The 72089-nt window shown below is 42.9% G+C and overlaps 1 long non-coding RNA gene across 2 annotated transcripts; it reads right to left on the minus strand.

The window, feature by feature from the left end:
* Positions 1 to 34194: 34194 nt before the first annotated feature.
* On the minus strand, positions 34195 to 59726 carry LOC143778084 (uncharacterized). 2 transcript variants are annotated; one of them, XR_013216482.1, is made up of 6 exons: positions 59632 to 59726; positions 39628 to 39858; positions 39302 to 39474; positions 37992 to 38139; positions 36131 to 36329; positions 34195 to 34381 (listed from the first exon to the last, which is right to left on the minus strand). It is a non-coding gene; the product is annotated as an uncharacterized LOC143778084 (long non-coding RNA). The 2 variants fall into 2 exon arrangements; XR_013216481.1 differs by having other exon boundaries at positions 34198 to 34381; positions 36131 to 36317.
* Between the last annotated feature and the right edge of the window lie 12363 nt (positions 59727 to 72089).

Raw genomic sequence — 72089 nt, forward strand, 5'->3', positions numbered from 1 at the left:
TCAACTAAATAAAGCTGAGCTTCAACCTTCTGCTCCAAATTACCATTTTAAAAAATGCAATAGGCTTTTCCGGCCTACTAAAGGTGTCTGTCTGTGTGCCCCTGCCTGGTGTTGTCCTCAACTAAATAAAGCTGAGCTTCAACCTTCTGCTCAAAATTACCATTTTAAAAAATGCAATAGGCTTTTCCGGCCTACTAAAGGTGTCTGTCTGTGTGCCCCTGCCTGGTGTTGCCCTCAACTAAATAAAGCTGAGCTTCAACCTTCTGCTCCAAATTACCATTTTGAAAAATGCAATAGGCTTTTCCGGCCTACTAAAGGTGTCTGTCTGTGTGCCCCTGCCTGGTGTTGTCCTCAACTAAATAAAGCTGAGCTTCAACCTTCCGGCTCTCATTAAGTGGTTTTAAAAAAAAAAAATGGTGGTTAGGGCCTACTAACGGCTTCTGCCCCTGCCTGGTGTTGCCCTCAACTAAATAAAGCTGAGCTTCAACCTTCTGCTCCAAATTACCATTTTAAAAAATGCAATAGGCTTTTCCGGCCTACTAAAGGTGTCTGTCTGTGTGCCCCTGCCTGGTGTTGTCCTCAACTAAATAAAGCTGAGCTTCAACCTTCCGGCTCTCATTAAGTGGTTTTAAAAAAAAAAAATGGTGGTTAGGGCCTACTAACGGCTTCTGCCCCTCCCTGGTGTTGCCCTCAACTAAATAAAGCTGAGCTTCAACCTTCTGCTCCAAATTACCATTTTAAAAAATGCAATAGGCTTTTCCGGCCTACTAAAGGTGTCTGTCTGTGTGCCCCTGCCTGGTGTTGCCCTCAACTAAATAAAGCTGAGCTTCAACCTTCTGCTCCAAATTACCATTTTAAAAAATGCAATAGGCTTTTCCGGCCTACTAAAGGTGTCTGCCCCTCCCTGGTGTTGTCCTCAACTGAACAAAGCTGAGCTTCCACATTCTGGCTTTCGCCCTATACTATCAGATATTAAACTGCATTTGGCCTACTAGTGTGGTTAGGCCCTTGAAACAGTGTCTGCTGCTCTTGGGTTTGCTACTCCACTGAACAAAGCAATGCCGCCTGTTTAGTCCTGTTACCAATTTTGAACTGCATGTAGCCTACTTTATTCTTTGGCCCTATATCTGTTTCCTCCTCATCCTGCCCATTGCCCAGCCACTGCTAAATGAGTCTGCTGGTACATTGACCTAGACCACTACATTCCCCTTGTACTCTACACAGCCAGAATCTGTCCCTGCTGAAAGTAAGGTTCCCCTTCCCGCATGTTATACCACCTTACACAGGGACAAAGAGGAAGGTGCAGATGAAAGTGCAGGTTCCTTCATCAGGTGGGGGGGCATACTCGTTGGCGACGTCACTGGCACAGGGCCCCTCAGAGTACGCAAAAGTGTCGCTGCTGGTGGGAGGCGCCCCCGCCATGCAAACACACCGCCGTACTTTGAGGGGCCCTGTGCCAGTGGCAATGCGAACGAGTGGGCCCCCCCCTGCTTGCTCAGGATCACAGCACTTGCAACTTTTAAATACTTACCTTTCCCTGCAACACCGCCGTGACGTAGTCCGCATTTCCTGGGCCCACGAAAAACTTGAGCCAGCCCTACTCCCCCCACAACTTTCCCCCAATTCCCTATGCCCAACTATTATTATACAGTTAATTAAGATTGGCAAGCTTCAGAAACAAGAATGGATGTTTTTGGCATTAAAATGGGCACTGTAGGTGTTTTCCTGGCCTCCACTCACTGCCGACTATGCTTCCCCATTGACTTGCATTGGGTTTCGTGTTTCGGTCGATCCCCGACTTTTAGCGATAATCGGCCGACTGCACTCGACTCGACTCTGGACAAAATCGGGTTTCCCAAAACCCTACTCGATCTTAAAAAAATGAAAGTCGCTCAACCCTAGTGCTTGCCAATAGTGATGAGTGAGTATGCTCATTACTCGAGTTTCTCCGAGCATGCTCGGGTGGTCTGTAAGTATTTCAGCGTGCTCAGAGATTTAGTTTATATCAACACAGCTGCATGATTTGCAGCTGGTAGACAGCTTGAATACATGTGGGGATTGCCTAACAAATAGGTAACCCCCACATGTATTCAAGCTGTCTAGCCGCCACAAATCATGCAGTTGCGTCAACATAAACTAAATCTCTGAGCACACCAAAATACTCGGAGGCCACCCAAACATGCTTGGAGAAACTCGAGTAATGAGCACACTCGCTCATCACTACTTGCCACCCATCACACATGACGAAATCCAGCCTTGACCATGTTAGCTACTGGCCAAAAGATAAGACTGTTCTTGTCTCCAAACATTGCCGGACAGACTGAGTGAGAATAACAAAACTACAAAGACTACATACAGAGGGACATACCAGTCTCTCAGCATTGCAATCTGAACCGAATGGGGACCAACAAAACCATAGTATATACGATATATAGGAGAAACTTAAAAGTCCATAGAATGCTGTAGTTCTACCTTGAAACCACCAAACAAAGTCCCTTTATTGATGTGAAACCATCAAGCAAAGCACAGCCCTTTGTGTGAGTAAAGAGTGAGGTTTTTTTGGCATCGTATTCTGATCTCTAGCCTCTTTTCATTCTTCTACAGGGCAGTTAAATATGACGCCTTGCCTGCACTTTGTGCAGATACAATTTGAGGAAAGTGTGGCCCAAGGTGGCAGAGAGGAGGCTCCAGTGACTTTGGTCCCGAAAGTAAAACAGTTGTGTGCACAAGAGAGGTCTATATAGCACTGGTTTTAAGAAGCCCATCAGGAGCCTCAAGTTAGAGGTAGAGCTTTTAGGGTGTGGTGGGGAAACGATTCACCAGCTGTGTTGGGCCTACCTGATAACTGAGCAAGCATAACCCATGTGACACGCTACTGCGATCCGGAACCCCGCTGAGAATCGTACGTCGTAGCAGATCGTTTGAAACTTTCTTTCGTCGTCTAGTGTCCCGCTGTGGCGGCATGATTGCATCGTGTGACACAGGTTGTATACGATGTGCGCACAGTAACCAACGGCTTCTACATCGCAAATACGTCATAGGAAATGTAATCTGCTTCCACCAGCAGAAGGGTTGCCAGATTTGTTCAAGGGGATGGCACAGACAAAGAGGTCTTCGTACATTGCTAGTCTACCTTGTAGACCCAGATGACCAGGCACCAACTGATTGTCTGAAGGGTGCAAATGGAGTTCAAGATCATAAAAAGGATCAGAATGGACTGGGCAAAACAGCTAACCTAAGTGCACAAATGGAGGGCTGGACGAGCTGCCAGCAGCCTTCTCTTCCCACCGAGTCTGCCATGGTAGGATGACAAATGAGTCTTAATTGGAGTCAGAGACTACTACAGGCCAGGACTGCAGGGCACCAGATAGGGGGCTGCTCTAGGGACTCATAGATTTCACCGGGTGGATGTGGGACTGAAGGAGAAAAAGATTGTATTAGGTTTAACTATTCATCCATATGTGAAGTTTACTATCCCAATATCTTCATGCTTCCAATTTCCAAAGTCCCTTTGCCAGCTATTCCTCACCCAGAAACCTCACAAAATAGTCAAAATGGTTCCTCTTATTTCATAATATGATGTACTTATAGAGAATACATTTCTAATATTAATCATTCTGTATGGAATAAAGACATAATCCCTACATATAGGGCACTATACGAAATTGCAAAAATAATAGTTCCCTTTAAGAGCAGATCAGCTCTTTGCTTTAGCTCTGCAGCACAGAAAGTCTTATGGCTTCTGCAAGCCATTTGAGTTTAGGTGTAACTTCAAATTAGTGATCAATAAGGCCTTTAAAGTGATTTATAAAAATGGATTAGTAAAAAAAAAGATGTCCTTTCAGAACTCCTGTGAGTAAAACCACTGCGCTCTCCATCATATCGATCTGTCCTTTATGTCCAAACAGGCATTAACTGGGACAGACAATAAAAATTAATCCGCTCCTTCATAAAAAAAAGGAAGACGGCTGCACTGCGCTCCCTGCGGAGATGATGTCATAGTAAACTGGTATTTATGTATCGCTTTATGTGTTTGTTACTGACATAGATAGATGATAGATAGATAATAGATAGATATGAGATAGATACTAGATAATAGCTGATAGATAGATAGATAGATAGATAGATAATAGATAGATAGATAGATAGATAGATAGATATGAGGTAGATAATAGCTAATAGATAGATAGATAGATAGATAGATAGATAGATAGATAGATAGATAGATAGATAGATAGATGATAGATGATAATAATAATAATTTTTATTTATATAGCGCCAACATATTCCGCAGCACTTTACAATTAAGCGGGGACATGTACAGACAATAAATTCAGTACAAGTTAAGACAATTTAAACAGTGACATTAGGGGTGAGGTCCCTGCTCGCAAGCTTACAATCTACAAGGAAATGGGGGGGGGACACAATAGGTGAGAAGTGCTTGTTATTTCAGGTCTGGCAATTATAATACATAGGGATTTTCATACAAAGCTGCATGATCCGGTCATCAGCCCGTGTGTTTAAGTGCAATAGTCAAGTATCAAGTGCAGTTATCGTGTGCATGGAGGGTGTGGAGACAGATGAATAGTAGGGGGCAGATTCAGAGTAATATTTGGAAGGAGGGAACAGGGCAAAGTTGGTTTACTGAGTAGTTGATGTGGTAGGCTTGTTTGAAGAGATGGGTTTTTATAGCGCGCTTGAATAGGTCGGGGCTAGGTATCAGTCTGATCGATAGATAGATACATAGATAGATAGATACATAGATAGATAGATAGATAGATAGATAGATAGATAGATAGATAGATAGATAGATACATAGATACATAGATACATAGATAGATAAAAAAAGTAAGAGCAAAACAAAAAATTGCAAATAGGATGCAAGTAAGGCCCCCCAGGCAGTGAGTGACCAAACCTTATATAGAGATCCAAAAATCAGAGACAGCACACCATTCAAAGTGAAAAAGGAGCTTCTGTTTGGGCTAATAAATTTGGATCGATAAATAGATAGATATTAGATAGATAGATGATAGATAGATAGATAGATAATAGATAGATGATAGATAGATAATATATAGATAACAGATAGAAAGATGATAGATAGATAGATAGATAGATAGATAGATATTAGATAGATTGTAGATAAATAATAGATAGATGATAGATAATAGAGAGATAATAGAGAGATGATAGGTAGATAGATAATAGATGGATACATGATACATAGATCGATAAATAGATAATCGATAGATAATAGATAAATAGATGATAGATAATTTAGACAGATAATAGATAGATATGAGATACGTACATAAAATGGATGTGGAATAGATCAGGCATGTCAAACACGCGTCCCGCGGGCCGCATGCGGCCCTTTACAGGCATATCTGCGGCCCGCACAAAAGTCTCAACTTTGTCTAAACACAAATAGGCTGAGCCGCAGATGCTCAAAACTTCACGATCAGCACTTCCGGCTCTTCATTCATTGGCCCATATCCCTGCATATGACTTGTTTACGTGATCAGCTGCTGAGAGGCGCTGGCCGCCGCTGGCACTTCCGCATCAGGGAAGCACCAGCAGCGGCTGACGTCACTGAGCGTGTGACAGGCTGCTTCAGTTCATTCGTCGTCACTCACGGTCGTTGCGCCGCAGCGCCGGTGACTCGTCGTCACTGTCTCACTCGCACTCGCTGTGTGTTCAGTTTGTGGTTGGAGAGTCCAGGTGACGTCGTCGGTGCCGGTGGTAAGTGGCGTGCTCCAGACCACGGCCACGGGGACCGGGTGGAGCTGAAGTCTGACTCTGAAACCTGCCTGCTGCATAGGGGGAGGGTGTGTAGGACTGGAGGAGCAGATCCTTGTACTATGGGGGTGTCTGTGTCAGACTGGAGGAGCAGATCCTCTTGTATTATGGGGGTCCCTATATTTCTGGAGGTGGAAGTACCAGGATCTGATCCTCCACCTCCAGAAATATAGGGACCCCCATAATACAAGAGGATCTGCTCCTCCAGTCTGACACAGACACCCCCATAGTACCAGGATCTGATCCATGGGGCCCTGTGACAATGGAAGAAACAGAGCCTTGTATTATAGGGGTCCTGTGTATGCGGAGAAGTAGATCCCTGTATTATGGGGGTCCTTGTGTCTCTGGAGGATCAGATCCTTATGGGGATTATTGTTTTTCTGGAGGACAAGATCCTTACATCATGGGGGTCTATGGAAGAGCAAACCCGTATATGAGGGTCCTGATCTATGGAGAGCAGATTCTTGTATTATAGGGGTCCGCAATCTCTGGAGGAACAGATCCTGGAATTATGTGGTCCCCTGCATCTCTGGTGGAGCATATGACTACATTATGGGGGTCTTGTATATCTGGAAGAGAGAGCGGATCCTTGTATTAGGGGGGCCCTGGGTATTTGGAGGAGCAGATCCTTATATTTTCGGGATCCACTGTGTCTGGATGACGGCATGACTGCTGTTACAATAGGTGTGTGACATTAGCTGCTGTGTGCGGCCCTCGCAACAACCTCTTGTTACTCATGTGGCCCTCGGGGTACCCTGAGTTTGACATGCCTGGAATAGATAGACATAAAATAAAATAAAAGCTGCATTTCAAAAAATTTACATTTTACTGGATTTACCACATGTCCTTCTCCCATGCCTCCTCTGGATCATCCAGATGGTCATTGGCAGACTTCAAACGGGCCGGGACATGTGCTGTCATGAGCAGAGGACCTTGTGTGCCCTGCAGGATTTTAATCCATGTCGGCATAGTGTGTTACTAGCGGTAATGTTGGAGACTGTGGTCCCAGCTTTTCCAGGTCATTGATCAAGTCCTCCCATGTAGTTGTGGGCTGATTCCTGACCTTTCTCAGAATCATCACGAGGCAAGATCTTACATCGAGCCCCAGACCAAGGAAGATTGACTGTTGTCTTGTGTTTCTTCCATTTTCTAATAATTGTGCCAACAGTTGTTGCCTTCTCACCAAACTGTTTGCCTATTGTCCTGTAGCCCATCCCAGCCTTGTGCAGGTCTCCAATTTTATCCCTGGTGTTCTTAGACAGCTCTTTGGTCTTGGCCATTGTGGAGAGGTTGGAGTGTAATTGATAGAGTGTGTGGACAGGTGTCTTTTACACAGGTAACGAGTTCAAACAACTAACACAGGTAATAAGTGCAGAGTAGGAGGGCTTCTTAAAGAAAGTCCTAACAGGTCTGTGAGAGCCAGAATTCGTGCTGGTTGGTAGGTGATCAAATACTTATTTCATGCAATTGAATTATGTAACAATCATACAATGTGATTTTCTAGATTTTATTTTTAGATTCTGTCTCTCACAGTTGAAGTGTACCGATGATAAAAATTACAGACTCATCCATTCTTTGTAGGTGGGGAAACTTCTAAAATCGGCAGTATATCAAATACTTTTTTTCCCGCTGTAGATGATAGATAATAGATAGAGAGATGCTCCCTACCTATCATCCCCACCAGGGCCGGACTGGCCATAGGGCACTTCTGGCAAATGCCAGAAGGGCCGGTGCCAGTGGTGGGCCGCTCAATCCGCCGCCCCCGCCGTCGCATTCAACTATACCGGCGTATAGACGCCGGTACAGTTGAATGCAATGATGGAGGAGAGAGCGTCTACAGACGCTCCTCTCCCATCATTCCCCGCTCTGCCTCTGACACTGCGGGTGCGCGATGACGTCATATCATCGCGCACCTGCTGTGTCCCGGGCAGACTGCAGCTGCTGAGACAGGAGCAGGAACCAGGAAGCAACGCTGGGCACGAGGAGAGGTGAGGAGAGTTTTTTTTTTTTCTGGACTGTGGGGCCATTCTCGGAGGAGGTGAGGGGAGGAAGAGAAGAGATGTGGGCTGTATATAGTTCTCTGTGGGCTGTGCTCTGTGCTGTATACTGCTGTGGGCTGTATATAGTTCTCTGTGGGCTGTGCTCTGTGCTGTATACTACTGTGGGCTGTATATAGTTCTCTGTGGGCTGTGCTCTGTGCTGTATACTGCTGTGGGCTGTATATAGCTCTCTGTGGGCTGTGCTCTGTGCTGTATACTGCTGTGGGCTGTATATAGTTCTCTGGGCTGTGCTCTGTGCTGTATACTGCTGTGGGCTGTATATAGTTATCTGTGGGCTGTGCTCTGTGCTGTATACTGCTGTGGGCTGTATATAGTTCTCTGTGGGCTGTGCTCTGTGCTGTATACTGCTGTGGGCTGTATATAGTTCTCTATGGGCTGTGCTCTGTGCTGTATACTGCTGTGGGCTGTATATAGTTCTCTGGGCTGTGCTCTGTGCTGTATACTGCTGTGGGCTGTATATAGTTATCTGTGGGCTGTGCTCTGTGCTGTATACTGCTGTGGGCTGTATATAGTTCTCTGTGGGCTGTGCTCTGTGCTGTATATAGTTATCTGTGGGCTGTGCTCTGTGCTGTATACCACTGTGGGCTGTATATAGTACTCTGTGGGCTGTGCTCTGTGCTGTATACTACTGTGTGCTCTGTGCTATATATAGCTCTCTGTGGGCTGTGCTCTGTGCTGTATACTGCTGTGGGCTGTATATAGCTCTCTGTGGGCTGTGCTCTGTGCTGTATACTACTGTGGGCTGTATATAGTTCTCTGTGGGCTGTGCTCTGTGCTGTATACTACTGTGTGCTCTGTGCTATATATAGTACTCTGTGGGCTGTGCTCTGTGCTGTATACTACTGTGTGCTATATACAGTTCTCTGGGCTGTGCTCTGTGCTATATATAGTACTCTGTGGGCTGTGCTCTGTGCTGTATACTGCTGTGGGCTGTATATAGTTCTCTGTGGGCTGTGCTCTGTGCTGTATACTACTGTGGGCTGTATATAGTTCTCTGTGGGCTGTGCTCTGTGCTGTATACCACTGTGGGCTGTATATAGTACTCTGTGGGCTGTGCTCTGTGCTGTATACTACTGTGTGCTCTGTGCTATATATAGCTCTCTGTGGGCTGTGCTCTGTGCTGTATACTGCTGTGGGCTGTATATAGCTCTCTGTGGGCTGTGCTCTGTGCTGTATACTACTGTGGGCTGTATATAGTTCTCTGGGCTGTGCTCTGTGCTGTATACTACTGTGTGCTCTGTGCTATATATAGTACTCTGTGGGCTGTGCTCTGTGCTGTATACTACTGTGTGCTATATATAGTTCTCTGGGCTGTGCTCTGTGCTGTATACTACTGTGGGCTGTATATAGTACTCTGTGGGCTGTGCTCTGTGCTGTATACTGCTGTGGGCTGTATATAGTACTCTGTGGGCTGTGCTCTGTGCTGTATACTGCTGTGGGCTGTATATAGTACTCTGTGGGCTGTGCTCTGTGCTGTATACTACTGTGTGCTCTGTGCTATATATAGCTCTCTGTGGGCTGTGCTCTGTGCTGTATACTGCTGTGGGCTGTATATAGCTCTCTGTGGGCTGTGCTCTGTGCTGTATACTACTGTGGGCTGTATATAGTTCTCTGTGGGCTGTGCTCTGTGCTGTATACTACTGTGTGCTCTGTGCTATATATAGTACTCTGTGGGCTGTGCTCTGTGCTGTATACTACTGTGTGCTATATATAGTTCTCTGGGCTGTGCTCTGTGCTGTATACTACTGTGGGCTGTATATAGTACTCTGTGGGCTGTGCTCTGTGCTGTATACTGCTGTGGGCTGTATATAGTACTCTGTGGGCTGTGCTCTGTGCTGTATACTGCTGTGGGCTGTATATAGTACTCTGTGGGCTGTGCTCTGTGCTGTATACTGCTGTGGGCTGTATATAGTACTCTGTGGGCTGTGCTCTGTGCTGTATACTGCTGTGGGCTGTATATAGTACTCTGTGGGCTGTGCTCTGTGCTGTATACTACTGTGTGCTATATATAGTTCTCTGTGCTGTGCTCTGTGCTGTATACTACTGTGGGCTGTATATAGCTCTCTGTGGGCTGTGCTCTGTGCTGTATACTACTGTGGGCTGTATATAGCTCTCTGCTGTATACTGCTGTGTGCTCTGTGCTATATATAGTACTCTGTGGGCTGTGCTCTGTGCTGTATACTACTGTGTGCTATATATAGTTCTCTGGGCTGTGCTCTGTGCTGTATACTACTGTGGGCTGTATATAGTACTCTGTGGGCTGTGCTCTGTGCTGTATACTACTGTGGGCTGTATATAGTACTCTGTGGGCTGTGCTCTGTGCTGTATACTACTGTGGGCTGTATATAGTACTCTGTGGGCTGTGCTCTGTGCTGTATACTGCTGTGGGCTGTATATAGCTCTCTGTGGGCTGTGCTCTGTCCTGTATACTACTGTGGGCTGTATATAGCTCTCTGGGCTGTGCTCTGTGCTGTATACTACTGTGTGCTCTGTGCTATATATAGTACTCTGTGGGCTGTGCTCTGTGCTGTATACTACTGTGTGCTATATATAGTTCTCTGGGCTGTGCTCTGTGCTGTATACTACTGTGGGCTGTATATAGTACTCTATGCGCTGTGCTCTGTGCTGTATACTACTGTGGGCTGTATATAGTACTCTGTGGGCTGTGCTCTGTGCTGTATACTACTGTGGGCTGTATATAGTTATCTGTGGGCTGTGCTCTGTGCTGTATGCTACTGTGGGCTGTATATAGTTCTCTGTGGGCTGTGCTCTGTGCTGTATATAGTTCTCTGTGGGCTGTGCTCTGTGCTGTATACTACTGTGGGCTGTATATAGTTCTCTGTGGGCTGTGCTCTGTGCTGTATACTACTGTGGGCTGTATATAGTTCTCTGTGGGCTGTGCTCTGTGCTGTATACTACTGTGGGCTGTATATAGTTCTCTGTGGGCTGTGCTCTGTGCTGTATACTACTGTGTGCTGTATATAGTTCTCTGTGGGCTGTGCTGTATATAGTACTCTGTGGGCTGTGCTGTATATAGTACTCTGTGGGCTGTGCTGTATATAGTACTCTGTGGGCTGTGCTGTATATAGTACTCTGTGGGCTGTGCTGTATATAGTACTCTGTGGGCTGTGCTGTATATAGTACTCTGTGGGCTGTGCTGTGTATAGTACTCTGTGGGCTGTGCTGTGTATAGTACTCTGTGGGCTGTGCTGTATATAGTACTCTCTGGGCTGTGCTGTATATAGTACTCTCTGGGCTGTGCTGTATATAGTACTCTCTGGGCTGTGCTTTATATAGTACTCTGGGCTGTGCTGTATATAGTACTCTGGGCTGTGCTTTATATAGTTCTCTGTGGGCTGTGCTGTATATAGTTCTCTGTGGGCTGTGCTGTATATAGTTCTCTATGGGCTATGCTGTATATATTACTTTGTGGGCTGTGCTGTATATATTACTTTGTGGGCTATGCTGTATATATTACTCTGTGGGCTGTGCTGTATACTACTGTGTGGACTGTGCTGTATACTTCTACGTGGGCTGTGCTGTATACTACTGTGTGGTCTGTGCTGTATACTACTGTGTGGTCTGTGCTGAATACTGCTGTGTGATCTACTACGCGAGCTGTGCTATAGTATGCAGGCTGTGCTGTATACTATGCGGTTTGTGCTATATAATATGCGGGCTTTGCTATATACTATGGGGAGTATATTATATTCTATGGGGGAGGCCATGTTATGTACTATGTGGCTGTGTTATATACTATTGTGGGGGTATATTATATTCTATGGGGGAGGCTGCGTTATATACTATGGGGGGCTGCATTATATTCTATGGGGGGCTACATTATATATTATGGGGAGGTGGGCTGTATTATATTCTATGGGGGTTACATACTCTGGGGTGGCTGCATTATACTCTGTGAGGTGGCTGCATTATACTCTGGGGTGGCTGCATTATACTCTGGGGTGGCTGCATTATACTATATGTGGGCTGCATTATACTGTATCGAGGACTATGGGGAATACGTTATACTATATGAAGAACTATGGGGTGCATTATACTATGGGAAGTGAATTGTACTACATGGATGACTGTGGCGGTGCATTATACTATATGGAGCACTATGAGGATTGTATTATGCTATATGGAGGACTATGAGGATTGTATTATGCTATATGGAGGACTATGAGGAGTGTATTATACTATGTGGAGGACTGAGCAGTGTATTTTAATATATGGAGGACTATAGGGAGTGTATTATACTATATGGAGGACTATGGAGCACATTATAATATATGGAGGACTATGGGGTGTATTTTACTAAACAAGTAAAATGCTGCATATTCGGATTGTTTTTGCTGGAACTAAAAGCCTTGTTGTCAGCAGCACATTGCCAGTGTAAACTGTAGATGTGCTGCTGAAAACATGATACTGTATGGTGATCTGTTAGTGATCTATTAGTGATCGTTCTGTCTCATCATTATTCCTCAGCTGGTGGAAAGAGGCCGGGAAACAAGCGTTGAACAACTTCAGTATTGTCGATCAAACTTGTTTAGCGGCCTGAACTCAGCGCACGTAAATACAACAGAAAGGCTTCTGTGTGATGTGCAATATGTTAGCATTTGGGGACCCATTTTAAACTTTGCCTAGGGCCCCACTTTGCCTAAAACCGGCCCTGCCTACAAGTGTACAAAGGTATTATACAGTCACCATGTGACAAGTGGGCCTGTGTAACTTCAAATGCCAGGGCTGAATTTTAGTCCCAGTCCGGCCCTGATCCCCACAGTCCCTGTTCCTTAATGTACACTTGCTTTAGCAAAACTAATGTGTATTTAGTCCTGCCAATAAAGCTTCTTTGAATTGAATAGAAAAAAATAAAAAATAGATAGATATGAGATAGATAGATAGATAGATAGATAGATAGATAGATAGATAGATACTGTAGATAACTAATAGGTAGATAATAGATAGATAAATAATAGGTAGATTAAAGATAGATAATAGATAGTTAATACCGTAGATAGTGTGGTAGAGTGGCTCACTCGGCTGGACACAGAGGTATAACTGGAACACTGTCTTTTTAAGACAATGCTTGGCTTATTGTAGTCAGCATAAACTAAGCTTGGGAAAGTAAACATGGCCATCTAGGCAAAACAGCAAAACAAAGAAACATAGTCCTTTTCCTAGTGAGGATCAGCCCTCTCACAGGCAGCAATGCCCATATAGTTCAGGTTTAGCACACACTTTCCTGGAGTGCTCTCTCTTCATGCCCACACTGAACAATGAAAACTCTGGCAGTCAGCCATTTAAGCCCAGACCATGTGACTCCTCCATCATGTGATTGATGATATGATCTCAACATCACACAGGTCCTTTCAGGACTATGCAAGAGGAGATTCGGTGGACCCCCTCCCACCCGCTCTATGGAGGTCCACTAAAACCAGCCCATAATATAACTTTCAATAAACCGACCCAACACATAGTGTGCTGGAGGAAACTATTCTGGCTTTACGTCACTGACGCCAATATGCGCAGTGACACGTATCTCCCCTCCATCACTTCACCAGTGACTCTGTCACATATTCCCCCTCTCTGCCCAAAGGCGGGAGTTTTAGCACCTTCACTGGCTAAGCAGGGAACTCTGGACAGGGCATCTGCGTTCCCATGCAACCTCCCTGGCCTGTGCTCCACATGGAAAGTGAAGTTCTGGCGTGCCAGAAACCACCTAGTTTAGGCATTCTTCCCCTTCTTTTCCATGATCCATCTCAGGGGGTGCAGGGGTACCTTCTGCCTAACAGGTATTATCTTAGTATGTCAATTGGCCACTCGATGGCCAAGCACTCTTTCTCCACAATGGTATAGTTCTTCTCACAGAAGGAGAGTTTCCTACTCATGTATAGGACTAGGTGTTCGTCGCCATCTATTACCTGGGACAATAAAGCTCCCTAACCGACTTCGGAGGTGTCTGTTTGAAGCACAAACTCCTTCGTGAAGTGTGGTGCGACCAAGACTGGCTGTCGGCACAGGACCAGCTTCAACTCCTGGAATGCCATCTCCGCTTCAGAGGACCATTTGACCATTGTCAACTTTGTGTATTTGAGAAGATCAGTCAGGGGGGCAGCTATCATGGCGAAGTTTGGGATAAATCGCCGATAATATCTCACAATTCCAAGGAACACCCTGACCTGCTTTTTGGAGACCGGCTCTGGCCACTTCTGGAATGCCTCCACTTTATCTACTTGCGGCTGTGTCTTTCCTCTTCCAATGATATAGCCCAAGTACTTCTCCTCTTTCCCTAGGGCGCACTTCTTTGAGTTTCCTTAGTGCATCGAGTACTGCCTGGACCTTCTTCAGGTAACTTCCCCAATCCGGGCTGAAAATCACAATGTCGTCCAAATAAGCATCGGCGTACTTCTTGTGAGGGAGTAGTATCCGGTCCATAGCCCTCTGGAAGGTGGCTGGGGCTCCTTGTAGTCCGAATTGCACCCGGGTATATTGAAAGCACCCGTCAGGTGTAGAGAAGTCCGTCTTCTCGTTGACACTTGGATACAGGAGAATTTGCCAGTACCTCTTCGTTAGGTCGAGGGTGGTGATATACCTGGCTGACCCTAGCCTCTCAATAAACTCATCGACCCGGGGCATCGGAAACACGTCAAACTTGGACACCTCATTGAGCTTCCTGTAATCGTTATAGATGCGCCACTCTCCATTTGGCTACGGCACTAGGACAATAGGGCTGTACCAACCGTTCTTTGACTCCTCGATGGCACCCAGGCTCAACATTCTCTTCACCTCCTGGGAGATCACCTCGCAGCTTCAGGAATTCGATACTGCCTTTGGTTCACCCTCACATTTGTTTTTGTCAGGATCTCGTGCTCTACCACTTGCGTACATCCTGGTAACTCCGAAAGCAGGGATCGGTTTTGCTGAAGCAGCTCACTTCACTGTTTTTTCTGGGCCTGCGAAAGTGTCTCTGTCACTGTGACATCCTCGACCTTGGCTTCAGGATGGGCCCCTAGGTGCTTCTACTGGATCCCTGCCTGCCACGGTTTCAGCAGATTAATGTGATACACTTGATACGGCTTCCTTCTCCCTGGTTGGTGGACCTTATAGTTGACATCACTCAAATTCTTGACCACCTCATATGGCCTTTGCCACTTGGCCAGGAATTTGCATTCCATGGTAAGGATCAACACGAGCACCCGGACCCCAGGGCTAAACTGTCTCAGCCTCGTGGCCCTGTTGTAGACCCTCGCCTGGTCTTCTTGTGCTTGAAGGAGACTCTCCCTCATAATTGGCATAACCCTTGTAATTCGGTCCTGCATTAGGGTCACATGCTCGATGACGATCCGGTGGGGTGTAACTTCTGCTTCTCAAGTCGCCTTCGCAACATCTAGAAGTCACCGAGGGTGCTGACCGTGTAACAGCTCGAACGTTGAGAACCCCATAGAGGCCTGTGGGACTTCAATGATGGAGAACAGTAGGTATGGTAGGAGGCAATCCCAATCTTGACCATCCTTCTCCACAAACTTCTTCAGTATGGGCTTCAAGGTCTTTTTGAACCTCTCCACCAGGCCGCCTGTCTGCGGATGGTACACTGACGTCCTAAGTTGGGTAATCTGGAGGGCCTTGCACAACTCCCTCATTACCTTGGACTTCAATGGTGTCCCCTGGTCCATCAGAATCTCCTTCGGCAGGCATGTCCGGGAGAAAATATGCTCTAGCTCTCGTGCTATACTCCGGGCGGAGGAGTTCCTCAGTGGTAGTGTTGTCCATTACCACCAGGATGTATTGATGACCCCTGGCAGACTTAACTAAGAGCCTGTCCAGGTTCACGGCTATCCGGTCAAACGGGACCTCAATTATGGGTAACGGAACTAGGGGACTGCGGAAGTGGGATATGGGGGCAGTTAGCTGACAGGTAGGACAGGATTGGCAGAAATTAACAATGTCCCTGTGACACCCAGGCCAATAATACCTCTAAAGAACTCTTTCTTGGGTCTTATCTACACCTAGGTGACCCCTCAAGACATGAGCATGGGCCAGATCTAGTACTCTATATCTATAGGGTCCCGAGACTAACAGCTGCTCTAATACTTCCCCTCTTTTTACTGACCTGATATAGCAACTCCCCATTGACTGCAAAGTAAGGGATCCATGGTGTTGGCCCCCGGCTATTGGAAACCCCATTCATCACAGTCATATTTCCCAGTACATTTTTCAAGGTCAAGTCCTGAAATTGGGCATTTCCCCCAGAAACCCCCAGTTCAGGAATTTCAGTCTCACTGGTCACCATCTCATCCTTGTCACCAGCTAGGACACATAAGGGGAGCTCATCCATCTCCGACTGTGATGGAGTTTCAACATGGTTAAGCTGGCTTCTGTCTGCGCCCTTTGATATCTCTGCCTTCTCCCACAAGTCCCAGAAAAGGCTGAAGTCCCTCCCGATTATCACGGGATGCAGCGAACCTTCGACCACCCCGACCTCATGGGACTCCGTACCCCGACTTGTTTTAACCGACAATCTGGCGAGAGGATAGTCTTTGGCGTCCCTGTGGATACAACGTACATCCACGTGTTTCCCCAGGATCAACTGGTGGGGAAGTGTGGCCCTTATCAGGGTAACCAAACTCCCTGAGTGTAAGAGTCCTGGCACCCTATTTATTAGCATGGTACATGCCTGCGGCCCCTCACTGAGCTCATAGTCCACACTGCAGGTGGGGTAGGCATAGTAGGAGCAGCACCTCACTAGGCTACAGTCCATCTCTTTGGAGGATAAGGGACAACAGGCGTATATGTCCAGGACCACGACATCTCCAGCAAAGCAAGTCTTTACCCTTGGCCTTTGACAACCCCTCAGTGACCCCCTGGGATCTAGGACTCCCCTCAGTGGTGGCTTTACTACCCCTCTTTTGGGGCTCAGGCTCTCGCTGGGGACCCACGTATGAGGATGCACCACCCCCTGGCTTTCTTAGTTACCTCTCGACCACCTGGAACCATCCCACTAGGCCCACCAGTTCGTCTACATTTCGGGGATCTCCCTGGGCAACCCAGTTCTGCACCGGCCTAGGAAGGGAGTGCACAAACCTGTCCATGACAATGCGCTCGACCATCTGGGTGAGAGTGGAGGATTCTAGTTGCAGCCATTTTTGCACCAGATGCAGTAGGTCAAACATTTGGGACCGAGGCAGTTTATCCCCACAATATGCCCAGTGGTGATCCCTTTGTGCTCTGACTGACATAGTCACTCCTGCGCGTGCCAAAAATTTCAGTTTTTAGTTTGGCATACTCCTGTGCATCCTGCAGGGCCAAATCATAATTGGCCTTCTGGGGCTCACCAGTCAAATAAGAGAACAGCACATCTGCCCACTGCTCTGGTGGTAGCTTCTCACACTCCACCACCCGCTCAAACTCAGTTAAAAAGGCCTCCACATCATTACACGGGGTCATTTTTTGCATGGCTCATCTTACCCTCTTCTGGACGTACGTGTCATCACCTGGACTTGGGGGAGGGTCTGCCGGCCTTCCACGAATTGCCTCTGCCAGCAAGTCAATCTGCTGCTGATGTTGCTGCTGTATTTATTGTATAAGCCATTTACTGGTCTCTTGTTGCGCCATCTATTGCTGCTGTAATTGCTGCTGATGTGTAGCTGCTGCTGCTGCTGTGCTTGTAGCAGATGTGGTACTCCATCTTGCCTGACATCTATCCTGGCTTGTGGCCGCAACACTTGTTTGCTGGAAACGCTGCCCGCACTTCTAACACCACCTGAGGTAGAGTGACTCACTCAGCTGGACACAGAGGTATAACCGGAACACTATCTCTTTAAGAAAATGCTTGGTTTATTGTAGACAGCATAAACCAAGCTTGGGAAAGTAAACATGGCCCTCTGGGCAAAACAGCAAAGCAAAGAAACACAGTCCTTTTCCTAGCGGGGATCAGCCCGCTCACAGGCACCAATGCCCACGGTTCAGGTTTAGCACACACTTTCCTGGAGTGATCTCTCTCCAGGCCCACACAGAACAATGAAAGCTCTGGCTGTCAGCCATTTAAGCCCAGACCATGTGACTCCTCCATCATGTGATTGATCATGCACAGTGACTCTGTCACAATAGATACAGTAGATATATAGATAGATACGGTAATTAGATAGATAATAGATAGAAAATAGATAATAGATAGATAGATAATATATACCGTATATAGATAGATGGATAGATATTGTAAGAAACACATTTAGATAAATAGATAATAAAGCTGATAGATATATAGATATGATGGCTATGGGGTAGATGCTGTAGATGGATATAATATGAGATTATCTATGCATTTCATCTGTTTCCACATATTGTAGTCCCTCCCTGGTACTAATATATACGGTACTTAGATTTCTTACCAAGCTCAGGATCCCGTTATAATGGAGAAGAGGCCGATAGAGAGAACCGATCAGCTGCCATCCGCCTGCTGCTCCCTTATACCTGAGCATCCAGAGTATGGGGACTTTCTCGGATAGTGCATACTGCTGATGCCTTTATAGAGAAATGATGGGAGCAGTCGTACAGAATATTCAGTGGTCATAAATGAACTTTCTGCCATGGAGGCGATTATCACTTCTATGACTCTCTGTTCGCTTTCTCGTTCCAGCTTTTACAAAGTTCTCGTGGCTAAAGGAAGATGTCAAGAAATGGTCAGCCAGCAGAGTGCATAAAATATTTAATTCCTACCCACCCCTCAGGACTTTTGAGCTAAGAAAAGAGAGATCCAGCCGGCAGGAGAAGCTGGAGCATTTGCTTTGGATGGAACAATCTTGTTGGCAGAGACAAATTGTGTTGCCACCCAAAAGGACATGAATATAGATATTGAAAACTGGGAGAGGGGCACGACTGCGGAACAGCATAATTTGGGGTTAACAGGCTAATATATGCGCAATGCCGCTGATTACATCCTCCTTCCAACAACCAGTTAATGCTCTTAATCCTGGTAATGTAGACATTTTGGCGGCACCAGAGGTGAAACCCTTCCAAACGGGAATATTATAGTAGATTTGGCTCCCGGCACCCAGCCCATCATGGCTGTCAGTTTGCAGAGAGCCATCAGTGCCCATTTTAATGAATGGGAATTTAGGACAGGCCTATATTTGGAATTCATTCAGTGCAGAGATAGGACAGAAAATATTGGAGCGAGTGCAGCGAGCGCCTGAATGTTATTTTTGGAATTGCTAATGGTTTTGATATCAGATGGCAAATTTATTCGAAGTACTGAAATAATGAACAAGGAGGGTGTTCTGTAACTACTAATTCCACAATGCTGGGAGTAGTGGTTGCAAATAGTGACGGATTGTGGTTCCTCGGGACTAGTGGAGTTGGGTAAGGTCTATTAGACTGTTTTTAATTAACGTGTAAGAAAGTGATTGGTTCCAAAGTCATCTCCAAATTTAGTTGTCTTCCACAAGAACTTTGGGTCCATTTATGTGTCAGAATCCGGCCCACCGGAGGGTCCTCTAGTAACCTCAGGAGTGTAGTATGCGGCCACACGAGTGATTTCCCTGGGTGGTAAAGTCTACTCATTCCCATTGTCAAATGCATGCTGCTGCTTCTTGGAAGCAGAGCGCAGCAGTTAAGATGAACTTATTATTAGCAGCTGCGCTCTGCATAGGCAACAACCAAGATCACAATATGAGGTGAGCTCTGTCTTCTCAGTCACTGCTTATGCACATCACACTCGCTAATGGCTCACTCTTCTTGACCAGTGCGCTCTGCATAAGCAGCAACTTGTAGATTGTTTTATTTTGCTTTAATTATTGTATTTTTGTTAAAGGGAACCCGTCACCCCCAAAATCGAAGGTGAGCTAAGCGCAGCGGCATCAGGGGCTTATCTACAGCATTCTGTAATGCTGTAGATAAGCCCCCGATGTATCCTGAAAGATGAGAAAAAGAGGTTAGATTATACTCACCCGGGGCGGTCCCGCTGCGGTCCCGGTCCGATTGGTGTCGCAGTCCGGGTCCTCCCATCTTCTTACGATTACGTCCTCTTCTTGTCTTCATGCTGCGGCTCCGGTGCAGGCGTACTTTGTCTGTCCTGTTGAGGGCAAAGTACTGCAGTGTGCAGGTGCCGGGAAAGGTCAGAGAGGCCCAGCACCTGCGCACTGCAGTACTTTGCTCTGACCTCAACAGGGCCAATCAGTACGCCTGCGCCGGAGCCGCAACAGGAAGCAAAGAAGAGGACGACATCGTATGAAGATGGGAGGCGCCGGACCGCGATGCCCATCGGATCGGACCGCAGCGGGACCGCCCCTGGGTGGGTATAATCTAACCTCTTTTTCTCCTCTTTCAGGTAACATTGGGGGCTTATCTGCAGCATTCCAGAATGCTGTAGATAAGCCCCTGATGCCGGTGGGCTTACCTCATATACTATTTTGGGGTGACAGGTTCCCTTTAACATTGTCACTTATGACTGTTGTGTTTGAAACTGTTAAACTGTAAAGCACTGCGGAATATGTTGGCGCTATATAAATAAAGATTATTATTATGATTATTATAACTGTGATGACAGAAGGTGAGCAGCTATTGAATGAAAACAGTACTGAGTTATGTGCGCTGCTAGGGCTAGGTTTTGGGCTAGGGCTAGGCTTAGGGCTAGTTTTAGAGCTAGACTTAAAGCTATGGTAAAAGCCTAAGGTTAGGGGTAGTGTGGATGATACTGTTATGGTTAAGGCTAGGCTTAGGGATAGTGTTAGGGCTAGACTTAAAGTTATGGTGAATGCCAGGGTTAGAGTTAATAGTTTTAAGACTAGGGTTAGGGCTATAGTTAGGGATAGAGTGAAAGCTAGTGTTATGGTTAGAGCAAGGGAAAGTAACCGTATCCGAAAAAGTAGGCATAACACTATCCTTCAACCTATCCCTAACCATGGTCCTTACACTATCACTAACTCTAACCCTAGCTTTAAGTCTAGCTCTAACACTATCCCCAAGCCTAGTCTTAACCCTATCATTATCATACATTATCATAGCCTTAACCCTAGCTTTTAGGGCTATGGTTGAGGATAGGGTAAAATATAGTTAGGGAAAGGGTTTGGTAATTAAATAGCTGCAAAAAAGTAATAAAGAATGCAAATTTAATAAAGACAACATTGCATTATTTTTTTTAAATTCTATGCTTTTAGCCAAATCTTGAAAAAAAAACAGAGTTTCAGTAGGCAAGCTACAATTAAAATGCATTCTGTATGCTAGTGGGATAAAGGGGTCAATATTGGAATGGTGAAACGGAGTACTAATGGATCAAAGTTTAGGGGGCTCTAAATATTTGCATTGTCTTAGGTGGTGTCAACCTTCGTTGGGTAGCATAAAGGTACAACTGGGCTTGCCTTTCTTTTTTTAATATTTAATTTAGGAATAAAACAAATATATAGATAAAACCATAGATTAGACATGTTTTCCAATCCAAAACAACTGTACAACATCGTGAACAAGAATCCACATTGTGACCTTGTTTCATGCAATTTTTATATTAACACACGAAGTAGAAGGAGAAGGAAGAGAAAAGAGTAGAAGAGTAGACTGGGGGGAAATGAAAGTGTGAAGTAAGGAAAAAAAAGTTGAGGGGGAATGGTAGGGTGGAGAGATCCACCCCAATCCAGGCATCCATTCAAACAAAAGACCCAAATGACAATAAAGTCTGAGGGTCAAGTTGCACAAGGCTACCATATTCGTTGGAGTGCTTGAATTCCATCCAATGTATATGCTCCCCCAATCCATGTATATGTCCACATCCTAGTATATGCTCCCCATCCTGGTATATGTTCCCCCTTCTTTGTATATGTTCCCTCATGCTTGTATATGGTCCAACAGTCGTGGTATATCCCCATCCTGGTAAATGCCCTTCATCCTGCTATATATGCTCCCCATCCTTGTATATGCCCCACTTCTTGGTATATGCCCTTTACCCTGGTATATATGCCCCTAACCTTGCATATGCTCTTCATCCTGGTATATATGCCCCGTCCCCCATCCTACTGGCACCGCTGTTTAAAGCATAGAAAAAAAAACCACAATACACACTGCTACTCACCTTCTTCCTCTCCCTCTCCTCCTCATCTTCTGAAGTTGTCAGTTGACTTCAGCGCCTGAGCAATGGGGGTGCATGACTTCATTGCCATGCGCCCACTTGTGTGTACGCCGACGACAGCTGCTGGCCTCTGAGTGGCAAGTTCGTGCTCTGCAATACACTTCAGCCGGATGTACATGCATCCTCGGACGCACATCTAGCTGAAGTAGGGGCTGGCGTTGCCAGGCTCCTCACCAGCCGGCCCTGGTCCACTGATGTGGAACAACGATGGCACGTGTGCCCACAGGGAAGCACGTGTACCATAATTTCGCCACCACTGTCTTATAATGACCGAATATACAGAGTATATAGTGGAGGAAATAAGTATTTGATCACTTGCTGATTTTGTAAGTTTGCCCACTGACAAAGACATGAACAGTCTATAATTTTAAGGGTAGGTTAATATTATCATTGTGAGATAGAATATCAAAAACAAAATCCAGAAAATCACATTGTATAAATTATATAAATTTGCATTTTGCAGTGAGAAATAAGTATTTGATCCCCCTGGCAAACAAGACTTAGTACTTGGTGGCAAAACTCTTGTTGGCAAGCACAGCAGTCAGACTTTTTTGTAGTTGATGATGAGGTTTGTGCACATGTCAGGAGGAATTTTGGTCCACTCCTCTTTGCAGATCATCTTTAAATCATCAAGATTTTGAGGCTGTCGCTTGGCAACTTGGAGTTTCAACTCCCTCCATAAGTTTTCTATGGGATTAAGGTCTGGAGACTGGCTATGACACTCCATGACCTTAATGTGCTTCTTTTTGAGCCACTCCTTTGTTGCCTTGGCTGTATGTTTTGGATCGTCGTCTTGCTGGAAGAATCAGCCACAACCCACTTTTAATGTTCTGGTGGAGGGAAGAAGGTTGTCACTCAGGATTTTATGGTACATGGCTCCATCCATTCTCCCTTTAATATGGTGAGTAGTCCTGTGCCCTTAGCAGAGAAACACACCCAAAACATAATATTCCCACCACCATGCTTGACAGTGGGGACATTGTTCTTTGGGTCATAGGCAGCATTTCTCTTTCTCCAAACACGGCGAGTTGAGTTAATGCCAAAGACCTCAATTTTTGTCTCATCTGACTACAGCATCTTCTCCCAATCACTCACAGAATCATCCAGGTGTTCATTGGCAAACTTCAGACGGGTCTGTACATGTGCCTTCTTGAGCAGGGAAACCTTGCGAGCACTGCTTGATTTTAAACCTTTACAGCATAATGTGTTACCAATGGTTTTCTTGGTGACTGTGGTCACAGCTGCCTTGAGCCAAGTTCCCCCGTGTAGTTTTAGGCTAATCTCTCACCTTCCTCATGATCAAGGATACCCCACGAGGTGAGATTTTCCATGGTTCCCCAGATCGATGTCAATTGACAGTCATTTTGTATTTCTTCCATTTTCTTACTATTGCACCAACAGTTGTCTCCTTCTCACCCAGTGTCTTACTTATGGTTTTGTAGCCCATTCCAGCTTTGTGCAGGTCTATGATCTTGTCCCTGACATCCTTATGAAGCTCTTTGGTCTTGCCCATGTTGTAGAGGTTAGAGTTTGACTGATTAATTGAGTCTGTGGACAGGAGTCTTTTAGAAAGGTAACTATGTAAGACAGCTGTCTTTAATGCAGGTAACGAGATGATTAGGAACGTCTAACTGGTCTGTAGGAGCCAGAACTCTTAATGGTTGGTAGGGGATCAAATGCTTATTTCTCACTGCAAAATGCAAATAAATTTATATAATTTATACAATGTGATTTTCTGGATTTTATTTTTTATATTCTATCTCTCAGTGTTAAAATTAACCTACCCTTAAAATTATAGACTGTTCATGTCTTTGTCAGGGGGCAAACAAAAAATCAACAAGGGATCGAAAACTTATTTCCCCCACTGTCTACGCTTTATAACAGGGGTGGGCAATTAATTTTCCCGAAGGGCCACATGAGAGACCATGACCATTGTGGAGGGCTGAACCAATAGGCCGAAATTAATTCTGCTCAATATTAATATCGATATACTTATAATTATTATATTATTGATAATTTTATTAATATAAATTGTATAACTTAATATTGAGCAGAATTAAGAATGCTGACATCCCCCTATATATCGTTTGAACCCGAACACACCCCTTTCTGTATATCATATGAGCCCCCCAACAGCCCCTTATATATGTGGCACGAGCCCCACACAGTCTCCCCCCATATGCAACATGAGCACCACACAGCCTCCCCCATATGCGGCATGAGCCCCACACAGTCTCCCCCCATATGCGGCATGAGCCCCACACAGTCTCCCCCCATATGCGGCATGAGTCCCACACAGCCTCCCCATGTACACTGCATGAGCCCCACACGGGATCCCCATGCACAGCCTGTGCCCCACACAGCCTCCCTATATACAGCATGAGCCCCACACAGCCTCCCCATATACAGCATGAGCCCCACACAGCCTCCCGATATACTGCATGAGCCTCACACAGCCTCCCTATGTACTGCGTGAGCCCCACACAGCCTCCCCATATACTGCCTGAGCCCCACACAGCCTCCCCATATACTGCCTGAGCCCCACACAGCCTCCCCATATACTGCATGAGCCCCCACACAGCTTCCCCCATATGCAGCATGAGTCCCACATAGCCTCCCCATGTACGCTGCATGAGCCCCACACGGGATCCCCATGCACAGCCTGAGCCCCACACAGCCTCCCTATATACAGCATGAGCTTCACACAGCCTCCCCATATACAGCATGAGCCCCACACAGCCTCCCGATATACTGCATGAGCCTCACACAGCCTCCCTATGTACTGCATGAGCCCCACACAGCCTCCCCATATACAGCATGAGCCCCACACAGCCTCCCCATATACAGCATGAGCCCCACACAGCCTCCCGATATACTGCATGAGCCTCACACAGCCTCCCTATGTACTGCATGAGCCCCACACAGCCTCCCCATATACAGCATGAGCCCCACACAGCCTCCCGATATACTGCATGAGCCTCACACAGCCTCCCTATGTACTGCATGAGCCCCACACAGCCTCCCCATATACTGCCTGAGCCCCACACAGCCTCCCCATATACTGCATGAGCCCCCACACAGCCTCCCTATATACACTGCCTGTCGCCCCATAGCCTCCCCATGTGAAGCATGTCACCTCCATATGCAGCACCATGTGCCGCATGTCATCCCCATGTGAAGCACCATGTCACCCTCCATGTCACTCCATGTATGCAGCACCATGTCACCCCATGTGTGCAGCACGTCGCCCCATGTGTGCAGCATCATGTCGCCCCATGTGTGCAGCACCATGTCACACCCCCATAGCCTCCCCATGCCCACCCAAACAGCCCATACACATGGGAAAAAAAACCACCACATACTCACCCTGGTCCTGTTCCCTGGCGCTCTGCTTCTCTCCCTGCCTCCGCTCACATGCTGATTGGTGGAGGAAGTGGCCGAGGCCCCTCCTCCACCAAAGGAGTCAGCGGCAGGCGCAGCCCAGAGGCGCACAAGGAGACAGCGAGTGGGCAGGCACCGCGCAGCCCGTGGACCTCTGATTTCCAGCCCCACGGCTGTCTCGGTCCACGGGCCGGACTGAGACAGCTAGAGGGCCGGATGTGGCCTGCGGGACACACTTTGCCCAGGCCTGCTTTATAACATTATTTAGTTGTGTTGTGGGGTCCACTTTAAAAGTAACTTATTATTTTATTATACTTATTAACATTTCACTGCCCTAAATTGTGGCTTTTAAGGCCACCCTTGGGATCACACAGATCTCCTTAACCTCAAGGAAGCACCCACTTTTGGCCCAGACTGGTTGAGGGGACAAAGATTGGGGGGAGAGTGGGCAGAACATGGCTGAGCTGCCATTTCTTGAAAAAGTTTTGTACTCAGTGACAAAAGTTTCAAGCTAGTTTCATGAAATCATTACATACTTTAAGGCAACACATCATATGCTTCTAATTTAAACTGTCCCACAGGAGGACCACTTTTGGGTATAGATTTTCTCTTTTTCTTTCTGAAAGTGTGCAAGTGGAGCGCCCCCATGAGGCCATGGGGTACTCGGTACCGGGTCCTTCAGTTCACAGGGGGATGTCACGGTGGCTGACCCGGTCTGTGGCCCTGGGACATCCGTGTAAAAGGGAAAGGTCTTTAAAGGGGAAATGTTCGTGACGCCACCTGTGGTATTCAGTCAGGGTGACTGACGCTGCTTTAAGGGGTCCGCTGGGGTGATGTTATGGCAGCTAGATGGTATACCTTCCCACAGGTGAAGTATGTCCCTAGGGCTTCCCGGTGTGTAGATGGTGGATGGTGAGAGGCGCAGAGAAGAGCGAGGACACAAGGTTGCAGTCTCTTTAGCTTTACTGAAGACTTCAGCATCCACAGTCCAAGGCACCAGATCATGGGGCAGGCAGAGTCCGTCCGGTTTGGAGGCAAATCCAGAGTCCCCTTGTCCAGGTGGATATCAGTAGCCTTCCCTTGCGCTGCAGTGTTGTAGTTCCTTACTGCCTAAGGCTTCACATAAGGTCCTCACAGATGTAATGTCTCTCTCTCTGTCCCGCATATAGGATAGGACAAACCCGTATGACTGGTGGCTTGAGGCGGTTTACAGGGACTCTATCATGCCCCAGCCTCTAAGGGGTGCCACTGTGCCTCCTGGGTGTAGGGCGGACAGTTAATGTGAAATTAGCTGTCCTGCCGGTCTCTGGAGCAAAGCATAAAGGTCCTTACTCCCTCGGTGTTCCGGCTACCGGGCTTCTGCGCCTCAGAAGGAGGCAGCCTGTGTAGGGCTGGTCCCCTTCTGGTATCCTCTCCTTTGCTACGACTTCCTTCACGCTCGCTGCAATACAGTTCTGCCTTCTGTGTGTCTCTTCCTAGGAGCTGCAGCTCTGAGGGCATGCACAGCTCCGTGTCCTTCTCCTTCTTTCTCTGACACGATCCCACCCCTGTCAGGGACCAACTCACTGATCGGAGCTCAGCCAGCAACTAACTAACTTTCCCTACAGGCGACCAGTTTTACCTATGTGGGGGGGTGACCTAATAAATAGGAGCAAGAGCTCCCCCTGGTGTGCGAAATGTGTTGCATGTTTGTGATACCTGGATGCAGTTATCCTTCTTTGCCTCCAAACGTAGCATCACTCTCCCCGAGAGGAAAGCAATACCACAGCGACAACCAGGACCCTGGGGCGCCGTACAAGGAAAGTAGTCTTTTAGGCATTCAGGCTTAGATTTATTTTTTTTTCTTCAACAGATTTTTTTTTCTTCCTTCAGATTGATCCAGAACAGAAACGTGCAAATTGTATTCAAACGTATGCAAACGTATCCAACGTGCTCGAATCCGCCCGCTCATTGACATGACTGCTATTGTTTTCTCTGGGTGGCAAATAGTCCGACACAGACCAGACGTTGACTCCTTAGAAGGTTTTTATGTTTGACAATTTGTTTTTAATATATACATGAGACATAAGGCTGAACTATGGGACGTAAAGTTAGGTATTTGGGCCCACTGGGCATTGAACTCCTGAGCCCTTTACTAACAACTATAACCATGATATATTTGGATTGTGTTAATAAGATTTATTTTAGACCCATTGATTTTTGAACATCTCTCTACAGCTCACACAGCGGCTAGAGATGGATACCCCTTAATGAGATAATAACGGAGCTTATTGGCAAGGGTTGTCTTAATGAGAATCCCCTTTAAATAGTCTTAAAACTGACTAATGAGCAGTGATCCCTTTCTGTCCATGGGCCCTTAGGAATTTTCTTAATGCCTTACTCTTTCCATATTGTAAACTGAGGTTGATAGAAGATGAGGGTCGGGGTAACAGAGCCAATGAGGTCCAGCATGGCTTTACGGACTTTATATTGAGGTTTTTTGTTTAAAAAAATAGTTTTTATTCTGAACCTTTTGTCTCTTATAATAATGTTTTTTGAGTTGACCAACTGATACTTTTTTTTAGTATCACAAAAAATGTGATAGTCAAAAATACCATAATAAAAAAAATCTAAACCATGTTTCACATATGGATATACTTTTTCTGGGTGTTTTTTTTGCTGTTGTTGCAATTTTTGGCTTTCAACCCACTCCTTTCATTGCCACTATGTGTGCTCCTCATGAAACAGAGTTAAATACAACTTTTATTAGCTGAGTATTTTGATCAAAAATATCTGCATGCCTCCTCCCTCAAAAAATGTGAAAAGCCTATTTAAAGGAGAACTTTCACTGGATTTTTAAAATTTCAAACTGACTGCCTCCTCTAATTACTGCTGTTCCAATGAATCTGGAACAGTTTTTCTTTTTCTTCTGTGACCCTGCATTCCAAAGCTATGCTGCTTGCTAATAAAAAAAGCTAATTTTCACTTCCACTAACTGGGCGTGTCCCACGGAACTTTCCTGTGGGCATGGCCGTGTTTTGATTGGCCAGTGTCAGAGGAGGAAAACGCAAAAGCTCTGTGGTATACCCCAGATTGGTTGAAGAGAAATTTGCCGTGTTATTAGCGGGGAACATAACTTTTGAACCGAGAGACACAAAAGAAAAAGAAAAACTGCCCCATAATTAGTAGAACAGTGGAAATTAGAGTAAGACCACAGTTTAAATTAAAACAATCAAGTGAAAGTTCTCCTTTAAATATGTTTTTCACATGTTTTTTGAGGGAGGAGGCATGCAGATATTATTTTCGAGCCCATAAAAAATAATATGAGAATCTATTTAAAAGGCTTGTCAGGAAAACATAGTTAATATTCATATGCGTAATTGGTTATATACATGGAGCCCACAGTGACTGTTGAATTAGCAGAAAGCGTTATTGACAATCCTTAACAATGCTTATAAACAAGCTTGTCCGCCTCAATCATAATAGTGTCTGCCTTTCTAAACGGCCTTCCAATGTTAAGGGGCTTATCAGAAGACCTTTGACCTCTCTCCTGTCTGCTGTGGGGGATTCCATTATCATAGACACAAATAGCATCACTTAGTGACATCATCTGAGACTCCACTGGTCGTTCGGTTTCAGCCGGGTTCTCAGCAACGAACATAAGAAAAGCTTCTCTTTTGCCAAATAATGAAACATTTGTCATTTTAATAACTCTTAATGATATGCATAGAAAGTAAAGAGCACATGAATATGTAATTGCTCATTAGCCGGCTAATGAATAATCACCGAGAACAGTGTTTATCTGTAAAAGCAAGCGGGATTTTTTATTCTGTTTAATGGACATGTTGTAAGGTGAATTTATACCATTTTATGGGAAGTTTGATGTTGCCCGGCCGTTGTTTTTGAAGAAAGGATGCCATCAAAAGCTATATGACCTGAAATCAAATTTGGTTGGACCAATGCAAAATCTTTAAATGCCTCTAGTAACTCCGATTCTGGGTGCCAGGCATAGGGGAATGGAAACAGTATATTCTTAAATTTGATGGCACTCTTCAGACTTGTTGGAAACAATCCAAGACCAAAAGAGGGAAACAATTTTGTAAATCTGAATCGAAAGTTAGCCGTCCTGCCTAGTTTGGGGCATTCCCAGTCAGGATTGTCAAGATTTGGAATGTCCACCTTTGGGAACGATATTTTTTGTTTCTTACATGGACTAAAACTAATTTTTGCCAGTGAGTTTCATTAAACAGTTTGCACTGTTTGACTTTTAGAAGATCTTTGTTTCCCTGTGGATTGAACATTGTTGTGGTCTGTGGTCATAAATACGCGGAGTTCAGAAAAATACAGGTAAAACAGTTATTCACTGAAGGATTCTCAGTTATCACATTGTGCAGCCAGTAATAGTGCAACACACAGACTGTAGAAGCCAAATAATGCAAAATCTTTTATGAAAGCCAATTGCTAAATTGATTTTTACATGCAATAATGGAAAAAAAAGGTCCCCGATAGTGGCCCGCTTTTGTTTTACCAAAAGCAATGTTGCAAGGTATGAGCACTGTGTCATGGATACCATGGATAGAATAAAGAGGTAATAGGCAGTACACTTAAGTTATGACCAGTCAGATGGATAAGACTCCCCTTGAGGATCACTAACATATCATCAAATCTTAAAACTAGAGAACCTCTAAGTATATTTCTAAAGATGAGTGACTATGTTAGAGTGGAATTAAATTCTAAAAAAAAATTGCATTTACCAAAAAGTAGATTGATAGTAGTTTGCTTTCTCACCGATTCAACCATGGCCACCTTTTTTCTAATTTGTAAAGAGCCATCAAAAGGTTAAAAAATACATATAGTCACCTTTCCGCTCACCTCTCCGGCCTTTCCGCTCCTCAAAATCACCCATCCAGTCATCGTCGCATCTTCTGATACTCACTGATCGCGATCTGGCTCTTATGAGGTCAGAGGTGGTTTTGTTCATGAGTGTGCAAGGTCATGGCGCATGCTGTGATGGCACTACATCGTAACCTTTCATGCTCTTGTGCAGAACTTTACTGGGCCTCATCAGAGCTGAAAGTCCAAACTCAGTGTGAGAAACCTGAGGATTTCAGCGAGTGCGGCTGGGGATCAAAAGAAACAACAAGGATCGTGACAGTGGGGAGCAGGGGGGGCGGCGAGGTGAGCGGTGCGGTGAGTATAAGGCCATGTTCATATATTCAGTATTTGGTCAGTATTTTACCTCAGCATTTGTAGGCCAAAATGAGGAGAGGAACAATCAGAGGAAAAGTATAATAGAAACACGTCACCACTTCTGTATTTATTACCCATTCCTGCTTTTGGCTTACAAATACTGATGTAAAATACTGAATGTGTGAACATGGCCTAAGGATTTTTCCTATTCTTTACACATTACATTTTTTATGCTCTGCTTACCTCTAAGTATCTTTTCAAAGCCATAAAGGAAAATCTAAAGTAAACAGAATAGAATTGCGGACCCTGTTACAGGGCTTTTAACTTTAGCCCTCCGTATAGAAGCGTCAATATATTGGGGGGAAACAAATGTAAAGTAAAGGAAAAAATAATGGAGATATGGGTGGGGGCAATGACCCTTATTGTCCAGATATTTCTTAGTTGCCCCAGTCAAAAGGGACAAGTAATGTGAAGGATAAATATTGCTCCGATGTGAATGAAGGACTTCCTACTGGAAGATAAAATAAAGTTTCCTTCCATGTAGCAGAATTTTCTTCTTGTTGTACTTTGAAAAAAAAAAAGAAAAATTATGGATCTAAGGTCCGCAGGTGATAGAGAGATAGTGCTGCTTGGTGAGAATGTAAGCTGCTTCTGCATTGTGGGAACAACTTTTTTCATGAACTCTCTACTACACGAGGAGGCGAGAATATAAAGCTTGGACATTCAGACAAAAAGAAGACCATTTAGCCTTTTCACTGAAGTCTAGGATCCTTGCTGAGGGATTATTTTATACAGGCCTCTGTTTTGGCTGTCAAGGCCTGGAGATTTTACTCAAAGCCAGCACCAGATGTCAGGCCTCAGAATTCTTCACAAATGATGACCTTAGTGGGTCAAGGCCTATACAACGTTCTTTGCCTCAAGCTGTGTGGAACAGAAGCTAGAGAAAGACTCTGCCTTAGCTGGCCTGTCTCGGTGACTACATACTCGTTTTTTTCCCTGTAGAATCAAGTCCTTGTGAAAAACTGCGGTTCTGGGAGGAAAAAAATAGAATAAATAAAAAATCCCTAGACAGTTAACTTGTCTTATTATCCATTTTTTGTTCTCCTCCATAATGAATTAATGGAGGGTTTTCAGGGAATGCAGACCACAAAGGTCCAAGGCATTTCTCCATACTGTCTTTCCATGGTGATTCAGTTTGTAAGTGTGATTTGTTTGGAGTTTTGTATAGATGACAGCAATATGTCGGAGGAGATAGTGGACATGCTTTGAGTACTCAGAAAAGACAAAGAAAAAAATGCACAGCTCAAAACACATTTAGGATACCCATGACCCAATTTAGTTTTATAACTTTTTATTGATGAGTGAAGTAAAAAAATAGTTATGCAACCTTTTTTTCTTGAGGAAGTGTTATGGGTTCACATGGTGAGGTGGATTCTCTAAGCCATAAGTTAGGTTGAGCAACACGGACTGAAGGCAAATGTTGATGGATAGAGTAAGGATCAGTGAAATCCAGGACAGCGGACAGACAAACAGAGCATAAATGTACAGAGATAGGATTGTAGAAGTACACCGACAGGAACTGTAGATATACAGATAATCCAGGACTTACTGAAACTAAATGGTTAAAGGCAGAGTTGTATGCTATCAGCAGCCAGGGAGGTAGGCAGCAATGGCGAACAGGTAAACTGAATACTTATTTGTAGAGAAGATATGCACAGTTGCAGCAATGTTTGTAGTGTGGACAGCACTAGAGAAAAGTCTAATATGCTTACAGCAGACGACAGGTTAATCAAAAGATTAGTCGTCGGCAGCCGTTTTGAAAAGAAAAACTGAATACTTGCTTGGCGAAAATATATACACTGTTGCAGCAGTGTTTATAGTGTGAACAGCAACAGAGAAGAGTTCATTGTGCTTACAGCAGATGAAGCGACAATAAGCAGTTCTGAGCCAGGAAACAAATGCAGATAGTACCAAATCAAACAGGTGTTTGCGGAAGCAATCATTGCCAGCTTAGAGTTACAAGCACACAGTAACTAAATACAAAGCCTACTAAATACTCAGACAAACATAGCTGTCTTAGGGTACTGTCACACAGTGCAATTTTGATCGCTACGATGGCACGATTCGTGACGTTCTAGCGATATCGTTACGATATCGCTGTGTCTGACACGCTACTGCGATCAGACATCACGCTGAGAATCGTACGTCGTAGCAGATCGTTTGGAACTTTCTTTCGTCGCTTGATCACCCGCTGACATCGCTGGATCGTTGTGTGTGACAGCGATCCAGCGATGTGTTCGCTTGTAACCAGGGTAAACATCGGGTAACTAAGCGCAGGGCCGCGCTTAGTAACCCGATGTTTACCCTGGTTACCAGCGTAAACGTTAAAAAAACAAACAGTACATACTTACATTCCGGTGTCTGTCCCCGGCGTCTCAGCTTCTCTGCACTGTGTGAGCGCCTGCCGGCCGGAAAGCGAGCACAGCGGTGACGTCACCGCTCTGCTTTCCGGCCGCTGTGCTTACACAGTGCAGAGAAGCTGAGACGCCGGGGACAGACACCGGAATGTAAGTATGTACTGTTTGTTTTTTTAACGTTTACGCTGGTAACCAGGGTAAACATCGGGTTACTAAGCGCGGCCCTGCGCTTAGTAACCCGATGTTTACCCTGGTTACCCGGGGACTTCGGCATCGCTCCAGCGCCGTGATTGCAAAGTGTGACCGCAGTCTACGACGCTGGAGCGATAATCATACGACGCTGCGACGTCACGGATCGTGCCGTCGTAGCGACGAAAATTGCACTGTGTGACAGTACCCTTAGTCGCCCTTAAAAGTCCTTGGATGTTGAAGTCACAGGAGTTCACCAAGCAACTTTAGAAACCGGGTACAATCCACAGTAAAGGGTGGCAATTATAGAGGAAGGGAGCAGGGTCTGGTTCTTGGTTAACTGGAAGTTATTGCAAACTTAGTACATTACTTCAAATGTAATTTTTATATTAGGCTGCACCTGTTACAATACAAAATATATATTTTTTAATTTAAAAAAAGTTTTTTCTTTTATGAACTTAATAGGAACTCTTTAAAAATTGCTGTAAAATGTATAGTAAAAAAAGAAAAAAGTAATGGAGAAAGTCATCATTTTTAGTTTTTTTATATAATGATATAGGATTATTACGGTATTTTTTTACTAATTTAACGTAAATTGATAAACTGCAAAATTACAAAATAATAATAAAAAAAATAAATAGAATCCCAGCTGCTGCTGTACCTCTTTTGTACCTCTTTAGAGTGTGATTGACAGATTACTCTGGCTAAATTTATGCCCTGGTCCCACCTGCCCCATGGATAATTAGCACTCCTGTCACACAGGCCATAGCTGGTCCCTGCACAGACTGTACAATTAAGAAGCCATTTCTCAAACTATAACTTGCCGCATCATTTTTCTATATGCTATGACAACTAAATATTTGTCTCGGCATTAATATTGAAGTTTAATACTTGAGAGATTTGGGCCTAGTTTATCCTAATTTAATCTTTTGCCATAGGCGATCAATTCTACTTGTCACCCTCTTGATACATAGCTGGGAAATCTACATCTTATAAATTCTCGTCTTCTTCTTGTCGAAACCCGACCCTTTTCCCTCGTATATCATTATCCCGAATAATCATTTCAGACCACAAAGGGTTAATATCACATTCACATCCAAAATAATTTTTTTATTCCTTTACGTTCATACGATAATGAATTCTCCTTCTTTTTTGCTAATAAGCATTTAACTGCATTTTGGTGAGTATTTTTCGAAGAGTTTTTTTTGGGGGGGGAATTTTTCGTTCTTGAGACATCTGTCATTTTCCTATAAATAGATATAAAATTTGACATGTCTCCTAAGAAACCAGAATTGTGCTTATCTATATATATATGTATGACTGCACTTCTCTGTATATCAAAGTCATATTCCACACATTCTCAACACAAGATGTTCCCTGGTGCCAGGCCAGATATATCTGATAATTGTTATCCAATAATTGAATATGAAGTCAACATATAAAGCAGGTGCCATATATTGAATCTAGAATGAAAAAAAAACTATTATTTCAGTAAAGCCCATTATTTAGTTTCTTTTCAGAATTTTTTACTTATTTTCTATTAAAAAAAATAAAAATAAATAAATACATATATATATATATATATATATATATATATATATATATATATATATATATATTTATATATATACTGTGTATATATATATATATATATATATATATATATATATACACATATATACATATATCATATGTATTAGATTAGATTCTAATGGAATACCTGTCAAATATTTAGCAATTTGTTGAACCCCTCTGAAATTGAACAATTTGAGTCAGCCACAAAAAGATCCCATGACTTTGGCTAGACTTACCCATAATACCTTGCAACTATCGCATCACATGGTATATAGCACAGGTAAACAGGATATACCATATAAAAGCAGAGGCAGGGAATGCAGCAGCCATAATGAAAGGACATCACAATTTACAGCTCCACCATGGATATAAGGGGTGAAAACCGTAAAACACTCAAGATACAGAGCGTGTGTGACAGTATAAAAGAAAAGAAGATTTGGTGTAAGAAAACAGAATAGTGTCATACAAATTATTGGAGGCTTTGTAGTACTTTTTATTTGCCCCAAATAGATTAGCTGCAAACAAGTTTTTAAGTAAGGTTCAGAGAATTTGAATTTCAAAATATTTGCTCATTACTACTCTTTATTTTTTTATATTTTTTTTCAGTTTTTCAAAATTTTTATCCTCTAGATATATAATTTAAAAATTGAATTATTTCAAATTTATTTGCTTGGCCAATTTTTCATGATTAGTTATGATTTTACATTCTTTTACATTGATGAAAAAAAAAAAAATCTTCTTTCCCATATCTAAGATGACCTGGTTTTCTTATTCGTAAAAGTCACACCTAACTTGATAGAGGATGGTATGTATAGAAGAAAACTGAATCTATAGAGCAAACGAATTATAACTAAATGACTAGCCAAAGTCTTTTATCAGTCCACAGATGAGTCATTTGCTCCATTGTCGTCTTTACTTTTACAGAAATGATGGTGACAGACAAGGAGGTAAAGATGCCCCTCGGACTACATGAAACTTGAAGGGGATTATAGAAACCATACACCTTTTGTATGTGAACTTTGGTCAGTGGGCAATGATATGTGTCATGTCTGGGAAACATCAAGATTTTCTCCACAATGTTATAAGCTTATCATCTAACTAAAGGCATGCACATGATTGAAATAGTTCCTTGTTTCCAAAGGCAATGTAAATTTTCCTGCGCTCACCCTCTTCAAATAGAAGAAGGGCTTTGAAGCAGAATTATTATCTGGCCACCATTGTCTACTAGAAAAAAATAGTGAGCCCTTCAGTCAATAGATAAATAGTATAGTCACTTGAGATGAGAGATTCAATTTACAATGGATCAAATTTGTTACAAATTTCCAAAACTGTTCACCATAATCTGTGTTTTTTGTTTTCAATTTGCACAATTTTTTATAGGGCCGGGAAGTGGATAAAAAAAATTAAATGATTATACTCACCTGTCCTACGCTGCACCTCACCTGTCCTGAGGCTGGAGCTCCCCACCTGGTTATCTGCAATTCAGATCTGTGCCTCGGTGTTCTCATCTTCTATCTTCCACTTTTCCGAACTGTATTCTGTCTGGGATCTTTTAGCGCTGTGACTTGCGGTGACCACATTGTGAGACCTAGTGAGAGTTGGAAGATCCTGAAGAGGAGACTGAAGATGAGAAGATTGAAGAACCGAAGCAAGTGGTTGACCGAGTCATCAGCTACATCAGCGACTGGTGAGGGGCACTCCACAAGATATACGAGCACATTCAATTTGGACCATATTGAATCTACCAGCCGATTCCAGTGAAAATGCGCTCAACTGGAATGGTAAACCAATAAAGCCCATTTCAATATTTGATATGATCCCACTTTTCTGAGCATCATTGTTTTCTGATTGGAAGGGAGTCCATCCCCGTTCACCACCTTTACATTTTCCAAAAATATAAAAGTCCAAGCAGATAACCCTTTTAATGAGTTTGTCTCGCTAAATGTCTTGAACTTGGTATTCTATCCAGTTATTCCTGATTTATAGGCCACTTAGGAGCCATAAGAGTTCCCGAGGAGGTTCCAAATCACCATTGTTTTGCATATTGCATACTGTGATTATGAACATCTTTTTATGCCTTTTAGGCTCTAATCCTAGAACTACTTGGACAAATATGCTCCCCACTTTTGGGCATGGTTTTACTAGAGCCAACCTTAATGCGAGACTTTGTCTACAATTATATTACCCAGTGTACTCATTACTCAACTTTCTCCTTCTTGTTTTCTTTTCTGTGCTGGTGTATGTTTCTGGCTGTTCTTCTATATTAGAGTTATATTTCTCAGCCAGGAGGCTAAGGATGAACCATGCACTAATGTATACAAGGAATGATGGGAGGTAGGGAAACATAGTGTAGACGTGACGCCTAAAAAGTACGCCCATACCAGGGCTGCATAGGATTATAGACTTGATAAAATGGGCTAAAGTTAAGAATGTTGACAGTGTTCCCATAATTACCAAGGTCCTTGGCTGCCTATTTGAGATTCCCACAGTGTTTGTAGACCCAAGGTCAATATTTTGTGAACCAGCGACCCGCTGCTCATGTAGGTCAGACTACCAGACAAAAGCTCAGTGCAGCAGCTTTAACAGGAATAAATTGCCTGCACCAACATTTTACAGAACAATTTATTCCTAGGGTGGCGCGGTTAACTCAAGCCAGCGGTCAGCAAACTGATGGATCTGTCAGCAATGCAGGACGCCTGTCAGTCAATGCAGGTGCCTGCTGTGTATTGTGGCTTTCCTTGTATTAACACCCCGCCAAGATAATTCTTTTATATGCTTTTTTCTATACCACCAAGAGGGTCTGCCACTGTACTGCTGTTTTTCATCTTGTTAATTGAGTCATTTATTTCATTAAAAGGTGAAATTTTATCAGGCTTCTGTGCGCCAAATGTGAGAAGACACAATTAATGATACATCGCACATTAAACTCTTCCTCTACAGAAAGTACAAAGCCGAGGATGAAAGACAGTGCTACTTGTGAATGCCAGGCAAACCCTATGCCCAATATGATACTCTAGCAGTAAAGGAATTGTGTTCAGTAAGTGCCTGCTTTTTTTGCAAAAAAAGCCACACCTGTTTACTGGTAGTATGCGGTATTGGTATTGGTAGTGCCAGACACAAGCTGGTAATAGGTTACGGCGTAGAAATGATTCTAGATGGCTCAAATTCACTATTTATACAATTTGGTTTGCTTGGATTGCTCCAATCCAGCAAAATTTTAGCTTGGTAGGTGGTTTCAGAGGGTTTGGAGAGGGCTAAATAGCAATAAACTATAATATTCACCACTCATCGGCCTTTGCTATTCCAGATCCAAGGATCAATCCTTTTCGGCATTTTTCTCGTTGCAGTCCTCCATTGCTGATGTTCTTCCTATGCCGTCATGTGGGTCATAACACACATCATTAATATCCATGCCGCATAACCGCATAGGCTTCAATGGAGAGCGGCAGGTCCGAAGGTCAAAAAAAAGAAGAAAGAAGAATCGACAGAAGGAACAGTATGGGGTGCATCGACGAGAGGACAGTATCAGATTTTTTTTCAGCTCCTTGCAAACAAATTCAATTTATTTGTGCCAAATTTATTCAGTACAAAAATAATTTTCTGGCTATAATCAAGAGAATCTGATGAATTCAAAATTTCAGCAGATTGGCTCATATCTAGTTTGGTGCTCGTTATCACTTATTATCTTAGTTTCGGTTGAGTGGAGGGGTCTCTGAGGTTCCTCAGATTTTAACTTGGATCACATGTAAGTGTTTATAGCATTGATTGGGTGGATGAGATGGACGAAGATCACCCGGAGACGTTCACCAGGCATACATTTTTCACATTTAGATTCTTCATGATATTGGATCAGTGTGGTCATTAGTAATGGCTGTCCATTTGCATTTCACATTGCATCAGCTGTTTTCAGTTCAGGGTTTAAGTGTTATTCTCATCTGCTGGTTTCGCCTAGATCCCTCTGTCTCAGTTGCTGACCTCTCACTTTTACCTGATTGACAGTTCAGGCCAGCAGTCCTACCATGCTTCGAGTCGTGCTACACTGAAAATGGATAGAACTGCACATGTGAAGCAGGGGTCTATTGAGAAAACTCTGGCATTTTTTTTATTTTTGAACTGTATCACATAAAGAGGGATTGACATGATGAGAAAAACTTTTTATCTCGTTGTCTATACTGATGACATCACATGGTCAACTCCGCTGATATCACCACATGAACCCTAGATTAATTGGTTTAGGGCGGCATGATCTCAACATTTTTGGGATCCACCAATATAAGCAATGTCATTTTTTTTTTCTTGGATTCGGGGGATGGAGAGTTTCCCTTTTTTTTCTGTGGCTTTTGAGTGACATTGGCTGACATTACTTTTTCACCTTACATGTTCTTGCCCCATTTCATCTTTTGCTTTACCTCTAGGTCTCATGATAGTGCTATATTGTAATATTAAGCTAGGAGGCTCAGGATGAATAGAGCCATTGCTCAATTGTCCATGTCCAGGGTCAATTCCCATGCTTGCCAACTTTCTCTCACTAGGGGAGTTGCATTCTGACCGCCCGTGAAATTTTCACCACTAGCCGTTCACAATTTACATACCAAGCCGCTTTTACGCTTAAATCTTCACCCCACTCAACTTCTCCGGCCCCACCCTCCCGGAACTCTGGGTCAGAAGAACCCTTCTTTCTGGAAGGTTTTGGTAGGAACCAGAAGATTTGCTGACTCTTCCTTAAGACTTTGATGTCCTTTCTCCAGCTGCTTCCCAAACTTTCCTGGAGAGATAGGAGGTATTATTATACTTGTGATTCTTTAGCGGTGGCAAAATAACAACCCCCATCAAGTCCTAATGACTGGAGAACCACTATTTGGAAGCCATTAGTATTCAAGATGGATTATAACTCCAGACATAATTATGTGAAAAATACCTAGAAAGTCAGCAGATAGGATGGGGCCCTGTTTTCATAGATGGTCTTTTGATCTCTTCCTTGGTGTAAGATTACATATTTGAAGGTATTTTCTGCTTTATTTAACTTGTTCACGTCTTGGTTGGGATGTATGCGGCACCTGGACAGGTTGCTTCTTGTCTTCAATGGATAACTGAACAGATCTGGGTGCTCAGGGCGAGGCCTCTCTGCGTCTTGGCCGTGGCATTAGAACTGGCCGCAGATAAGACAATAAACAAATTCTATTCTTTGAATTTTTCATTATTTGCAAGATTTCTAATACAGTCGGTGTATTGTAACATTTATTGTTTGCATCCAGAGGCTGAAGACTCATCTTTCCTCTCTTACTGGAAGTTTTCATGTACATGTTCATGTTCCTGTATGTTACTGGGTGTTTCAATGCATGTTACGCATGTACCTGACTGTTTCTATGTAAAATGTAAGTGTGAAAATACCACATGGGCAGCCGGTTCAGCTTCTCAGGGGCCCAAGGAATAGGGGGCTCTGCTAAGGTCTGATCTATACTCTAATTCTTGCTTATCCTAGTAGCATTGATGTTCACTCTGTAGCTTCTGAAACTAGTCACTGCAATTGTCTCCCTATGTAGATTCTTCTCCTATGAGGTCACAAGTAAGGGGATTCCAGTTTCCTTTAGTCCCCTGACTGTGCTAAGTATATATCCTGCTATGTTTTGTAGCTGGTTGTTTTGCAACTCAATCTTGGGATCCGTAGTATGCTAGGCAGAAACTGTAACAGTGAGCCACAAATTGCATTGTTGTGTATAATTGATTTTTTTCTGCCTAAAGATCTCAATTTTTTTTAAAGACATATTGTACTGGTATATACAGATGCATTTCTACATTCCAGTATATTATAGGTAAAAAATAGGATGAAAAGTCATATTATTTTTCCATAAAGTTATGGTGCAAAAACCCTTGTGTGCACGAAACTATGTAATTGCTGGTATATTTACACTCGGGGCAGACGTATTATTGGTGCAACCTTTGCAATCGCACAGGGGCCCCAGAGGTAAGGGGACCCATTTCCACCTCTCAAACAGGGAGAACTGTGCATTGTGATGAGCTATTGGACTGAAAAGGGCCCATATATTGTTCTTCCACACGGAACCTTTTGTATCTCTGTCCTCCAATGTTTACACTGGCTGAAATTGGGGAATGAAGGCTAATTATCAGCTCATTTAAATGTATTTAGAAAAAAAAACGTGGTCAAGCATATTGAATTTCAAGTTCCCTAATTGGCTATTTTTAAGAGAGTTGCCCTGTCCCCACATTTATCTGGAACTAGTCTACACATTTGTGAACGAATGCACGCTCAGCAAAACTGTTAATGCATGTATTTGGTGAGTGGGTTCCAGGAATAGCTGCAACAACCATTGAAGGTGTGTTTAAGTCCCAATTTAGTCATTTTAACTCTATAGGTTATTGCTGCTCCACCCCACATTAAGTGGTCTAGGCAATATGGCACCTGTAGTATGGAAGGCAGAAACACTAACAGTGAGCCATAGACTGCAATCGTGCTTATTGCCCACTTCTCTTACTAGAATAAACATCAATATTTTTTGGTTGCAAATTATAAAATTATACTCAACTCTCTTTATTGAATATAGTGAGAACAGATGCATGCTTAACCAAACCAAGCATGCATGTGTATTGTGAATTTGGGGGGGGGGGGGGAAGTGGAGAGAGGGGATAACAACACTGCAATAACTATTGGGTATATTTAAGTACCGATTCCAGAATTTTAACACTTGAAGAAGAAATAGTTAATTGCTCCCTTATCCCATATCTTGTGGTCACTATGAGATCTTTAGCATGGAAGACAGAAACCCTAATAGTGAGCCACAGACCACATTGGTGCCTATAACCCTCTTTCTCTCTTATTGGAAAAAGCATCAATCCTGTTATTTACTCAAACTTGCAAACAATAAAATAGCTGTAATTAAAAGTAAAAATAAGCATAAATCAAAACCACTAACAACGTCGCCACCAGCTATTTATAATGCCGTCGAGCAACAAAAAGAGAGAAAAAAACAAATTAAAAAACAAAGAAAAATTTAAACTGTTTCCGAGATTGAAAAAATACAAAAAAATAAAGAACATCAAAAATAGGCAAAAAGTCAGACTTTAATATTCCGTTCTCATTTTCATCAATCACCCAAGCAATACCCCCTAGATCAGCGCATTAACTTGTTTATCTTCGTCAACGACGAAAAACTACATAGCTTCATCATTCATTCCAGAGTGAGGGGGGAAGAACACAAAAGACAGTCACCGAAATTTGCATGGTGCTCAATTATACATTAGTGAACATCACTTGGCAATCTGTTCATATCAATTTAATTGGATTTTAATACTGCTTCTGATCTTGTTTTCTAATTAACAGCAGTGCCTGGCAATAAAGCAGAATCATGCACCCAGTAACACCTTTGATCTCAACCATATGGATTCCTACCGTGTTCTAGAAATTATTTTCCCCTGACTCAACACAGGCCGGAAAAAAAAAATGCAAAAAAAAAAAAAAAAGAGAGCCCCCAAATGGCCTTTTCCCCATCCCAGCAGCGAGCCTATTGATTATTTTTATTACTGATTGGGGCAGATTAAAAATAAATAAAACATGGCCTTGTGTACAAATCGGTGTCACAGGCTATGGGTTATGCTAATAGTGCTACCGGCTTCGGCGTGGCGTATGGTTTACAGTACAAAAAAAGACATGTGACTCAGCGCTTGGAAAATAGCGAAAGTCTCTGGTTACTTACTGAATGGTATTTTCTATTTATGCCTATGAAAAATGTATATTTTATTTCAACCTTTTGTTATCAATAAAGGGATTTTCACTCTAATTGGATATCCAGCAATCAGAGATGATCTATGCGCTAACCTATTAGTAAGTGTTCTATTTCTCTGCAGTGCCTCCACAGGAGAAATGAAGTATTACAATCAATCAAATACATTTTGACTGTGTAATACTGGGCAGGACATGTCTCCTAGACAAATCATTATTCTCTATGATCCATCTGTTAGGTATCTTTTAAGTACCCTTTAACTCTGTGGTCCCAAAGGATGTAATTGCAGTTGATTTACTGTAATATGACGTACTGTAATATTCTGTGTGCGCTCAAGAGCTGAGTCTGAGCCTCTGCAGCAATGGGAGTGATGGAACATGAGTATGTTAAACCTCTGGGCAATAGCATCTAAGTGCTTCGGCAGAGCAAGGCGTTCCCTCTGTCAATTCATCAGCACTTTATTTGCCATGACTGATCCTCACTGCTAGCCTGTTAGATGGTATAGTGGTCCCCATGGCTGATCCTAGCTGTTAACCTTTTAGATGCTGTGGCCAATAGCAACCACAGTCAACTATGTGCTTAGGTAGAGGAAGCTGGCTCCCTCTGTCAATTCTTTGGCACCTTACTGTTAATGACTGGTGAAAATGTTTTGCCATGATAGCTGGACACTTAACAATGGCTCCCATTGCTGATCCTAGCTGTTAACCCTTTAGATTCTTAGGTCAATATCGGCTTCTAAGTGGTTAGGCAGAAGACGGTGGCTCCCTCTGTCAACTCTTCAGCATGTTATTGGACATGATTGCATAGTGCCAATGTTTTGTCATGACAGCTGCTCCTTTATAAATGGTCCCCATGGCTGATCCTAGCTTTTTACCCTTTAGATGCTGTTGTCAATAGCAACCACAGCAACTATGTGGCTAAGTACAGGAAGATGGCTCCCTCTGTCAACTCTTAGGCACCTTACTGTTAATGACTGGATGGTGAAAATGTTTTGTTATGAAAGCTGGGCAGATAACAATGGTCCCCATTGCTGATCCTAGCTGTTAACCCTTTATATTCTATGGTCAATAACAACCACAGCATCTAAGTAGTTAGGCACAGGATGGTGGCTCCCTCTGTCAACTCTTTGGCATGTTATTGGACATGATTGCATGGTGCCAATAATTTGTCATGAGAGCTGGGCACTTAGCAATGGTCCCCATGACTGCCATGTTAGTATTATGAGGCAGGGCTTAGCATGATGTCTGTCTTTTATTATTCATAAAGGGATTTTTCCCTCTAATGGGATCTCCAGCGATCAGCAGTGATCTGTGAGGGTATCTATTAGCATGTTTTTTATAACCCTACAGCACCACTACAGGAGAAATGAAGCATTACACAGCGCTCTGTAATGATAACCCCTATAGTTGCCATCTTACTACACCCAGATGCAAGGCTACTGTACATGCAATACAAAAGTAAAGCCATATATATTTGTGGGCCATCAAATGATAACATAACCAAGTCTCCTTACAGCACTAAAAAGGTAAAAAATGCACAAATAAAACATTTAAAAATATTACAGAAATAAAAGAATGACAATTTTTTTCCTCCATTTAAAGCACTTTTATATGAAAACAAACTGAACTGAAAAAAAAGTAAACGTACTGTATTATGGTGTCCATAATGACCTGAGCTACGTTCATAATCATCGCACTATTTCACCTGAAAAATGAAGCCCCGCTCTGGTATTACATTTTTTTTCATCCCACCTACCAAACAAGTAATAAGTAAAATGTTGTTTGTACTTCAAAATGATGGTAAATAAATCAAAAAAACTCAGATTCCGGAATGGTCTAAGGGTAAATCATGGCAACATAATGCCAATAAAGTCTGCATACATTTCTCTAGGAGAGATATCGAAGGGGCATGTGTTGAAAAGTCAGACGGGAGGTCGAATGCGGTGAATATTTAAAGAAAAATAGATCCAACTTTGTAATGTCTTGCTCCCTGGTGTCGATAGACAAAAATTAATTGGGGTAGCACATATATAGGGATTTACCCCGCTGCGCTATCCAAGGTTAAATACCGCGTATCCATATCTGTGTATTTGCCTTATATCTCGACTCTCAACGAGCTCTCCTGAAAATGAAGATTTATGGCGACATTTCATCATCTCGGACTCGAAATTAAAGGAACTTTCTAAGTGCATGTGCATTAGTTTAGCTTTCAGTATCGCAAACCTTTAATTTATACCAAAGGCTTAATGTGCCGAATCTATTAGATGGATTTGGAGTACGGCTCGGATCCTTTTCAAGTTCTGAGACGACAACACTGCATCTATTTACCCTCTTTATTTAGTGGATCAAACCTAAAACAATGGCCTCGATGAAGCCAAATGCAAAAAAATCGGACTCTTTGGTCTTCGAAGGTAAAAAGGGACATTTTTTGTATTTTTTTTTAAATTGAATCTTATATTTCTAAGCTGTACTTTTTTTTCCGCTACATGTAAAACATGGAGACACCGCATCTTCGCAATCTGTTTTGTTCCACAAGTGATTTTTGCCATTTGCAGCTGGTTTTCACTCAAGTGAAAAAACTGTGAATTCAGCTAAGGAAAAGAGCAAAAAAAAAAGAAGGAATGTGTTCAGCAATCAGACGTTATGCCTGGAACACCAACTTTCGCCACTTGTATCCAGAGAGGTGGAATGTTATGTATCCCCCAAGCTAAAACGTTATGGCCACTGATCCTACCTCCTACGATAATTGTACTAAATGGTGGTACTTTGCAGAGATGGCACCCGATGGCACTTTGTTGGCATTATATGGCCACTTGCTGTTGTTTCTGTTCGCTTTGAAGTAGAAACACCGATCCCTTTCATGCCCCATGGACCACACTGACTTTTAATGGGGTCTGTCTGGGTTATTTAGAGATTTCCATAGTTTTGACAGCAAGAATAGCAATGTACTTAGCAAAATTCTTGCCATGAAGTCTGACAAAATTGCCAATAGATGATTTGAATGCATAACTGAGCAGAGCCTTAAAGGGGTTGTCCTAAGATTGCAAGGGGACCCAACCACTGTGTGGAGAAACGGGGTCAGTGGGTGCTCTCGTCCGCTGGCCCGGCTGTCTTTAGCAAGACTGCATGGACCATGGCTTATACCACTGAACACCCGCTCTATCTCCCCATGGGCAATACACTACACAGACAACACAGGGTTAAGGTAAAACAGTGTGGCAATACTTTATTGAACCACAACACACAATAGCAAACACAACAATCCCACCATGACTGGAATTGTTTGGTTACATGGGCGCATATAAAAGATCACTGCATCTCCATGTATTTCCAGTATGACATGATGTCAGAGTTCCCAGGGTCGCTACTCCATCTGTGGTTGAGCGCACAGAGAAGGGGTAACGACAAGCATAGGGAGATGACATGATGTCAGAGTTCCCAGGGTCGCTACTCCATCTGTGGTTGAGCGCACAGAGAAGGGGTAACGACAAGCATAGGGAGATGACATGATGTCAGAGTTCCCAGGGTCGCTACTCCATCTGTGGTTGAGCGCACAGAGAAGGGGTAACGACAAGCATAGGGAGATGACATGATGTCAGAGTTCCCAGGGTCGCTACTCCATCTGTGGTTGAGCGCACAGAGAAGGGGTAACGACAAGCATAGGGAGATGACCATGGTCATCTCCCTATGCTTGTCGTTACCCCTTCTCTGTGCGCTCAACCACAGATGGAGTAGCGACCCTGGGAACTCTGACATCATGTCATCTCCCTATGCTTGTCGTTACCCCTTCTCTGTGCGCTCAACCACAGATGGAGTAGCGACCCTGGGAACTCTGACATCATGTCATACTGGAAATACATGGTCCATAGAGTCCATACAAGGTCCAAAGCCAGTTGACAAGATGTCAGAGCTCCCAGGATCGCTACTCCATCTGTGGATGAACGCATAGAGAAGGGGTAACGACAAGCATAGGGAGATGACCAAGAACTGTCCATAGAGTCCATACAAGGTCCAAAGCCAGTTGACACGAGAGTCACCACCTGGCTTATCTGACCATCTCCATGGAACCAGGTGACCAGCAGGTCCCAACCCTGGCTTTCTCCAAACATATCCATGGTGCAGAGATGGTCACTGGATCAGATCTGTGTCCTTCCAACCGGAGCCGAAAACCCCTAGGTTGTATCCTATAGAATCATAGATCAGTATCCCTTGTGATGGTGCCATGATGAATTGGCTGCAGTCCTTTCTCTTGTCTGTTGGGCGGTTTGCAGAATGTCTGGCTGGTAGCTCTGTATAACTTCAGACTCCCAGCATGTGATCTCAGAGTCTTTTTTATACCCAAGGCATGTAAGCTATTTTTAGAATTACCCAGGGTCTTTCAGTCCAACATCAAGATAAGGTAAGCAATGGTGATGGGATTAAGTAGCACTATTAGCATATAAGCACACATCAATAAACAAAGCTTCACACACTCAATGTACAGTCACTATTACAGACTTACACAGTATGTTAGATAGTATATCAGTGGGCAAGTCTGTCCTCTTGACCCACCAGACACAAACACCTAAATTCACAAGCCAATATACAGACAAAAAGCCAGTTCTTTTGGCTTTGCAAAAACATGGCTGTCTGGGAAATTAAGATACAATCTGGTTTCTTCACATTCCTCCCCCATCTTAATTAACCAGACATGATAGGCTTCCGATCATCCAGTTTCCTTAGAGCATATTCCACATGCTCCCCACTAAAACAAACTCCATATGTAATTGAAGAGCAACCACTGGTATCCACTGGGTCCGCGCATGGCTTCCTCCACATTTCGTAGCTCCTGCATTAAATTCTATTCAATCTGTTGAAGCTGGAACATCTCCTGTAGTTTCCAATTCTTGTTGAGATCATATAGCCACTCTGGTCCTCTTCCCAAGGCTGATTTGGTGGGGTTGGATATAGTGGCATCCAAAACCTGCTGTGCATGCCTCATCAATGGTCTGCTGGGTCTGTCTGTATACCTCCCTTGTTGTGGAGCCCTGGATGGTGTGTGAGAACACCAGTCCCCTGCAGCTCCCCCGGTTCCGCCGGGCTGAGTAGTGTCCCACTGCTGCCACCAATTGTTACGGAGAAGCGGGGTCAGTGGGTGCTCTCGTCCGCTGGCCCGGCTGTCTTTGGCAAGACTGCATGGACCATGGCTCATACCACTGAACGCCCGCTCTATCTCCCAGTGGGCAATACACTACACAGACAACACAGGGTTAAGGTAAAACAGGGTGGCAATACTTTATTGAACCACAGCACACAATAGCAAACAGAACATTCCCAACATGCCTGGAATTGTATGGGTACATGGGCGCATAGAAAATATCACTGCGTCTCCACGTATTTCCAGTATGACACGATGTCAGAGCTTCCAGGGTCGCTACTCCATCTGTGGATGAACGCACAGAGAAGGGGTAACGACAAGCATAGGGAGATGACCAAGAGCTGTCCATAGAGTCCATACAAGGTCCAAAGCCAGTTGACACGATGTCAGAGCTCCCAGGGTCGCTACTCCATCTGTGGATGAACGCACAGAGAAGGGGTAACGACAAGCATAGGGAGATGACCAAGAACTGTCCATAGAGTCCATACAAGGTCCAAAGCCAGTTGACACGATGTCAGAGCTCCCAGGGTCGCTACTCCATCTGTGGATGAACGCACAGAGAAGGGGTAACGACAAGCATAGGGAGATGACCAAGAACTGTCCATAGAGTCCATACAAGGTCCAAAGCCAGTTGACACGAGAGTCACCACCTGGCTTATCTGACCATCTCCATGGAACCAGGCGACCAGCGGGTCCCAACCCTGGCTTTCTCCAAACATATCCATGGTGCAGAGATGGTCACTGGATCAGATCTGTGTCCTTCCAACCGGAGCCGAAAACCCCTTGGTTGTATCCCATAGAATCATAGATCAGTGTCCCTCGTGATGGTGCCATGAGGAATTGGCTGCAGTCCTTTCTCTTGTCTGTTGGGCGGCTTGCAGAATGTCTGGCTGGTAGCTCTGTAATATTTCAGACTCCCAGGATGTGATCTCAGAGTCTTTTTTATACCCAAGGCATGTAAGCTATTTTTAGAATTACCCAGGGTCTTTCAGTCCAACATCAAGATAAGGTAAACAATGGTGATGGGATTAAGTAGCACTATTAGCATATAAGCACACATCAATAAACAAAGCTTCACACACTCAATGTACAGTCACTATTACAGACTTACACAGTATGTTAGATAGTATATCAGTGGGCAAGTCTGTCCTCTTGACCCACCAGACACAAACACCTAAATTCACAAGCCAATATACAGACAAAAAGCCAGTTCTTTTGGCTTTGCAAAAAGATGGCTGTCTGGGAAATTAAGATACAATCTGGTTTCTTCACACACTATCCTAAGGGTATGTGCACACGTCAGGATTTCTTGCAGAAATCTCCTGAAGAAAACCGGAAATTTTCTGCAAGAAATCCGCATTTTTTTTTTGCGTTTTTTTCCCCTTTTTTTCGTGTTTTTAGCATTTTGCAAGCGTAATTAGCTTGCAGAATGCTAAAGTTTTCCAAGCGATCTGTAGCATCGCTTGGAAAACTGACTGACAGGTTGGTCACACTTGTCAAACATACTGTTTGACAAGTGTGACCAACTATTTACTATAGATGCTGCTTATGCAGCATCAATAGTAAAAAGATATCATGTTAAAAATAATTAAAAAATGGTTATACTCACCCTCTGCAGACAGCCGACCTTCTCAGCGGCGTCCGTTCCTATAGATGGTGTGGTTCAGGACCTTCGATGATGTCACGGTCACGTGAGCGGTCACATGAGCGGTCACGCGACCAATCACAAGACAGTGACGTCATCGCAGGTCCTGAACCACACCATCTATAGGAACGGAAGAGAGAGCATGCACCGCTGAGAGGCGGGAACACTCCGGGCCATCATAGGGTGAGTATATGACTATTTTTTATTTTAATTCTTTTTTTTGACCAATTATATGGTGCCCAGTCCGTGGAGGAGAGTCTCCTCTCCTCCACCCTGGGTACCAACCGCACATGATCTGCTTACTTCCCGCATGGTGTGCACAGCCACATGCGGAAAGTAAGCAGATCAATGCATTCCTAGGTGTGCGGAACCCCCGCAATTCCGCAAATTTAATGAACATGTTGCTTTTTTTTCCGCAATGCGATTTTTTCGCGGAAAAAAAATGCAGCATGTGCACAAAAAATGTGGAATACACTGAAAATAATGGGAGGCATATGTAAGCGTTTTTTTCGCGTTTTTATCACGTTTTTATAGCGAAAAAACGCAAAAAAACCGTGAAAAATACTGAACGTATGCACATGGCCTAAGTCTTATAAGACTTTGGAGATAACCCCATAAACAATGAACAGAGCAGAGCTCCATACGCTCAATCTACGCTGCAATGCAGAACTCAGGATTAATGGAGCACCCAGTAGTCGGACCCCAGTTATCTTGAGATAACTCCTCTAAATGAGAAGTTATCAATATTAAAGGTTAACCACATTGGACAATCCCCTTTTGTTAGAAGGTTCCTAGATGATAAAATTATGACAAGGTTTTTTACTTCTTCTATCCCCAGTTCTCATCATTAATCTGCCAAGAATTTGACAGAAAGTGTTCAATATTCCTGCAGCGTCTCCACAGGGAAAATAATGTATTACATTATATAATCAAATTTAATGGGCTGTCTGCATAAGGCATAAATGTGTTGAGCCCTCTTGAAAGGCAGGCATTAATAATCTCTTGGCTAGTTTCTTTATTTGTATGTATATCCCTATTTTTACAAATCTCCCACCTTACGATGGTGCTTCCTCCTATTCCATTTGGTGGTTTATCATATGCCACACAAATAACCATAGCAAAGCACCATAAATTGAAAAAATGAAATGCTCCATGATGCCTCAACATTGCCTTAGATAGATGTTGTCACAGGGCCGGACTGGCCATCGGGCAGTTCTGGCAAATGCCAGAAGGGCCGGTGGCAGTAGTGGGCCGCTCGAGTGTGCCGCTGTCGGCACACTCTCCCCGCTGTCGGCACACTCTCCCCGCTGTCGGCGCACTCCCGGCCCCGCATTCAACTATACCGGCGTCATAGACGCCGGTACAGTTGAATGCAATGATGGAAGAGAGAGCGTCTGCTGACGCTTCCTCTCCCATCATTCCCCGCTCTGCCTGCCGCTGACACTGCGGGTGCGCGATGACGTCATATCATCACGCACCTGCTCTGTGACCGGGCTGGCAGACTGCGACTGCTGAGACCAGAGCCAGAGCAGCGCGGGGCAGGAGGAAAGGTGAGTAGAGTGTTTTTTGTTTTTTTATCAATGAGTGATGACTGGATTGTGGAGCTATTGGGGGGGGGGGGCTGTGCTGCATTCCATTCTATGGGGCTGGCTGCATTCCATTCTATGGGCCTCTGCTGCATTATATTCTATGGGGCTGGCTGCATTCCATTCTATGGGGCTGTGCTGCATTCCATTCTATGGGGCTGTGCTGCATTATATTCTATGGGGCTGTGCTGCATTCCATTCTATGGGCCTGTGCTGCATTATATTCTATGGGCCTGTGCTGCATTATATTCTATGGGCCTGTGCTGCATTATATTCTGTGGGGCTGTGCTGCATTACATTCTATGGGGGCTGGCTGTATTACATTCTATGGGGGCTGGCTGTATTACATTCTATGGGGCTGTGCTGCATTCCATTCTATGGGCCTGTGCTGCATTATATTCTATGGGCCTGTGCTGCATTATATTCTATGGGCCTGTGCTGCATTATATTCTATGGGCCTGTGCTGCATTATATTCTATGGGGCTGTGCTGCATTATATTCTATGGGGCTGTGCTGCATTATATTCTATGGGGCTGTGCTGCATTCAATTCTATGGGCCTCTGCTGCATTATATTCTATGGGCCTGTGCTGCATTATATTCTATGGGCCTGTGCTGCATTATATTCTATGGGCCTGTGCTGCATAATATTCTATGGGCCTCTGCTGCATTACATTCTATGGGGGCTGTGCTGCATTACATTCTATGGGGGCTGGCTGTATTACATTCTATGGGGGCTGGCTGTATTACATTCTATGGAGCTGTGCTGCATTACATTCTATGGGGGCTGTGCTGCATTACATTCTATGGGGGCTGTGCAGCATTACATTCTATGGGGCTGTGCTGTATTATAGTCTATGGGGGCTGGCTGTATTACATTATATGGGGGCTGTGCTGTATTACATTCTATGGGGGCTGTGCAGCATTACATTCTATGGGGCTGTACTGTATTATAGTCTATGGGGGCTGGCTGTATTACATTCTATGGGGGCTGGCTGCATTACATTCTATGGGGGCTGTGCTGCATTACATTCTATGGGGGCTGTGCTGCATTACATTCTATGGGGGCTGGCTGTATTACATTCTATGGGGGCTGGCTGCATTACATTCTATGGGGCTGTGCTGCATTACATTCTATGGGGGCTGTGCTGCATTACATTCTATGGGGGCTGTGCTGCATTACATTCTATGGGGGCTGTGCTGCATTACATTCTATGGGGGCTGTGCAGCATTACATTCTATGGGGCTGTGCTGTATTATAGTCTATGGGGGCTGGCTGTATTACATTCTATGGGGGCTGTGCTGTATTACATTCTATGGGGGCTGAGCTGTAATGCTGGATACAGCTGTAATTATATGTTATATAGTCGTGTTACACTCCCCTCACTTCTTGTAGCCTACAAGTGTACAAAGATATTATACAGTCACCATGTGACAAGTGGGCCTGTGTGAGTTCAAATGCCAGGGCTGAATTTTAGTCCCAGTCCGGCCCTGGATGTTGAACACTTGTTAAGTTGACAATTATTATCAAATCCTTTCTCCTGTAAGAACAAGTAGTCATACAAGTTGTAATCCAATATGCTCAACTTTTAATTCCCCACACATCTATCATTGGGGAGAAATTGGTAAGACCTATCCACATTACATAGTTGGACAACCCAATCCTGCAAATTTAGCCCCAAATTCATCTAATCTATATGTTCACCTAAAAAAAACACCACCAAATGGTGCTCAAACACTAATGCCAAACAGCGACCAATTACCTTCTTCAAGAGTAATTTAATAATAGTAAGATGCAATAAATATTAAGTGATAGTAATAAACACCCCTGAGGTACCCCAGCAAAAAATAAAGCATAAGCCCCCCATATGTATTAGCTGTCAGCCAAAAGATCATTCTGCTGATAGTGAACTCTCACAACTCGGTAATGGTAAGCTCAGTCGAGCACTCTGGTGTTCTCTATGAGGAGAACTCTTCTGGCAGCAGCTTATCTGCTGCAAAATGAAAGAAGGTTGGTTATTGGAAATCCACAGGTTGGATCCGTCTCCCCAAATTATCTGTCAAATGAGAGTTGGGAGGTCTCCAAACACATTGGCCAAAAATGGCAGGGTGGGCTGACTTTAGTCTAAATTTTATGTGGACCTTCGTGCACTTTCCTAAGGCTGGGTATGGGTTCTGGTGACCCATTATGTTGTTGTAAATGACAGTTTTGACCTGTTAAAAAGTCTCCTTCTAGTCTTGGCCACAAGGCTCTTGATTGACCTTCGTACCTTCCAGATGTTGATTCTCTGTTGGGGTGAGGGAAATGTATGAGGAAACAGTATGGAGGGAATGTGGGAGGAGACAGTATGGGGAGGAGAAATGTGTGAAGTGTAAGTAGTGGGGAGTGTAAAGAGACAGTATGAAGGGAGAAAAGTGTGATGGGAACTGTATAGTGACTGGGTAGTGTAGGTGGCAGTATACAGAGGAGGCAGCACGAGTGGACAGTGTGGAGAAATGTGTGAAGGGACAGTATGAGGGTAAAAGATTGTGAAGGAACAGAAAGGGGAAAGAAAAGTGTGAAGGGACAGTACTAAGAAGAATAGTGTGAAGATACAGTATGACGGGAGAAAGGTGTGTAATCAAAATGTCCAGTTGATACTGATATTATTTAATTTACAAGGATCGAGAATATAATAGAAATCATGATCATAGTTGATCATAGGTGGGCTTTGCATTGTCCAAATATTTAGTTCACTGGCCAAGCCCCCAAGACAAATTGATTTGCTCCCCCCTCCTCATGAATTTGTCAAGTTGTCAGCCCTCAACTGAGCTCCAAGTCATTGAAGTTCCAAAAAGACACCAGGACATTCTGGAGTCTCTAAGAGTCCAAATAGCTTCAAAATGACACATAATGAGACAGATATTATAAAAATGAATGTCCCCAATGACAAAAAGTTTATAGAGTCATTAAGGACAACTTTAGTTCTAATGTTATGTGAAAACAAAGAGCACATGTGGGAAATTCCCATCAGATAGACGACTGTTAGTAGTGGTTTCTTGTCTGTACATAGCTCACTGCTCTATATGCAGGACCCCTCCCTGTAACGCACTCCAAAGAACAGCAGCATATAAATATCCCTCTCTGGGTCATGTAAGTGTATGTAGCACCTCTGGCTTTTATGTTGCACTGCCTTTGAATTTTTTTCCCCATTCGTCTCTGATAAACATCATCCTTACTATTTAGTACCCTAAGGGTTAATTGAGCGAAAGAAAAAAAAAAGAAAATTAAACAAAAATTAAAAAGTTTTTCAATGACTTATCGTTCCCTCAGTTTGACCCTCTTCTCCCACCCAAGGCAAAAAAAGGAGACCGATAGGCAAATGTATAAATTATTTCAAGTGAAGCTGAAAGCTTTAAAAGAGAATGTGAAAATCTGCTGTGTGTCAGGCAATCCGCGGAGACTTTTAGCAAGCGTGGCTGATTCCTACTCCCCTGAAAGCCGTAGTGTTAATTTGTAAACCTAGGAAGTATACATAGAGAATGCTAATTTGTCATTAGTAAGATTAACACAATCAAGGGAATAGAATAGATTATTGATATATAAAATACTGGAGATCTTTCATGCATTACGTGTGAAAAGCGCAAATCCGGTCTTATTGGAGTCAAGACATTTATGGCTTAAGAAAGGACTAAGACGCTCTCTGTGAGTCATAGTGCAGAACTCTTGTTCCCATCCGGCTTTGCGACTTGATACTCTTTTCTGAACATTATAGATTTATGTATTTAAAGGGAAAATCCAATCAAATAACACAGCCCAAAAAATTATATCCAAACCTCCAAACTCAGTCTTCTCCAACCTGTAGAGAACCTAAACCTCAAAAAAAACACTATTAATCTGTAGGATCTTTAGTTAAAAATGAAGATCTTTAAGGTATGGATGATCTATAGTAGTGGTCTCCAACCATCTTTCTTCTACTGAAAGCAAAAAGGAACTTTTGTTGGAGGACATATCACCAATTATTTCTGAAAGGGGAACTATTGACCCCAATGACCAAGGCTTTTAAAAATGCATCCTTGATCCCACCCAAACCTATAGAAAGGCAGCCGCACTGAATAAAGTAACATTTACTGGTGTGATTGGGTTGTGTCATAAAGACAACTGTCTGATAGGGTTATTTGGAGATCTTTACGCAAAGATTTGTATATTTGGTGCTATGATGACATTATTTTTTGACCACATGGAGCAGCATAAGGGAATGATCAATAAATGGGACATTGCACAGAACACAATCTGACCTAAAGACTCATGACTCCCTACAGGTCTTGTCAGGTTGTGGCTGAATCATTCAGTTGGGTGGTTCAATGTAATGAATTCCTTCCCAACATAGTACTCTCAGCCTGTCCACAATGATGGAGGACAATCGGTTAGTGTAAGCCAAGAGCATGAATTTAAGCTGGCCAGATGTTTTAGAAAAAATATCGGCCATCCACCCACTTCCACCCAACAACATCTAGGAGGGAAATCGGGCAGTTAAATTTCAATGTCCAGTCCTTTTATTCTTACAAGAGACAAATTGGCGCTAGAGGTGTTTGGAGAAAACAGAAGTGTCTAAAGGAAACAAAAGTATCTAGAAGAAACAGGAGTGTTTAGAGGAAATAGAAATGTTTGGAGAAGATGTTTTGCATTGCCTCACTTCCCTCTCCCCATTTACAGCACACTCACATTCTAGAGGGTCCAATGAGATAGCTGTGGGCTATTCGGTATATATATATATATATATATATATATATATATATATATATTTACAGTACAGACCAAAAGTTTGGACACACCTCATTTAAGGATTTTTCTGTATTTTCATGACTATGAAAATATTGTACATTCACACTGAAGGCATCAAAACTATGAATTCACACATGTGGAATTATATACTTAACAAAAAAGTGTGAAACAACTGAAAATATGTCTTATATTCTAGGTTCTTCAAAGTAGCCACCTTTTACTTTGATGACTGCTTTGCACACTCTTGGCATTCTCTAGATGAGCTTCAAGAGGTAGTCACCGGGAATGGTCTTCCAACAATCTTGAAGGAGTTCCCAGAGATGCTTAGCACTTGTTGGCCCTTTTGCCTTCACTCTGCGGTCCAGCTCACCCCAAACCATCTCTATTGGGTTCAGGTCTGGTGACTGCGGAGGAACTCAGGGCCAACCACACCAGCATATGGTCTTACAAGGGGTTCTGAGGATCTCATCTCTGTACCTAATGGCAGTCAGGCTACCTCTGGTGAGCACATGGAGGGCTGTGTGGTCCCCCAAAGAAATGCCTCCTCACACCATTACTGACCCACTGCCAAACCAGTCATCCTGAAGGATGTTGCAGGCAGCATATTGCTCTCCACGGCGTCTCCAGACTGCCACATCTGTCACATGTGATCAGTGTGATTCTGCTTTCATCTGTGAAGAGCACAGGGCACCAGTGGCGAATTTGCCAATCCTGGTGCTCTGTGGCAAATGCTAAGCATCCTGCACGGTGTTGGGCTGTGAGCACAACCCCCATCTGTGGACGTCGGGCACTCAGACCATCCTCATGGAGTCAGTATCTAACCGTTTGTGCAGACACATGCACATTTGTGGCCTGCTGTAGGTCATTTTGTATGGCTCTGGCAGTGCTCCTCCTGTTCCTCCTTGCACAAAGGCTGGGGTAGCGGTCCTGCTGCTGGGTTGTTGCCCTCCTATGGCTCCTGGTGTACTGGCCTGTCTCCTGGTAGCGCCTCCAGCCTCTGTACACTACGCTGACAGACACAGCAACCTTCTTGCCACAGCTCGCATTGATGTGCCATCCTGGATGAGCTGCACTACCTGAGCCACTTGTGTGGGTTGTAGAGTCCGTCTCATGCTACCACGAGTGTGAAAGCACAACCAACATTCAAAAGTTACCAAAGGGTCATTCCATGTCAAGTGATCCAAATATGAATATTTTTTTTACCTGACGTCTTTAGATTTTTTTTATTTTTTGGTCTTATGAAGTACAACTTTAGTTAATTACAAATTAAAAGTTTAGAATTTTTTTCTTCATCAGTTAATTTTTTACAGATTTTTAAAGTTTTAAAAAAGCGCAGATTTTGGCCTGGTATGGCATTACATTTTTTATCATATCTCGGGCTAGAATTAAGATATAGAGGTGGGAGAGGCATCATTTTTCTCAGAACGGTACCGGCTTTCATTTGATATGTCACAAGACTATGTTTCTTTATATTTTGTTTTGGTGAAATCAAATTAAACATTTTGATGCGCAATTCTGAAAAAAACGTATGTTTTAAAATTGTGAAAACATGCATGTGGGTTACTTGTGTCCTTGTTTATATTTGTACAGGGATTCAACTTGGGACCTATCAAATTTGTATTTTTTTTTAAGCCTTGAATCATCTGATTTTATGTTTGTGTTAGTTTCTTCCCTTTTTCTTTTCAAATTACAACTTATTGCATTCAACATTTATATGTAACAATAAAGAAATACAAAAAACAAATACCGAAGTGCCAGAATAAATACATCTTAATCATCATAACAACTTGCTCAGCATTTTCAACCTGAATTCATTGAACAAACCAAAAGATAAAAGGTGATCACATCCTCAAGTGTGGTTTTCTAAATACAGTCTCGTCCTAATTATGTTAAAAACAAGATTAAAAGAACCAATATTTCTACCACCTATTTATACATGGAACAATTTTTTTTCTACTATATCACTAAACATGTCATTTATGAAGTGTTTAAGAAGAATAGTCCAGTAGTTAAATCCTCGTTCTATATGAACTAATCCAACAATTAATAGTAGGTTTTTACACTGGCCTGTTATCATCAATGTGTCCCTTCTAGTGGGTGAAATGTCATCTTGCCCATAGGCGCTCACTAGCAATGGCCGTTTCCTTCTGTGTCAGAGTATGTGCGGCTGTCATGGTGTTCGGCTCCACCTGAGTTACTATCTGATTTTTGTTCACTTTTACAATGTCTGATTTTCTTGGATACACAAAGGACGGCGCTGGACCAGAAGGTGCAGAAAAGTCACTTCTTCATTTTCACAATCTTTGGAGAGTCCAGTAGCCGTCAGCGCCAATCATATTCACAGGTCACATAGCCAGTTGTGTCATCCATTGCCGATCTTGTGCCGCCTTCTACCACGTCATGGACGTCACTGTCTTTATTTCCACTACATGGGATGACAGTCCGGTATTGCTGAGTCCCTGTGATGGGTTCTGCTTCCTGTAACCAATATAACAAACTCTCCTCCTCCTCCCCGTAGTCCTGGTTTGTACAATACATGAACTGGATGTTAAGAATATTTTTCTCCCTCCATTTGAGGAGTTGCCTGGGTGATAAGATTTGGTGTGAATATGGCCTCTGGAGGCTGGAGCTGCCGGCCTGTCATCTGCTCTGCAGTCACCGTCTACCCCTGGTCATCCTCAGCCCTAACAAAGCTTCTCCTCTGTCCTCTCCTGCTTCTAAGCTCTAACATAATAAAATAATACAGGAATATCTAACAATCATGGATTATTTGGTAAATATGGACCCCACACTTCTACACCACAGGCTGAACAGACCTGAAATCAAGATTTTTGAACTGACACTGTAATAGTTTTATTTTTAAAAATATGATCCCATCACGATCCCAGCTTGTGTTTTGGTGCAGAAGTGGCTAGGAGCATAGCAGGCACATGTGCAGTTTTTGAAATTTTTAAAGTTTTGCGCTTGCGTTCACATAGGTAAAATATTATTAAATATACTCTTGTGACATATCTGGTGAAAGCCTGTACAGTTCTGAGTAGTATGGTGTTTATTTTGTTTCTCTATCTCTTTTCTAGCCTGAGTTATGGGGAGAAATGTAAAGGCAGGCAACACCGAAATTCGCACTTTTTCCGAACTTTGAAAATCAATAAAAAAATTTTAAAAAAATCTAGAATTTTTTTTTTCTTCACATTTTGCATTCTCTGATACACTATTACCAAATAACAAAATCTCAAAAGAATTAAAAATATAGTGGTAAAAATCATTGGTTCACTTGACATGGAATGACCCCAAAACATCAGCCAGAAAGCATTGGTACTGAGATGTGGTCACCTGCAGAACCAATCCTTTATTGAGTGTGTCTTGATAATTGCCAATAGTTTCTAACTGTTGTCTATTCCATTTCCACAATAGCATGTGAAATTGATTGTCAAACAGTGTTACATCCTAAGTGGCAGTTTGATTTCACAGAAGTTTGATTTACTTGGAGTCATATTCTGTTGTTTAAGTGTTCCCTTTATTTTTTTGCACAGTATAAATATATATATATATATATATATATATATATATATATATATATATAGTGAAAAAATTGGAACAGCATCAAATTTACTACCTTACAAGGCATGCAGAGCACTTCCGACCAGCAATCCAATGGTCAAAAAGTAATAAACTCAAAAAAAGGAAAAGCAGCACAAAATAATTGAAAAAAAGTGGACTTTAATGCCTGAACGGCGTGGCAACGTTTCGGATGTGTTATCCTTTGTCAAGCAATGAATACAAGGGTGAGACCACATTTTATATCCAACACATTCATATCTCATTAGAAAATCATTAAATATAATAAAATCAATAGTATTAAACAGTGTTATTGTGCATCATCAGTGTAACAGTGCAATTGTGCAAGTTACTCAGCCCATCAAACCACAGCTATTGACGGGTATTATAAATACCATACTGCGTGAAAGTGATTAAAAATAGCTTAATAGCCAATTGTTATTAAAAACAAATCAGGTGTCCTTACTAACGATATTATAATCCGAGTACACTTACATACACAGCTCAGTAATGGCAGCCATGATCACGGCGTTCCCACGTGCTTACTGCACATGTCCGTGACATCACAGTCAGGGACCCACAATGCTCTGCCCTGCAGCTGCTCAGAGCCTTCCGAGGACCATGGCGCCATGTTAGCTAGGGGCGGCTTTGCCCACACGGAGGATAGGACCACATAACTATTGCCATAGCAATATAAAAAATACAATAGCGATCCTAGTAACCCCGAACTCTGCATTACTCAGGAATTATTGTACAGAATATGAAAAACATAAAAAATATATATATATATATATAAAAAAAAAAAAATTATGTACAAAATTAAACTACTCCATACACGGTCATATATATAAGAATAGTCTTCTCTACTCGGGAACATACTCGATGTGCCGCCGTATTTAAAGGGACCCAGACATAAGTCTGTAATACGTCACCAAGGTCCAGGAAGCCCCCCTTATTAAAGTGGGGCATCCTGACCCTGAGTAGGGAAACGGAGACCTTTGGGGGTGGGTACCCCCCGTGTTTCTCCAAACCCCCACAATATGATGCACATGACCCAATCTTTGGCTACATTTTCAACATCCCTAGAGAGACATAAAAGACCAAATGACCAAAGCAGGGGAGTTTCCTATGTTTATAAATTCAAGCTTTTATTCTCTGTAATTATATATCCAAAAGAATCAAAATATCAAGAGAGATGCAGAGATCAAGGAAAAAGGAAAGCAAAATATCCACATTATAGAGTAATCAGTATGGGTCCATCGTCCATTGCTCAAAGTCGTAGCCACAATATAGTATCTCGGTATGTAAGATAGGACACCTGAAAAAGGACAAATAACTCCATAAGTTTCTTTTAAAACATAAAAAATATATATAAAATATGCACTTAGGAGAGAATATAACCACTATCACATTTACATAATTGAATTAAGTTTGAAATCCACATTAAGACCATAAGGTTTTAAAGTATTCAGTTTTTTTATCCATTCCAACTCTTTCTTTTTAAGTAACCGTATACGGTCACCTCCCCTTCTCTGAACCGGTACCATATCAATAATACGGAACCGCAGTTGTTTTTCAGTATGACACTTCTCCGTGAAATGTTTAGACACTGGTAGATCCAAACGTTTCTTCCTTATGGTATGTCGGTGTTGATTAATTCGTCTTGAAATAACACGTAGTTTCACCGACATACCATAAGGAACAAGGACACTGGAGTAGATATACAACAAACTCTGAGTCGCATGTCAAATAATGCTGTATCCTATATTCCTCATTCGTGATTGGATGAAAGAAATTAGACCCCTTGAGCATCAAATTACAATTAATACAGGACAAGCATGGAAAACAACCTTTTCTACTGTTGCCAGTAAGTGTGGCCTGACCCTGTTTTTTAAATGACCCTATATCAGACTTCACCACAGTAGACGCAATAGTCCGACTACGTTTATATGAGAAAATTGGTGGTTTAGAGAACTCCTTCACTTCGGGAGAACATTTATAAAGCATTCCCCAATGTTTGCATATAATGTCAGCAATTTTGCCACTCTCCTCACAATACGACGTTACAAAAGGAATACGATCAAATTCCTTCAATTTACGTTTTTTCTGCAGTAATTCTTTTCTCGGTAATATATCAACCTTATTCTTCTGTATTTGCAACAATTTTTTTGGATAACCTCTTTCAGAGAATTTCCTACATGTCCCTTCCATAGATTTTTTTAAAGAATCTTCGTTACTTTCAATTCTTTTGACCCGCAAAAGCTGACTGTACGGGATTGACTCTTTAGTTTTTCTGGGGTGTTGACTATTGAAAAGCAATAAATCATTTCTATCTGTGGCTTTTGTAAACAATTGAGTAGTAAATTTACCATTCTCAATTTGAACATTAAAATCCAAAAATTGTATGTTAGTACAAGAGTGTACAAGGGTGAATTTATTTGTTTCATCAATTGTATTCAGGTAGTCATAAAATTTAAGTAAAGACTCTATTGTACCCGTCCATACGAGGAAGACATCATCTATATATCTCCACCACGCGGCCACTTGGCCGAAGTGGTGGGACACATAGACGAAGTCCTCCTCGATGACACTCATAACTATATTTGCATACACGGGCGCCATGTTCGCGCCCATGGTGGTCCCGCGTAATTGCAAATAAAAAGTGTCTCCAAATAAAAAATAATTTCTAGTCAACACTAGCTCCAACAGCTGTATTACAAAACCCCTGGCTTCACTAGAATAGTGGGTAGTTAGTAATTTTTTATTCACTGCGGCGAGTCCCCGAGCGTGGTCAATCGAGGTATATAGCGAAGTGACATCAAACGATGCCAAAACCATTTCGCCAAACACCTCAATCCCACTTATTTTTTCTAAAAAATCAGTGGTGTCTCTAGCAAATGATTCCGCGCAACCAGCAATTGGGTTAAGGATTTTATCCAGAAAAATCCCAATATTTGAAAAAATAGAGCCGCATCCTGACACTATTGGTCTACCCGGGGGGTGCACGAGAGATTTGTGGATCTTTGGTAGCGTGTATATTACCGTTGTCACTGGAAATTTAATGGTCAGAAAATCATATAAATCCTGATCAATAATTTGTTTATGTACAGCATTCTCTAAGATTGTCCTAATTTCTCTTGCTATATCAAACTTAGGATCATGAGACAATCTCTCGTACACCCCCGGGTCCTCCAATTGTCCCTTAATTTCCTCAATATATTCAGTTCTATCTAAGACAACCACTGCACCTCCCTTGTCCGCTTTTTTATAATTATTTCCTCATTTTGTGCCAGCTCACGTAAGGCTTCCATTTCCCCCACTGTCATATTAGGATGCTCGAATCTTTTTGGACACCCATTTTTCAACTTCTCAATATCATCGCTCACAGCAGATACAAATGCTTCTATTACTGGAGAATTAACTAAAGGAATAAAGTTACTCCTTTTCCTAAGGGATACCTGTTTTAAATTAAATTCACTAGCAGACACCTTTTCTATACCCGGATTATGGCAAAACCAATCCCTTAGCTTAATCAACCTAAAGAAGTTCTGCAAGTCAAGGCTTAATTGGAACCAGTTCACATGGGTACTAAGTCCAAATGATAAACCCTTATTCAGGGCCGATACCTGACATTCAGTAAGAGTTTTTTTTATAAATATTCACAATTAAACCTGATCCTTGCTCCTCGTTGCCACTTGTTTTTCCGCTGGTGATTTGTATTTCCCTTTTTTCTCTTTTTTGCTGTCTCCGGTGTTTTTTTCCTCCCTTTTCCTGTGTTCTTCAGCTTTTCTTTTGGGGAATCCAAACCTGAAAGAGTCATGATTAAATACATCCTTAGTGGCAGTTTGATTTCACAGAAGTTTGATTTACTTGGAGTCATATTCTGTTGTTTAAGTGTTCCCTTTATTTTTTTGCACAGTATATATATATATATATATATATATATATATACTGTATATATATGACTATATCAAGTCCCAGACTTTCCAACACCAAGGCAATATGAAGGTTTTAAGTACAAGTTACAGTAAAAGAATCCTGTGACCAAAACTAGATTGTTTTGCTTAAAAATGTTGACTGAGGAAAATGAATTATTACTGAAGATTGGATATACATAGGATAGGAGATAAGTTATGGATCGGAGAAGGGTATTACCTCTGGGACCTGCGCCAATCAGCAGAAGAAGGCACTCATTCCTTTTCGAATGGAGCAGTTGCGTGCATGGCTGACCATTACTCAATTCATTATTTATGGGACAGTCGAGCTTTGCACTTGTCCTTTTCCTGCAGCCCCAATGAAGAAAGTGGTGCTCGAGCAAGTGTACAGCTGCCCCATTATGATAGGATAATTGTTCCCCTTTCTGCACATCGATGGCGGTTGGAGTAATTGTACCACCGCTGATCTATAAGTCATCCTATAGATAGGGGATTTGTTTTCTTCATGAGACAACCAATTTAAGGCCTTATTGGGTCAAGGTGGACTGATTTTTAATGAAATTTCCAAATGCTTCAGTAGAAAGTTTTTTTTTTTTCTTGATCTACCCAACTAACCTAGTGGGCTTCCTCAAAGTTACCCCATGTTACTACTGCTCCAAGGAGGCAAGGCTATGAATCATTTATGAGCACATACATCTTATCTATTGGCAATACTTATAAATGAATCATTAGCAATGATCAAGGTGAATCATATGTCATATATTTCTCTCCTGCTCAGGTGTATGTAAGTCTAAATATAGTTTGGCGGTCTTCCTCCATTTCAGAGTAAGTGATTTTCATACCTCTCAATAAACAGCTGCTAATAAGGGGAATGTAATGATGGAAATTATACAACGAAGAGGAGATAAGAGCTGCTTAGTGAGAAGCTCTGATACATGGGTCCAATTATCTGCACATTTACATCTCAAACAAGCCAAATTGAGCAACTGGTTTTATAGGTGAAGTCACAGTTATTAGAAACACTCAATATAGAAATCGTAATGCCATCACTGTGGGTCGGATGCCAATCACATGACCCGTATTTGGGGAGTACAGTAAGTGTATGAGTTGGAAATTTTTATAAAATTTTGAGTTAGCGGGTAGAGGTTTGATTGAACCTTAAGCCTCTTGGGTAGACAGCTAAAGATTATGAGCTTTCTAAAAAAGTAATAAAAGTGACAAAAATGTCTGCTTTGAGAAGTTTTGGTGGCTTAGAACTGTCATAGATAACAAATGCCCCATGACAGGGGTGATCAATGGGACAATTCTTAGAAGAACTGGGATCTATTACAAATGTCCCCTAACAGAGGTTGCCAATAGGTCCGTTTTCAGGAGAACTGCATCCTGCATCCATTTTCAAGAGAACAGGTTTCTGATATAAATATCCCAAGACAAAGGTGACCAATGAGTTCATTCTCAAGACAACTGGAAACTGATATAAATGTCACAAGACAGCTGTGATCAATGAGTCCATTCTCAGGAGAACTGGGTACTAACATAAATGTTCCATGACAGTGGTGAACAATGGGTCCATTGTCAGGATAGCTGATTCCTAACATAGGTGTCCTATGACGGAGGTGAACTGTGGGTCCATTCTCATGAGAACTGAGTCCTAACATAAATGTCCCAACAAAGAGGTAACCAATGTGTCCATTCTCAGGAGAGCTGCATCTTAATATAAATGTACCACGACATAGTTGACCAATTGGTCCATTTTCAAGAGAACAGGGTCCCAATATAAATATCCCAAGACAGAGGTGACCAATAAGTTCATTCTCAAGACAACGGGATACTGATAATTGTCACAAGACAGCAGTGATCAATGGGTCCATTCTCTGGAGAACTGGGTCATAACATAAATGTTCCATGACAGTGGTGACCAATGGGTCCATTGTCAGGATAACTGATTCCTAACGTAAGTGTCCTATGACAGAGGTGAACTGTGGGTCCATTCTCAGGAGAACTGGGTCCTAACATAAATGTCTCAACAAAGAGGTAACCAATGTGTCCGTTCTCAGGAGAACTGTGTCCTAATATAAATGTTCCACAACAGAGTTCACAAATTGGTCCATTCTCAGAACTGGGCCCTAAAATAAATGACCCACAACAGAGGTAACCAATGGGTCAATTGTTAGGAGAACTAGATCCTTATATAAATGTCCCAAGACAGAGGTGACCAATGGATCCATTCACAGAAGAACTGAGTCCCAACATAAATGTTCCATGGCAGAGGTGACCAATGGGTCCATTGTCAGGATAACTGGTTCCTAACATAAGTGTCTTATGACAGATGTGACCATTGGATCCATTGTCCTGAGAACTTTGTCTTAATATAATGTCCCATGACAGAGGTAACCAATGGGGTATTTTTAGAAGAACTGGGCCTTAATATAAATGTCCAATGACAGAGGTGGCCAGTAGGTCCATTGTCAAGGGAACTATGTCCGAATTTAACTGTCCCATGACAAAGGTGTCCAATGGGTCCATTGCTTGCAGAACTGGGTGCTAATACAAATGTCCCAAGACAGGGGTGACCAATGGGTTCATTTTGAAGAGAACTGAGTCCTAATATAAATGTCCTATGACAGAGGTGACCAGTGGGTCCATTCTCAGGAGAACTGGGTCCTAATATAAATGTCACAAGACAGAGGTAACAAATTGATCCATTCTCAGGAGAACTGTGTCCTAATATGAATGTTCCACAATAGAGGTCACAAATTGGTCCATTCTCAGAAGAACTGGGCCCTAAAATAAATGGCCCACGACAGAGGTGACCAATGGGTCATGTTCCATGACTGTGGTGATCAATAGGTCCATTGTCAGGATAACTGGTTCCTAACATAGGTGTCCTATGATAGAGGTGACCATTGGGTCCATTCTCATGAGAACTTTGTTTCAATGTAGTGTCACATGACAGAGGTAACCAATGGGTCAATTCTCAGGAGAACTTGGTCCTAATATAAATGTCCGCTCTCAGGAGAGCTGCGTCCTAATATAAATGTTGCACAACAGAGTTCACAAAATTGGTCCATTCTCAGAAGAACTGGGCCCTAAAATTAATGACCCACGACAGAGGTAACCAATCGGTCCATTGTCAGGAGAACTAGATCCTTATATAAATGTCCCAAGACAGAGGTGACCAATGAATCCATTCACATGAGAACTGGGTCCCAGCATAAATTTTCCATGGCAGATGTGACCAATGAGTCGATTGACAGGATAACTGGTTCCTAACATAAGTGTCCTATGACAGACGTGACCAGTGGGTCCATTCTCATGACAACTTTGTCTTAATATAATATAACATGGCAGAGGTAACCAATGAGTCCATTTTCAGAAGAACTGTGCCTTAATATGAATGTCCAGTGGCAGAGGTGGCCAATAGGTCCATTGTCAAGGGAACTGGGTCCTAATGTAAATGTCCCATGACAAAGGTGACCAATGGGTCCATTGCTAGGAGAACTGGGTACTAATACAAATGTCCCAAGACAGGTGTGACCAATGAGTTCATTTTGAAGAGAACTGGATCCTAATATAAATGTCCCATGACAGAGGTAAACAATTGGCCCGTTCTCAGGAGGGTCCATTGCTAGGAGAACTGGGTACTGATAAAAATGTCGCATGACAGAGGTGACCATTGTGATCATTCTTCGGAAAAGTGGGTGTTAATGCACATGTTTCTAGACAGATGTGACCAATGGATTCATTTACTGGAGAACCGGGTTCTAATACAGATGTCCCATGACAGACGTGATCAATGGGTCAATTCTCAGAACTGGATTCTAATACCAAACATATCATTCTACCAACGAAGAAAAGAAGAGGCAGCACTCACCGATCCTCCGAGACAGGTGTCTTTATTTTCTTACAATAAAATCTTCACGGCCGGGGGTACAGATGCACAGAGTGCGGCAAGCCTGACGACGGACGTTTCGCGCCTACCTGGCACTTCTACGGGTCAGTGAGTGAGCGCTGCCCGTGCCGGGGAAGTAGATGTCCGGAGGCAAGACACCTCCCCTCACCAACTCCTCCCGTCCCACAGAACGCCCTACCCACAGTCAAAATACATAAAATTAAGTTAAAAACAACAATATACACAAATCGCTATAACAAACAGAGCACTATACCATGATAACCCAGCTTATGTTACTAACCATTCTCCTAACTTGAATCTTCCTTAACCTAGCAGGTCTTAAAACAAACGGGCGAAACTTATTATTTGGAATCCCCTCCTATTAAGTGCATCTGATAGGGAAAAGGCCGGGTCAACCATCCATCCAATATCTTCCCATTATAGAGCGCACCCATTATCATTGCGCATGACAGAACTAGACTTGACGAACTTGGAATAACAATATACTTAGGCAAACCCACCAACGGTACAACGACTGTCTCATAAAAAAATGGACATGTCGACCCGATCATTGAAACCTAACGGGCCCATGACTCCTGTCTGCATGATCCATCTTACCTCCTTTTTTAACAACATATTGTGCAGGTCACCCCCCTTAATAGGCAAGGTCACTTTCTCAATCCCTGCAAATCTCATGGCATGAGGGTCTCCTCCATGGGTGTCACGAATGTGGCTGATCAATCTGGGTACCCCCTTACCTGTAGCAACCGATTTAAAGTGTTTGCGAAACCGCACATAGAGGCAACGTATGGTTTTGCCTATATAGAACCGCCCGCATGGACAGTACACTACATACACTACGTATTTCGTCTTGCAAGATATAAACTCATTAACCGTGTGCTTAATTGGACCTATGTTAAGAATTTGTCCTGTAATATGGTATCTACAATGTGAACAATGTCTACATCGGTGGTTACCTTTAGGGGTACTTTGTTCTAGCCAGTTATTTTTGTCTATGGATACTCGGTTACGGACCAATATATCCCTCAATCTCGTACTACGCTTATTAGATATTAGCGGTCCTCTGGTTATTATTTCCCCTAAATCTCTATCCTTCTCTAGGAGATGCCAATTTTTCCTAATGGCAGCCAGTATTTGCTGATCCATGGGGCTGTATTTGAAGCAAAAAGTGAATCGTTTTTCGCCGGAATTACTGACTTCCCATCCTCCACTATCTGTAAGGGTTCTTTTCATAGCCTCCTGCAATACTGTTTGTGGATAACCCCTTCTTTTGAACCTATGGCATAATTCCGCTGATTGGGACTCAAATCCTTCCTGTGTACTATTCACCCTGCGTACTCGTAAGAGTTGGCTATACGGTAATGACTGTTCGGTATGGGGTGGGTGGTAGCTATTATAGTGAAGCACTGAATTGGATGCTAATGGTTTTCGGTACAAAGTCGTGCACAGAACCTCCTCTTTAACCTCTACGGTTACATCCAAAATATCTAGCCGCGATCCCCCAAAAACCGATGTAAAAGCCATATTTAACGTGTTATTATTGAGATGATCGACAAACTGGGTAAAGCTGTCTTCTGGTCCGTCCCACACGAAGAACATATCGTCCACGTATCTACAATACAGTTTGATATGTTTCAAAAATTTGTTATTGGTGGCATACACATACTGCTCTTCAAACAGGCCTAAAAATAAATTAGCAAATGTACATGCTGCCGGAGTCCCCATAGCAGTCCCTATCAGATGCACTTAATAGGAGGGGATTCCAAATAATAAGTTTCGCCCGTTTGTTTTAAGACCTGCTAGTTTAAGGAAGATTCGAGTTAGGAGAATGGTTAGTAACATAAGCTGGGTTATCATGGTATAGTGCTCTGTTTGTTATAGCAATTTGTGTATCCTGTTGTTTTTAACTTAATTTTATGTATTTTGGCTGTGGGTAGGGCGTTCTGTGGGATGGGAGGAGTTGGTGAGGGGAGGTGCCTTGCCTCCGGACATCTACTTCCCCCGCCACGGGGAGCGCTCACTCACTGACCCGTAGAAGCGCCAGGTAGACGCGAAACGGCCGTCGTCAGGCTTGCCGCACTCTGTGCATCTGTACCCCCGACCGTGAAGATTTTAATGTAAGAAAATAAAGACACCTGTCTCGGAGGATCGGTGAGTGCTGCCTCTTCTTTTCTTCGTTGTTGGATTCATCGGCATGTACATTCGGCATAAGCACCCGTGATCCGGCGGCCACACTCCAATTGCAGGTGGGCAGGCTCAGCTAAATTCACAAGCGGTGGTGCGGTCAGCTGTGTTTCTTTTGAGATAAACATATCATTCTATTACACAATCTCCTCCTGGTCCTTTAATGGGGCAATCAGGCTTGGGAAATTTTTGACCTTTTGTAGAAACATTCAGCTTTTTCTTTAAGCTAAATTGCATCATAATCACAAAAAGGTCAACATATTTAGAAATTTCTAAATGTAAAGATTTCCAAATTTAGACGTAGGGCGACAAACCAGTTTTAGTAAATAGGTCATCTTTTAGACAATGTCCAATTTTGAGGGAAGATGTTGCACTCCTGAGTTGATATAGACATCCATAAATTCAAAACGATACTATAGACGTAACTGGAAACTTCTGGGCTTCCACATCTAAAACCGGGTCCCCCAACTATCATAAGTCATTTATAATGCTTGTGTCGTCTTCTTTGCAGAAGAGGCCCTTGGTGCCCTCAGGAACAAAGTTAGTGATAGATATGTAAGAGTTCATTCCTTTTTGTAGGCCCACTGGGTATTAGGTCAATAGAGCATTAAAGTGGAGAGGTTTTCACTGGTTCCACCACTGGCATTACATTTGCTTTGCTCCTCTATATAAAGCCTTTGCAAATGTCTTCTTCTGTTTCTAATTTCAAACCAACTTTCTTATTTAGTACTTATGAGACACATAAATTCCCTCTACTTGTTTTAATATATGAGCCAAGTATGACTTAAGTGTTCAAAACTATGGGCATATTTGCCTTCGGGCCACAATCTATCTCGCCATCGCCAACAGTTTTGATTTGCAATGGTTATAGAATTTCCCAGACTTGTGGGTAATAATATCTGAGAGACACAATGAGCATTGTATGGCATCATACACATGAGGTGGGTGAGATACTGTCAGTAAAGGGAATGAGCTGTTAAGGGTAAGCTAGATATGTCTCCTCAACACCGCCACACCTGTCTATATGTTGTGTCTGATATTACAGCTCAAGAATGCTGCTTCCTTATCACTTTCTTTCTACAGTATCTACACTCACTGGCCACTTTATTAGGTACACCTGTCCAACTTCTTGTTAACACTTAATTTCTAATCAGCCAATCACATGGCGGCAACTCAGTGCATTTAGGCATGTAGACATGGTCAAGACAATCTCCTGCAGTTCAAACCGAGCATCAGTATGGGGAAGAAAGGTGATTTGAGTGCCTTTGAACGTGGCATGGTTGTTGGTGCCAGAAGGGCTGGTCTGAGTATTTCAGAAACTGCTGATCTACTGGGATTTTCACGCACAACCATCTCTAGGGTTTACAGAGAATGGTCCGAAAAAGAAAAAAAATCCAGTGAGCGGCAGTTCTGTGGGCGGAAATGCCTTGTTGATGCCAGAGGTCAGAGGAGAATGGGCAGACTGGTTCGAGCTGATAGAAAGGCAACAGTGACTCAAATCGCCACCCGTTACAACCAAGGTAGGCCTAAGAGCATCTCTGAACGCACAGTGCGTCGAACTTTGAGGCAGATGGGCTACAGCAGCAGAAGACCACACCGGGTACCACTCCTTTCAGCTAAGAACAGGAAACTGAGGCTACAATTTGTACAAGCTCATCGAAATTGGACAGTAGAAGATTGGAAAAACGTTGCTTGGTCTGATGAGTCTCGATTTCTGCTGCGACATTCAGATGGTAGGGTCAGAATTTGGCGTAAACAACATGAAAGCATGGATCCATCCTGCCTTGTATGGAGCATCTTTGGGATGTGCAGCCGACAAATCTGCGGCAACTGTGTGATGCCATCATGTCAATATGGACCAAAATCTCTGAGGAATGCTTCCAGCACCTTGTTGAATCTACGCCACGAAGAATTGAGGCAGTTCTGAAGGCAAAAGGGGGTCCAACCCGTTACTAGCATGGTGTACCTAATAAAGTGGCCGGTGAGTGTATATATCCATCTATATATTATCTATCTATCTATCTATCTATCTATCTATCTATCTATCTATCTACCTACCTACCTACCTACATTTGAAACCATAAGTTTATATACACTATATAAAAAGACATATATGCATGTTTTTCTCAATATCTGACATGAAATCAGAATAAAAAATTCCCTTTTTAGGTGAATCAAGATTACCATAATTATTAATATTTGCCAAATGCCAGAATAATGAGAGAGAGAGAGAATATTTTAAGGCATTTTTATTACTTACTGCAAAGTCAAACGTTTACATACACTAAGATTACTATGTCTTTAAACAATTCTGGACTTCCCATATGATGATGTCAAGTGTTTAGACACTTCTGATTTTCTGATGAGGTTTATAGGCTTTTTAGGAACATCTGAGTTAATTAGAGACACACCTGTAGATGTATTTTAATGCACACCTGAAACACACTTCTTCTATGTGTAGCATCATAGGAAAGTCTCAAGAAATCAGCCAAGATATCAGAAAGAGTATTGTGGACTTGCACAAGACTGGCTCATCCTTGGTTACAATTTCAAGATACCTGGAGGTGCCTCGTTTATCTGTACAAAACAATTATACACAAGTACAAATAAGATGGAAATGTCTAGACATAATACAGCTCAGGAAGGAGATGGGTTCTGTGTCCCAGAGATGAATGTGCTTTGGTCTGACACATGCATATTAAGCCAAGGACAAAAGCAAAAAACCTTGTGAAGATGATGGCGGAATCTGGCAAGATTGTGTCAATATCAACAGTGAAACGAGTTCTGTATCAACATGGGCTGAAAGGCCACTCTGCCAGGAAGAAACCATTTCTCCAAAAGAAACATAAAAAAGCCAGATTAACATTTGCAAATGCACACACGAGCAAACATCTTAATTTTTGGAGACACGTCCTGTGGTC

This window comes from Ranitomeya variabilis, chromosome 1 (genome assembly GCF_051348905.1).
Source record: "Ranitomeya variabilis isolate aRanVar5 chromosome 1, aRanVar5.hap1, whole genome shotgun sequence".
Taxonomy (NCBI): domain Eukaryota; kingdom Metazoa; phylum Chordata; class Amphibia; order Anura; family Dendrobatidae; genus Ranitomeya; species Ranitomeya variabilis.